Genomic DNA, 57,500 nt, shown 5'->3' on the forward strand with positions numbered 1-57,500 from the left:
GTAGGATAGCCGCTACATTTTGTCAACAAAGAACCTTCACTTCTTGGCGGACACATCGCAAAGATTGAACATCGCGTCACGGATGACAGGATTCTGCTCAATCGAGATGAAAGCGAAGCTAAAACGCCAAAGAGAAACGTCCAACAAAGCTCCGAAGAGAAGAACGCAAACAATTACCGCATAGGTAAGCCTGTTGGGCTTTTACTAATGTATTAACGGGCTGTGCTGTATTGGAGAGCGAGCTGTTAGTGTTCGGTACGTTGTTTATCCATTGGGGATGATCGCGCGGTTGTTTTGTTTGTTGTTTGGCTTTAGTTGGTTATGTCCAGAGCTCTGGTGTTTGAAATAGGTTGTTTTCAATGCGTTTGTTGTGGAAAATAACGTCGCGATGTTTTTTGGAAGTTGGTGTATGTCTACGTTTCGTTGTGATGCTTTGAGAAGTTTGAAGTAAATTGTGATTGTTGTTGATGCGTTGGAAAGCACACAAACATGAGTGAAGCGAGTGCTGATGACGTCATGGAGGGTGAAAAAAGAGTACCCAAACCCACTGTAAAAGTCTTGGCAAACCATATTGAAAGTTTGCAAAAGCAACGAAAAACAAAGGTGAACAAAATTAAAGGGTTGATTCCAAAGATAAAGAATTTGATGACCAGAAAGGAAAATGCCTCTCAGGTGCAAATGCTGTTTGAAACTCTTGTTGAAATGTGTGAAAATGTCAATAAGCTGCATGATATGGTGATGCCCTTACTTCCTGAAGATGAGCAGGAAAAGCAAAATGAATGGTTTTTGAGCATTATGAAATATACTGATACATTTAAAGATGCAGTTCAAAAGTGGTTGAAGATGCCAGAGGAGAATGTTATTCCTGTTCAGTCTGAAACTGGTGCAACACAGGAAGAGTTTACTATTCCTCAAGCTACAGTCCAAGCTTCATCTATTGTTACATCAGATAAATTACAAGATGACATTAAACCTAACGACAGTGTCTCGAATGTGGGGAGCAGATCATCTAAAAATCAGAGCTCAATTAGTGGAAGAAGAACTGGTGTATCATCTACTTCTTCTGTACGTCTCAAAGCAGAAGCGGAGTTGGCTGCATTAAAGGCACGACAAAAATTGTTGAAGGATAAACATGAACTGGAGGATCAAGAGGACCAGCTAAGAAAAAGAAAGGAACAACTTAATCTGCAAGAAGAAATTGAAGTTCAAATGGCCAAACTGAATGTTTTAAAATCTCAGAGTGTGTCAAGCGATAAATCTGGACATTCGGGAGGAAAACGTTCCAATTTGGAGTCAGATCGAAGGAAAACACAGAGTCTTAATGCCAGTGCTAAATCATTTGTTCCTCCAATGTCAGTAAATGTGAATGGATTAGTGCATGACCAAGTAGGATCCGGAGTAAGGTCTAATGGAGGAGTTGTACAACCCAGAGTACCCTTACAGCCTCCAATAGGGATGCATCATCCTTCTGGACACCAAACAGTGGGGCCAGGGACACAAGGAAATGCATTGCGTCCGCATGTTGAAGACGAAGTGCAGAGCAACATTTGTGGTGTAATGAGAAAGCAAAACGAAATAACAACGCTTTTGTTAAAACAGCAATGTTTGTCATCCTTGCCCAAAAGAGATCTGAAAGTGTTTGATGGTGACCCTTTTCAGTATCATGCATTCATGAGAGCTTTCGTGAACAGTGTTGAGAGTAAGACTGATAATTACAGTGATCGCATGTATTACCTTGAACAATATACTGTTGGTCCACCAAGGGATTTAGTACAAAGTTGTCAGCATATTGACCCACAAAGGGGATATATAAGAGCCAAAGATCTGTTGCATGAACATTTTGGAAATGAACAGAAAATTGCATCTGCTTATATGAATAAAGCTTTGTCATGGCCTCAGATTAAAGCTGAAGATGTTAATGCTTTACAGGAATACAGTCTTTTCCTTAGAGGCTGTGGTAATGTCATGGAGGAGGTACAATATATGCGTGAGTTGGATATGCCAGCCAATATGATGAGTATTATAAAGAAACTCCCTTACAGACTTCGGGATAAATGGAGAACAATGGCTTGTGAAATACAAGAAAGACGCAACCGACGAGTTTCCTTCATTGATATTGTTAACTTTATAGAGCATCAAGTCAAAGTGGTAATGGACCCAGTGTTTGGAAATATACAGGATGATCCTGTAGGGGTGAATAAAGATGTGAAGAGAAGTAAATTTCTTTCTCGTCCTGGAATAAAACGAACCAGCTTTGCTACCACTGTGATTACTGCAAGCAAAGGAAATGAATCTGAAAAGACGGGAAAGGTAGAGGTTGGTCCTGATAAGAAAGAATGTCTCTTCTGTGAAGGTGCACACACATTGGGTATGTGTCCTCAGTTGAAAAAAAGATCCCACAATGAGAAGTTTAGCTTCTTAAAGTCAAATAGAGTTTGTTTTGGCTGTTTGAGCATTGGGCACATAAGCAAAGAATGCAGAAAACGTTTTTGTTGTGATGTTTGTGGTCTTAAACATCCCACTTTGCTACATATCTTTCCAAAGGAAAAGACTCTTGATACAACTGAGAAGAAACCGAAGATGGCAGTGAATGATGTTTTGATTTCCAGTGGTCTTACTGGGGCTGGTGACTATGATTGTAAACTCCCAATTGTGCCTGTACAGATCAAAGCCAAGAAAGGCAGTACAATTGTTACTACCTACGCCTTCTTAGATCAAGGGAGCACAGCTGTGTTTTGTACTGAGAGTTTAATGAGAAAACTTAACCTCACAGGAACCAAAGTGCGGATACTTTTAAGAACTATGGGACAAGAAAAAGTGACTAGTAGCTATGCTCTGTCTGAAATGGAGGTAGCAGGATTGGAGGAGAATGACTTTTGTGAATTGCCTCGAGTTTTCACCCAAGAAAGTATGCCTGTTCACAAGAGGAATATACCTAAAGAAAGTGACCTGCAAAGATGGCCCCATTTAAACCGTGTTCATTTACCTGAGATTGAGGCAGGGATTGAGCTGCTGATTGGAACCAATGTTCCTAAAGCTTTGGAACCATTGGAAGTCATCCGCAGTGTGAATGATGGACCCTATGCAATCAAAACAATGTTAGGATGGACTGTTAATGGACCACTATCTGGATATACTAATAATGTAAAGGATTGTGCTGAAACAGAGGTCATGGTCAATAGAATTTCAGTTCTGAATCTAGAAGACATGTGGCAACAGCAGTTTAAAATGGACTTCCCTGAATGTAGCCAAGATGAACAAACTAGCTATTCAAGAGAAGATCAGAAATTTATGGAAATGGTGACAAACTCTGCTAAGCTGGTTGATGGGCATTATGAGATCGGCTTACCTTTGAGGAAGAGAATTCATATGCCAAACAATCGGAGAATTGTGGAACAACGTGCTTTACATCTAAAGAAGAGACTTCAAAAGGATTCAGTCTTTCTAACTGACTATAAAGATTTTTTGCAGGATATGGTTTCCAAAGGTTATGCAGAGCAAGTACCTGCAAAGGATTTGATGCGTAGTGATGAACAAATTTGGTATATCCCGCATCATGGTGTGTACCATCCCACAAAGAAGAAAATCCGTGTGGTGTTTGATTGTGGAGCGAGTTTTCAGGGAACATCACTTAATGCTCAACTCTTGCAAGGACCAGATCTCACCAGCTCACTCATTGGAGTGGTGACGAGATTTAGAAAAGAACCTGTGGTGATTATGGCAGATATCGAGTCAATGTTCCATCAAGTAAGGATACCACCTGAGGATGCTGACTTATTAAGGTTTCTTTGGTGGCCTGATGGGGATTTAAGTCAAGACCCTACTGATTTTAGGATGTTAGTGCATCTATTTGGAGCAACATCATCTCCTAGCTGTGCTAATTTCGCTCTAAGGAAATGTGCAGAAGATCATAAGGAAGAGTTTAACAAGGAAACAGTGGATACAATTCTACATTCTTTTTATGTTGATGATTGCCTTGTTTCAGTTGCTACTGTTGAACAAGCAAAGACATTGTGCCAGGAACTTGTATCCATATGTGCCAAAGGTGGATTCAGGCTAACAAAATGGATGAGCAACAGATGTGAAGTCATGGCAGTAATACCTGAGGATCAAAGAGCAAAGACAGCAAAAGACTTGAATATTGATCGGGAATCTCCATTAGTCGAGAGAGTGTTGGGGATGCAGTGGTGCGTTCAGTCTGACACATTTAAGTTCAAGATTGTAATCAAAGACAGACCTATGACTCGAAGAGGAATACTGTCCATGATTAGCTCTGTGTATGATCCTTTGGGAATTGTGAGCCCTGTACTATTGTCTGCTAAGAAAATATTGCAGGACCTCTGCAAAGGAAACTTAGGATGGGATGATGTTTTGCCAGAAATAGTTGTTCAAAAATGGAAAGACTGGCTTCAAGAACTTCATCTTCTGGAAAGCTTTGAGCTTATAAGAGGTTTAAAACCTCCAAATTTTGGTGACATCACCTCTGCACAGTTGCATCATTTTTCAGATGCGAGTAAGGATGGCTATGGAACTGTGACATACTTGCTAACACGCAATATGCATTCTCTAGTACATTGTGCTTTTATCATGGGAAAGTCAAGAGTAGCCCCAATGAAGTGTGTTACCATCCCACGTATGGAGCTCATTGCTGCTACAATGGCAAGTCGTATGGATGTTATATGGAAGAAGGAATTACATCTGCAGCTTCAGGATTCTGTTTTTTGGACAGACAGTGCTTCTGTCCTCAAATACATCAAAAACGAGACTTCACGATTCAAAATCTTTGTAGCCAATCGGGTGACAGAAATTCTCAAGGCTTCACAAGTTTCACAGTGGAGATACGTAGATACAGCAAGCAATCCAGCTGATGTTGCTTCTAGAGGATCGACTGCCAAAGTCTTTCTCAAAAACAGGACATGGACATCAGGTCCTGCCTTTCTTCTTCATCCTGAAAGTGAATGGCCTGCCAACCTGAAGGACCTTGAAAACCTTGAAGTGGATGACCTTAAGGTCAAGAAAAGTATTGAGATTAACTCTGTGCAGCTTCATGAAGAGGATGATAAGCTTGCACGTTTCTTTAATCACTTCTCTTCTTGGTTTCGTTTGAAAAGGGCAATGGCTTGGATTTTGAGATTTAGGAAACTGCTCTTATCTCTTAGTCAGAAGAGGAAACAACTGAGACTTGCTTCAGCTCATTCTGCTGGACAACAGGAACATTTGGAAAAGGAAATGGAGATTTTCAAAGGTCAACTCGAAAAATTTCATCTCTCACCAGAAGAACTAGAGACGGCTGAGTTGGAAATTATTAGACTTTCACAAGAAAAGATGTTTCCTGATGAACTTGCTTGTCTAAAAAGAGGGGAAAGTGTCAAGAAGGGTAGTCACATTTATGGACTTTGTCCTACGTTTAATGATGTTTTGAGGGTTGGTGGCAGATTAAGTAGGGCATCAATGCCTGAAGAATCCAAGCATCCAGTCATTCTAGCAAAGAATTCTCACATCTCTGATATTCTCCTGAGACACATACATGAAGAAGTAGGACATTGTGGTCGTAATCATATGTTGTCTAAATTACGACAAAAATATTGGATTACAGGTGCAAGTACAGCAATAAGAAGTGTACTATCCAAATGTGTTATATGTCGAAGACTGAATTCACTTCCAGGATGCCAACAGATGGCTGATTTACCATCCGACAGAGTCACTCCGAATGAGCCACCATTTACCCGTGTTGGGGTGGATTATTTTGGACCTTTCGAGGTAAGAAGCAGAAGAACTTTGGTGAAAAGATATGGAGTAATTTTTACCTGTTTAGCCATAAGGGCAATACATATTGAAGTGGCACCATCCTTGGACACAGATTCATTCATAAACGCACTTCGACGTTTCATTGCAAGACGTGGTCAAGTCAAAGAACTCAGATCGGATAATGGAAGGAACTTTGTTGGAGCAGAGCGGGAACTAAGAGTTGCTATACAGAAATGGAATCAGGGTCAAATTAATGATGTCCTCCTTCAGAAAGGTATTAAATGGTCATTTAATCCCCCGACTGCATCACATTATGGAGGGACCTGGGAAAGGTTAATTCGATCTGTACGGAAAGTTTTGAATTCCATTTTAAAGGTGCAAAATTTGGACGAAGAGAGTTTGCAAACGGTTTTTTGCGAAGTTGAATCTATTATCAATGGTCGTCCAATCACCAAAGCATCCACTGATCCAAATGATCTGGAAGCATTAACACCAAATCACCTGTTGATTTTGAGAACATTACCATCGTTACCACCGGGCGAATTCAAAAAGGAAGATGTTTATGCTCGTAAACGTTGGAGACAGGTCCAGTACATGTCAGACTTGTTCTGGAAGAGATGGGTTCTGGAGTACTTACCACAACTTCAAGAACGTCAGAAATGGTCAAGAGTCAAACGCAACTTTAAACCAGGAGACATAGTGCTTATAGTGGACAATACAGCACCTCGAAACTCATGGCTTATTGGACGCATAGTGCAAACATTTCCAGATAGAAGAGGATTTGTGCGTCATGTGCAAGTTAAAACTAAAACCAGCTGTCTGGAAAGGCCAATAACTAAGGTCTGTCTTTTACAAGAAGCAGAAGATGGATAATTTTGTTGCTTGACATTTTTTGGACTTTTGACAACACTTCAAAACATGAACAATTTTTCTGCCTGACTTTTTGCAGGATTTTTTCTCTTTTGAAAAAGAAATGGACATTATAAGATGTAAATGCATTATTGATTGTTTTCATGTCTAAATTATGGAGTTGTAATTATTACTTGATAATAATTAGGGGCTGGAATGAAAGGGACATGAAAGAGTTAAATGTCACGTGATCATGGTGGAGGGTCACGGGATCACCTGGGAATAGTAATATTAGTCACCTGTTCACCTAGTTTGGTAGCGAGAGGGGGTGAGTCAGGACGATGTATTCTTTGTTGACCATATTCACCTATTTACAACTGTCAAACTCGAAGAAATATCTGTCTGTGCAATAAATGGGACTATTAACAGCTGTTTGCCTCACGGATACTTTATTATATGCGTCGCAAATGCATGGAGTTCCTGCTTCAGCCTCTCAGCGGCCTTTTAACAACGTAGAATAGCCGCTACAACAAGGAACACACTACCATTCAAATATGCACACTGACTCATCACATGTGTAAACACCTGTCACAAACGCCTATACCCCTTCTCCAAGCTATAGAAGACACATGTGGAGATATAGCAGCTGATGCTTTTCATGGCTGGACTGAAAAACATTGCTTGTGATGTGGATGAGGTGCTGTGGTCAGACCCAAACCGAAGAGAAGATGCATCATAGTTTTTTTACTGTAACTGTATACAGTCAATTCTTCTGTTGTTTTGTATGTACACCATTGTATGTGCAACTTTGCGTTGGTTGGGATGTACACTGTACATTCTCTTTGTTGGAAAAATAAAATATATTTGTTATCGTGTATTTGTGTGTTCTGACTATAAAAACCTTTTTTTATATTTATAAATATAAACACATTTTCTGAAAGCATGCCTCATATTCTCAGAACTCTACACACAAATCAAAAAACACAAACACAATGGGCAAAACCCCTCAATTCTCCTTCAAAATGAAACTTCACATTCAAAACAATGTTCTTTCTTCTCAAAATGGTATTTTGTTTTCAAATGACACACACAAACCATCATATGAAAAGACATTTATAAGAACTCTCTCTCTCTCTAGAAGTTAGAAGCAACTCAACGTAACCTGAGGGCTCCGAGATCAGCAGCCCATCTCCTGTCAGTCACGAGATCTAAAAGCCCCTCCAGTGTTTCAATACAGATCCGTCTAACGTCAATTCACAAACACCTCCTGTTTATCTACTAATAAGACAGTGTTTTTAAGACAGTGCAAACTCGTGGACTTTTAAGGACTTACGCCTTCCCTAGAAGATATTTGTGACCCTGTCTGTGAAAACCAGGCTAAGGTCAAAGTTTAATTTCAGCCATTCATTAAAGCATGATTTAAATAGTAAGGCACTTACATACTCACCTGAAAGCACTTGCACAAAAAACAGAACACCAATCAGTCTGAGCCTTAGCACTACAAATAGGCCTCAGATAAGACATTTTGAGATCTTTATAATCATGGAGGCGATGAGAGTCCAAGTAAAAGGAGGACAAAGACAGAGGGTAGTCGGATGTGGACATGGAAGAGGACGAGGACAAAGAGGAGGACCAGTCCGGAGACGTTTATCAGATGACATCAGGGCTACTTTGATGGACCATGTGATAAATCATGGCTTGTCCATGAGGGATGCTGGGCAAAGAGTCCACCCTAACCTCAGTCGCTACACCGTAGCATCGGTAATACAGTTTTTCTCGATTGTTTACACACAAATATTGGTACTTGAGACACAATGACCTCAACATGTAACTCATTCACCAACCCCCTGAACCAATTCTGCTAAACTACAAAAACAATTCCTGCTTTACACTCACATTGCAGATCTAAAACACACTTTTTTCAAAACACTACACACAATTCTCTGCATTTGGCACAATTCTCAGGCAGAAAAATCTCTTGTTTTCACAAGGAACACACTACCATTCAAATATGCACACTGACTCATCACATGTGTAAACACCTGTCACAAACGCCTATACCCCTTCTCCAAGCTATAGAAGACACATGTGGAGATATAGCAGCTGATGCTTTTCATGGCTGGACTGAAAAACATTGCTTGTGATGTGGATGAGGTGCTGTGGTCAGACCCAAACCCAAGAGAAGATGCATCATAGTTTTTTTACTGTAACTGTATACAGTCAATTCTTCTGTTGTTTTGTATGTACACCATTGTATGTGCAACTTTGCGTTGGTTGGGATGTACACTGTACATTCTCTTTGTTGGAAAAATAAAATATATTTGTTATCGTTTATTTGTGTGTTCTGACTATAAAAACCTTTTTTTATATTTATAAATATAAACACATTTTCTGAAAGCATGCCTCATATTCTCAGAACTCTACACACAAATCAAAAAACACAAACACAATGGGCGAAACCCCTCAATTCTCCTGCAAAATGAAACTTCACATTCAAAACAATGTTCTTTCTTCTCAAAATGGTATTTTGTTTTCAAATGACACACACAAACCATCATATGAAAAGACATTTATAAGAACCAGTTGAACACTGATGTGCTCTTTATAAAACACTTCTCCATTCATCATAATGACTTTGCTCTTTATATGGTTCAGTGTTACACTTACTACAGACAGTACATATATAAGTGTGTTGTAAAATATTTTTTGTATGTATGTATATATATATATATATATATATATATATATATATAATAGTTTTTATAGTCAGAACACACAAAAACACAACAAAGAGAATGTACAGTGTACATCCCAACCAACGCAAAGTAGCACATACAGTGGTCTACATACAAAACAACAGAAAAATTTACTGAATACAGTTACAGTAAAAAAAACTATGATGCATCTTCTCTTCGGTTTGGGTCTGACCACATCACCTCATCCACATCACAAGCAATGTTTTTCAGTCCAGCCATGAAAAGCATCAGCTGCTATATCTCCACATGCATCTTCCATAGCTTGGAGAAGGGGTATAGGCGTTTGTGACAGGTGTTTACACATGTGATGAGTCAGTGTTCATATTTGAATGGCAGCGTGTTCCTTGTGAAAACAAGAGATTTTTCTGTCCGAAAATTGTGCCAAATGCAGAGAATTGTGGTTAGTGTTTTGAAAAAAGTGTGTTTTAGATCTGCAATGTGAGTATAAAGCAGGAATTGTGCTTGTAGTTTAGCAGAATTGGTTCAGGGGGTTGGTGCATGAGTTACATGTTGAGGTCATTGTGTCTCAAGTACCAATATTTGTGTGTAACAATCGAGAAAGACTGTAATTGACAATACGGTATTACATCGAGTCAGCTGGAAACACACATGCAAATTTTTACAAGTATTTTAATAAGTAAATTCTACAAATTATTTTCAGTGTGTATGGCAAGCTACATTCTACATATCTATATTAAATAAAAATACATGAACTTTATATATTATGTTATAATTTGTTTTGCACCACCCACAATCCCGGTGGTCCCTGATGATTTAAATACTGAATCGTTGATGACAAAATGTAATGTGTAATATATGGCTTGATGTATGGTAGTTCGTTGTGCCAGATGAGTCCCCTTTAGAAGACATTTGCACTTTTCGAGGAATCCCTTCATGGGACACACGTTACTCATCGTGGCGCACAAACCTCTTCCAATCGCTCTTCCATTTTAATGCAGTCATAATGTCCGGTGGGTTTTTTCTTGATCAGAACATTCTTCTCCGACGGCTTCATCTGACACACGAACCGGAGCAAAAGCAAAGCCGGCGCGCAAAGCACATTGACTAAACCCATACCGAGATTTAACTGAAGGAAGCCCATGCTGTGTACTATCTTTTCTGCAATAACAGGTCCAATAGCGTAAGCGACACAGTATGAGATGTCTGCGATCGCATAAACGCTTCCATACGCGGACACATGACGCACGTCCACCAAGAAGGCCAAAGTGGGCAGAAGCGCCGTGTCCACCAGGGCGATGCCGAAGCAGATGCCGCACAGCGGGAAGATTAACTGGACAAAGTTCTTGCAGGCCGAGACAGTGCAGGAACTCGCTCCTATGATGACCATACCGACAGCGCCATAGAACCACTGCATGTACGGATACTTTGCTGCCAGTCGGACAGTGAGATAAACTCCCAGCACGTGAGGGAGGAAAGCGGGCAACCAGACGAGCCCCATCTCCCACTTACTGGCGTTCATCGTGCTCTCCATCCAGTTCGAGATCGTGGGCTCGAGGAAAGCCAGAGGGATGTTACAGACGGTCAGGGCACCCGCGACCACCGCGATGTACGGGTCAATCATGAGCCGGTAAATGGGCGTCCCGACCGGCATGTTTTCGCGAGTCCTGTTAGAAAAAGGTTTGATCACAGTCAAGAGCAAAATCCCGTCTGCCAAGCAAACACAGGCGAGAACTATGAACGGGACCCGTTTACCTGCGAATTCGTACAGAACACCGCCGAACGGAGGTGCCACGAGACTGCCGAACGAGATGAAGGCGAGCGCGATGCCGAGCGCGCGAGTCCTCTCCGCGTCCTCGGTGTATTTGTCCGCTATCATCGCGATTCCCGCCGTGTCGGCAAACGCTGAGCCGAGACCCTGCAGACTGCGCGCTGCGAAGAGAGTCCAGTAGTGGTTAGCGAACGCAAAAATACACGTGGACACGAACATCACCAAAAGTCCGACCAACAGCGGCATATCGTATCCGACCCGGTCAATGAAAGTTCCAGATATGGGGTTCACAAGGAGTTGCACGATTGCTTTGGACGCGAATAAAACCCCTATTTCCATATCTAGTTTTTCACTGTTGATCGTCCCGTGCACTGTTGAAATGTTGCCGTGGATGTGCACCGCTTGCTTGCTTTCTAAATCTGCGAGATAATCGGGGATAATGGGAACGATCACCATGTAAAGCATTTTATCAAGAAAAAGTGCGACGCAGACAATTACCAGAATCACGCGTCTCTGCCGCTCGGGCTCGTGCATCGCGCTGCCAAGTTGTTTCGTTCTTTCTCCCATTTCAGAAACATTTAGGGCAGCTGTTTTAGCCAAACCAGTAGACGCGTCAGGCTCCATACCGCTGAAATGTACCTGTTTACCTCAAGACAATAGTTCTGTGCTGCCGTTCATTCCTCCAGGGCGCACCAACAACTTCTGTCAGATGATTCGGTGCCGCGAGCGCAGGAACGTTTCTGGCCATGAGATTTTATGGTCGCCCACCGCAGATCCTACAGCTGAACACCACTAACACATAAATAACATCACAACGTTGTTAAAAAATCACCTAAAATTATATTTACTACAAATAGCCTAATCTAAGGAACCTGATATATTGCCTATGTATAGATATATGGCATATTATTGCTTTAAATGTTTTCTCCAAAGCCATCTATTTTTGTGTCAATAAAAATGAATGCAAACTTTTTTTAAACTAAAATACACAATGAGAAAGAAAAAAACACGTCGATAATGAAAACAATAAACTCAAACGGATTTTCAAATAAACTTTTCTAAGTTTGTTTTCGCAAATTATAGTTTTTGAATTCGCTGCTAGATTTTTCATTTGCGCTTCTCAAATTTGCGTTCACCTTTCTGACACAAATCTCACATGTGGGCAGGATTTACGGCCACTTTACGTTAATTGGCTAGTGAGTTCGTGATTGACAGCTCTCTGGCAAATAAGTCGTTACTGAAGACAATGCAACGGATTTTAGAAGGTGATCTGCATGCTGTAATCTTGATTGTTTTGTATTGTTTTAATTCATATAATAGAGAAAATTGCTAAAAATTGTATTCTGTTGCAATTCTGTCTTTACTTAACTCGTTCGTTATGTGTTTTTTTTGTCAGATATTATTTGATGGACTATAAACATTATTTTCTTAAACAGAACAACATAGGCTACATTATAACATTTATTGGGTAGTGAAAAATGAACGGGATAAATTAAAACATTTCTGCAGCATAGCCATGTACACTTTCGTGTTCAGCTGCGGAAGAGGAGGATGAGGATGTCGCTCGCATACAGTCTCCTTAAGTGACCTTAAACATAAGCCTTTGTTTTCATTCACAGAAAGTGCACCTTATAAAATAGTATCAATACATTCAAAAGACATTTATGTTTTTAAAACGCTACAACAAAACATTTTGCAATTCATAAGTTGCCAAAAACTCTTTCATTATACACACACTTCTACATAAAACAGGTTAAAGAACAGCAGAAGAGAGACTTAAACTAAAACAAACAAACATTTAACGGTAGAAACAACACACAAAATGCCACCACGATTATAATCTTTAAACAATAAATATCAACTGAAGACCTAACACTTTATTGTAGGCTACTCTCTCCTCAAAGCTCCCTATAGGCATCTCGATTTACTCATATCATTGTAATTATAAATGATAAACTGCTATATTGACGGCCTCAAAACCCACGTAAAGTTGATATGGCCATCTAACCTTTATTTACTCGACTTTGGCTTGTTGTTACGGCGAGATAGAGCCTGGAAGCTTGAGTGTTGGCAACCGTGCTAATATAGGCTACTAACAACATAAGAAAGTGATTTAAGTACAAACACAACCTACGGAGCCCGTCTGGTCACCCGTCGAGAAAAAAAAACAAGACCCGCAAATCCGTGGCCACAGTTTTGTAATTCGTTCCCTCATTTTAAAAAGCCGTACGCACCGATTCTTAAACCGTACCCACGAGTTTCCAATCCGTGCTCTCGGTTTTGTAAACCGTCCCCTCAGTTTTGGAAGTCTGTACCCACAAATTCCTAATCTGTGCCCACGCTTTCGCAATCCGTTTGCCTACTCGCGGAATCGATGCCTCTGTCTGTCATTCGAACAAAACAAGCTTCAACAGGAACATTAACGAATGTTGTATACTGTCTTATTTTAGATTATATTATAAATTGTCTTAATGTGTTTACACACACACACACACGCATGGCGCATATAAAGCATGCGTTCATTGCCGCGTTTCACTGGCATGAAATTGGTTTGACATTAAACTTTCGATATTTGTGAATTTAGGGACCGTCTCCAAAGTTACATACACATTAAAATACCATTTTCAGATGAGGAAACATTGGAAGCAATTATAACAACATAGGCAACAAAATACATAAGTGCATCAAACTAGTCCATTAAAGCCTAGCACAGTATACAAAGCTAAGAATAGTGAGGTTAGTACGGTTTTTATTTTTATTTTATTTTTTTAAAGAAGGAAAGGGAAGATAATTAGGATAAATCAATCAGAGACGTGTTGACGGAAGAGATGCGTTTTTAGGCGTTTTCTAAAGATGGCAACCGAGTTTGCTGATCTTGTAGCAGCTGGTAGATCATTCCACCAATGTGGAACAGATCCAGTGAAGGTACGGAGAGTGACTTTTTTCCTTTTTGGGATGTTACCACTAGTCGTTGTTCCTTTGCAGACCGCAGTGATCTGGCAGGAACATAGATCTGCATTAGCGAGTGGAGATACGATGGTGCAGATCCGGTGGTGGTCTTGTAGGCGAGGAGCAAAGCTTTGAACTTTATGCGGGCGGCAACAGGGAGCCAGTGTAACCTGATGAAGAGCGGAGTTACATGCGCTCTCTTCGGTTCATTGAAGACCATAATACAGATCAATAATCTAAAATTTGCATTATAGCTGACACACAGAAGAAAATACTTTATTAATGTAACGAAAATAAGAAATCGCTTTGTAATGTATTTTTATATTTGTTATACTAAACAGAAATTTTATTTTTATTTTTGTCATTATTCTTTTTCATTTATCAAAAGGGTAAAGTGTAGACGGACCCTTACCTTATCTCAAAACTTGCGTACACGAGTTGAGACCTTTCGTGAGATTTGATCCTAGCAACCACTCACGTATATATTGATAAATGGCATGCGTGGAAGCAAGCGTACGCACAGACGATCGTTCGATAAATGAGGGCCATCGTGAGACATTTGCTGCTGTAGTTTTATGTAAATTATGTGTCATTGGTTATTCTTTGGTTAAGCACTTGTACAGTAATGTTTATTGTGTAAACGTACAGGAATGTGTATATGTTAAGTATTGTAATTCTATGTCACTTATCTGTCATGTTGGTCGGAACTGCACCCAAGTTTTTCACCTTGTACTTGTGTATATGCTTGAGTGACTAAAAAAGGATTTAATCCTTGATCTTAAATTGCGTTTCTTTCAGAAATCTTTTAATAACTGTTCTCCAGTAATTCTTTTGACACTCATTTCGTTTCGTTTCTCTAAGCTTGTCACTGTTTAGAGTATTTTCTTACTTATCAATAGTACATGTTTAACATTTTCCACTTCTCCACATTGTATCCAGTCTGGTGTTTTAATCCAAATCTCATTAGCCAATAAGAGTGAAGTGGCCATAAATCCCGCCCACACTTTAGATTTGAGCCAGAAAGGCGAACGTGAACTCTGAAAGCGCAAATGAAAACTCTAGCAGCGAATTCACAAACTATTATTTGCAAAACCGAAATTTAGAAAATTTAAATTGAATTGAAGAAAAATTAAGAACATTTTTAAGAAAAATTAAATTGAATTGAAAATCATGTCACATCACCTCTTTCAATTGAGTTTATTGTTTTCATTATCAAAGTGTTTCTCTTCTTTCTCATTTTATATTTTTGTTCGTTTTTTAAAGTTTGCGTTCATATTTATTGACACAAAAATAGTTCCATAGTAGGCTATGCAGGATTAATGTCCACAAACTCGTAGCAGTGTTCAGTCCGAATAAATCCACAGATGTTGAAATGAACTTGCTCAGCGCGTCATAACGTGTCTGGTCCATCAGCGACCGAGCTGCTCGCAGCCAGCCCTCCTGAGTTCACCTTTTTTATCAACCCATGATGACTTAATTTCTATGAAGACATTAATTTAAACATCAAAAAAGGCTTTGGATTTAATCAATGCCGGCCCGAGCATCAAAGGAGAATTTGATTTGGGAGCCCCCCTCCCACCACGCGGAGTCACCTGTGCTTGAAGATTATTGACACAATTGTCACGCTATAATGGTACATTATAAATTAATACAGTGAGGTTATGTATTAATGCAAAATAAATAATAAAAAAATCGATACTTAAATAAAATACTTTACTCTTAAACTTCTGAATACAAACTGTCACAAAACATGAAATAAATAATTTGCAAATGTGCAATGACCTCAAAATCGCATAACTGCAGCCTATAAATGAGGATAGCCCTGCTACATCACTCGCCACCATATTAATAAAATTGAGGTCTATTTTCATCACAAGTCTCCACACCCAACTCGGTATTGGTATATTTTCTAACGTTCACTTCAACACATACAGCAATGTTAGCTGGCATCCCTTTCACTTAGAAGGTTAAGTTCTCCTTCGGCTGTTTTCTCCAACTTAAACTGATATCTATAATCAAATACGTGAAATACACCTAGATAAATGTATACTAATAATGCGAGACATTTCACTGTTGATGGCGGGGACGTTTACGTTAGCTCTGGTGATGGGTTATCATGAGTCATGATGACTAGCTGCCACCTGAAGTGACGTGAGCAAAATTTGTGCTGCAGCTTATCTTGCTCTTTTTTCTCCTCCTCTGTACTTTTCTTTCTCTTTTCGGCACAGAGGATACATCCTTTTTATGACATGGCTTATCATTTATTACAGTGATGCGCACTTGCGCACCGGCGCTAATTGTCAATGCACGCGAGGTGTCTATGAGCAATTGCGCATGACTCAAACGCTAGCAGACACAGCAGCAGTTGTCGGCAAATCAGAATTTTCTTCTCTTGAATTATTCATTCATATTCATTCATTCATTCATTCAATTATTTAGATCACTTGTTTAAGTTATTTAATTGTACAATACATAAATTAATAAAATAAACGATTGGGGGCCCCCCTGGCAGCCGCTTAGTTCGCTTATGCCTCAGGCCGGCCCTGGATTTAATTCAAATTACTGTAGTAACAGAGAGCTGTGCATGCCTCATATTCACCGCTAGATGTCAGTGTCTGTCAGGAAATGAAGTGACGGGAGTGTTTAACACACAATGGCCCACATGAACGTCCAGAGGGTGCAGTGGTAGTTCACAGTATTTACAGTTTTTCTCAATTTTTTACACACATTTTCTGAAATCATACTCTCAGAACTCTACACACAAATAAAAAAACACAAACACAATGGGCAAAACCCATTGAATATGCTTTAACATTTTTTTCTGCGTTTTATTTTCAGTAAGTACAAGGCCTTAGTTAAATAGTTTTGTTAGGGATTGCCCCACTGATTGCTAGTTTGGATTTTATTGACCACCACAGCACTCCGGTAAGAGAGGGAAGGAGATATCATCAGGGTATTATTATTATTTATTGGCAGTTTCGACCACATACACTGTTGTGTATTGATGTAGTTTCTGTAAACAATAGAATATAAAGGAATAAGCATTACTCTTACAAATAAAGATGTACATTTCTAATAACAATATTAAACAATATCAGCACCCTCAGTATAACATAGTAACGTATAAATGCGGTGGCATAATACCGAGGCATCACACCAGGATACGGAGCTGTAGCAGCCACAAGCATAACTTGATAATGTGATTAAATATATAAATACACCAAATAACGTGCACACATTTGTCCGCTTAGCCACTATGCTAGCGGTTATAAACCCGAACATAAAACATGATCAAAGTGCTCATTTGGAGCGTCTAACATCACCAACTCTAACAAACAACCTTGATAAAATAACAAGTAACATTATATGGTCTTAGACACTGTAAGTAGTAACATAAATGGACGATATATAACTTACATCGTCTAATACTTTACTGCCTGGCGAACTGCTGCACATGAATGACAAGCGTATCCTCTGTTCACTTACCAGAGAATCGGGTTTTACGTAAAGTGCTCACATAAACTAAAGCTGCGTCTTATGTAAAGTATGGAAAAAATTACAATAAACATTAACATAAATAGAATTCGCAACAAGTTTATAAGTCTTTGGTGAACCGAAAGGTATTTCTGATGCCTGTCCATCTCATTTCAAGTTGAAATTTGACGTATGTGCTGTTTGTCATTTTTCTATATTACATAGAATACCATGTATTCTATATTTTCTATATTTTTACCTTTTCTTCTATTTAAAAATAAATTGAAAAACATATTCATATTTTTTATGTTACATACTTTATGTATCTGTACTAGAATGAAACATCATATGTATATAGGCCTACTTATCTTATTTGTACACGAGAATAATTTAAGAATAATAATAACTCTATTCCCTATGAACGTAGATTTGTATTCTGGCATTGGGAAACAGGGTTAGAATTAATGGAATATTATTGGCAAAAATTAAAAGCTCCTTAAGGCTATTTGTAAATAGCTTTGGATGAATGTAAATATAAATTTTGTTCTTTGCTGGATCTGTACACATGATCATGAACTGCTAGCAGATTATATTTTGCATAGGGAATGTTTTGTTCAACGCTTTGTTCAAGAGAATTGCGAACAAATCTAGAGCTGTAGCGTGGTGTGGAAGTTTCTTTAAGAAGAGTCTTTATGCTGCATGTTTATTTCAATTGCCCCTTCAGTGGTTAATCTTACTCACAAGGCAATGACACCTTAAAAACATAAATAGAAATCAGCTGTAACCATCAGTGATGCTTTTCTTGAGGCTAATGTTAAAAATGAAACTGATTTAAAAAACTAGATTTAAGATTTTATTCAATTCAAATTCAATTCAATTTTATTGACATAGCTCTTTTCACAATGTGCATTGTTCCGAAGCAGCTTTACAGGGCAAAATAAGAAAAACACAAAAAAGGTAAAACACAGTACATGAATAGTTTAATTTGTTATAAAAAAGACCTAATAAATAATATCTAATGTCAGCATCTCCTGGTGGTTTATTTAGCATATTTTGCATTAAGTGAATGCTTGGCTGTAAAGATGTGTCTTTAATCTAGATTTAAATTGGGCGAGTGTGTCTGATCCTGGAATAATATCAGGAAGGCTATTCCAGAGTTTAGGTGCTACGTATGAGAAAGCTCGACCCCCTTTGGTGGATTTAGTTATTCTAGGTGTTATCAAAAGAGTTTTGAGATCTTAGAGAGCGTGATGGGTTGTAGTGTGATAGAAGCTCTGTTATGTAGGTAGGGGCTAAACCCTTTAAGGCTTTATAAGTGATTAAAAGAACTTTAAAGTCAATACGATACTTAATGTTTGGCCAGTGAACTGTAGTTTGTTTATTGATGATGCAGGACAACCACTAAGTAGAGCATTACAGTAGTCAAGTCTTGAGGTCATAAATGCATGAATAAGCTTCTCCGCGTCAGCAACACACAGAATATTTCATCAATTGGCAACATTTCTAAGGTGGAAAAAGGCTGTTTTTGTGACATTAGAGATGTGATTTCGAAATGACAGGTTGCTGTCTAATATAACGCAACGCCTAAATCTTTTAAAGTATTTGTTGGAGTAACAGTACATCATTCAACTTGCAGTTTATAATCAGAAATATTCGGTTTGCGTGTCTTTGGTCCAATAAATAATATTTCTGTTTTATTAGAATTTAAAAGAAAGGAATTACTGGTCATCCAATGTTTTATATCTTTAATGCACTCTGCCAATTTGGATAGCTGGGAGGAATCATCTGGTCTTGATGAGATATATAGCTGAGTATCATCTGCATAGCAATGGAAGCTAATTCCATGTTTTCTAATAATGTTTCCGAGGGGCAGCATGTACATGGAGAACAACACGGGTCCCAGAACCGATCCCTGAGGTAATCCATAATTTACTTGCGTTAGATTTGAAATTGCGTTAGATTTTATTTAATGCATGTGACCCCTGAAACTAAAAGAAACACCAAAGCCAACCGTTTGTTTGTTCAGCTGTACAACAGGATCTTCTGTTTAAAAAAAGAAAAGGTTTCAGCTGAACAACTGAAGAAACTTCCAACAAGCACACGAAGAACATAGTGTCAGAGATTAGACTTTTGGACATTTACCAGAGACGGCAGGGTCACCGGGTCTGAGACTGGCAACTCTGATCCTATTAAACCTGAATCTGCTAATCTGAGAGCAGTTCCTGTTGCTTAGGAATTAGTGAAGATTACAAACCCACAAGAAAATAAATCACATAACAACAGGGCCTTTATTAAAAGAATTAGGAGACAATTAGCATTTTTCTCTTAGTAAAATATTTTCCATTTTCATAGTCAAGGGTTTAGGGTAGAGTCTGATTGTTCTTATGAAAGAAAAAGAGCCTCAAGCACTTCAGTGAACAGTCACCTTCCTCACGGGGGACTCGTAACATCTCCAACGGCTTTTCAAATTCTCATGAGCCAATAAACACTGCAGTGAGCTCACATTGAAAACATCTTATTGTATTTAAACATCACTGTACTATTGCATTCTATCAGCCCCAGCATGTATTCAGGGATTAACAGTCAAAGGGCCTTTTGTTCACCAGTGCCAAGATTTTATTCTAAAAATCTATCGGTAGATTAGATTAATACGCAATCCCCAAACGATTCATCAATTCAATTCAATTTTATTTATATAGCGCTTTTCACAATGTGCATTGTTCCAAAGCAGCTTTACAGGGGAAAATAGAAACTGAAAAACACAAAAAAGGTAAAACACAGTACATGGTTAAATTATTTTAGTAAATAATATCTAATAAATGCAGTCTCCCGGTGGTTTATTTAGCATATTTGCATTAAGTGAACTGAATTTATCAGTCAACAGATATAGGATAATAATAATACAACAGAAACATTGAGTGAATCGGAATGTCTTGTGTTAGGCAGAGGTTTATTTATACAATTTCTCACAACTGTCATATTACCCTTCACATGTAAACGTCACAGTCGTCAATAAGACGGCACATATGGAGTCACAAAAGGCAATGTAGTTACAGTAACAGTGTGTAAACGTTTGATCTGAATACATCATATGGATTAATGTGTCAAAACTGCGGAAACCTTTTTATTTCTTTTTGTCTGCAGATTTCTGCCCTGTGAGAAACTGCCAAATTCCTCCTCTGTAGAACTCATTACCGTACGCATACAGCACGGCGTGAAAGATCGGAGCTGTTTTTGCAAGGACCGGAAGGACCTAGAAAACGTACAGGAACATGAGTTGACAGTTACATGACCTGCTGATGGAAAAAACACGACGGAACTGCATTCATACAGTAAGGGGATTACAGATGGTGATGACTTTGACTGATTCAAAGCGACAGGTTTGGATTGATGATTGATTGTTGTCTTACCATTCTGAGTTTGGGCGAAACTAGAGTAACATTCTCAAAGCAGGCGTATGTGCACATCAGTACATATGGACCCCAGCACAACAGAAGCACCTTCAGAGGTACACCCGTATTAAACTAGACAACAGATGAAACACAACCATTGCATTACAACCAACAGCAGTCTGTAAAAGATTGCAAACAAAATGCGGTTGCATCAGAATGCAGCCCTGGCCAACAATAACAAACTTCTGAAACTTTGAATGCAGGATACATGGAGAGTGGGCCAGTACCTTAAAGTGGTGAATCTTTTTGAAATGGGCATAGATGGCACTGTAGGAAGATTGCAGAATGATAACAGGAAAAGCTAAATAGAGGACAGTGATGGTCAGCATGTAGGTGATGTAACTCCTGCAGATGAGGAAAGAAAAAAGTCCAGATTCATTTACAACTGAGGTTAGGTCATCTCGATTCCTTGACCTTAAGCCACAAGGAATGTTGGGCTATATGGTGAATATAACATGAATTTGGTCATGTTTTTAATAAAGTATTGGGCCAAGGTGTGATCTCCCAGATAAAATCATAGTAAAATATTTCAGCACTTTTGCTGTGACGTAAGTACCTGTCTCCTTTAGTGTAGTCCAGTGTACAGCATGTTCTCATTGGCTCAAAATCAAACACTCCCCAGCCAATCATAGGCAGCGGTAGAGCAGCCCAGAACACGGCCAGAATCCAGATGATGGTGCTGATGGTCACAGATGTGCTCCAGAACATCTTCTGCTCTGGAAAAACAACTCGAGCAACTCATGACACCAATAGTAAACAGCAAGCTGAGATGAGCAGGTCTCTAGAAAGCCGAGTTACACACCTGAATGTGACACTTGTGTAAATGGGTGTGATGTTATGGGACGTGTGTGTGTGTGTGTGTGTGTGCAATGTGCAGTCGTAATCGATTAAAGATGGAGTCGTTCGTTTATTGTGGACTCACTAGTACAGTACTGATGGTATCTGTCCCAGGCAACAGCACCGAGAAAACTGATAGCAGCTAGAATTGAGATCATCCCCTGAAAGCCGTGCAGCTGACATCCTTCAGATCCAAACGGCCAGTATCTTTCACAAAAGTTCAGATAAATTGAAAAAGATATATTGATATTTTAAAAATATATATTCAAAGTGACATTTACAGAAGAGCCAAAAATACCATAGTTTGAACTGACTTTCTGTATTGATTTGAATCTTTACACACATGGATGACAGCACACTTATTGAACAGTATTTAAACATTTGTTCAGAAGATAAATAAAACATATCACAGGCACCGAAGTTACATCCATTTTGAGTCATCTGCTTTCCACAGGCTTTTGTCCACAATACAGTTACACACCTGATTAGTCTTTTGGCTTCTAATAAATAACTCCAGATTGAGATTGAGATGAGGATTCATGTGTGTCGTTTTGGCAGTAGAAAGAACTCATCAAAGGCTTTCGTTTGATATCCCCCAAATATCACTTACGCCCCTCTGATTCTCAACCCATCGATATGATCTAGATATTTAACCACAACATGTGTAAAATGATGTTTTACCTCAGGTAACTGGCGTAAGCGGCCACCAGACCATTAATGTTAAGACTCAAATCAGCCAAAGCCAGATTGAAGATGAAGAAGTTACTGGGGGTTCTCATCTCTCGGACCCTCAGGAACGCCACGACTGAAATTAAGTTTAGGAAGAAGCCCAGAAGACCTAAAAGAGAAACTGTAAGAATCACTGTGCACCACATACACAACACTGTCACAAGAAAGCTAACCTTAACTTATATATATATATCACACTCTAATAAAGGATAAGTTTCACAAAATTAACTCAATGGTTCACTGACCTCCGACCAGCAGCGCAGAGCCGAAAGCGAACATATCTAACTCACTGAATCCCTCCGGTAACGAGTATGAAGCCATGTTAAACGATATATGTATCACTGTCGGTGCATGTGAAACTGCTTCACTGAAACTTCAATTTATATGATGATGTTGTTTAAGATTATAAACCTCTGAAATCCCCGCAGGAATGTTGTAATACCAAGAAGTTTCTCATTCGCATCAAGTATGCGTCCAAACTGCGCACATTATCCTGGAAATCAATGGAATCCGGGGAGTGAAATTCAAGAGGAACAGAGTTCAAGTTCAAACGATGGGTTACGCGTGTGCGCGCGCGTTCGCGTTGCAAGGAGAGTTAAACATTGTGAGTATCGGGCAGCGGTCTACAGAGAGAGAGAGAGAGAGAGAGACAGTGCATGTTGTGTGTTTGAGAGACCGACGGTCTCATACAGTAAAATGTTTGAAAAGTTGCTGTCATTCCCGAAAGTTACTAAATGTAAAAATATCTCAGCACTGTGACCTTATTCTTAGTATAACGGATGTTGGGGCATGGAAAGGAAAGATGTGATATAGATGGGAGCAAAGCAATAAAATGCACCAGTCCATATTATGCTGAATAAAATTTACCCATTTCATTACTTCAATGAAGTTTTACTCTTAACATAACAGCATTGTACTCATACACACTGTGCAATTGTTAAATTATTTAGTTTGAATTCACATTGCATGTTGTTGACCCGACACATTTGTAAAAAAGTAAAACGAGCCGGTTCAGCAATAAGATTCTATTCATTCTTACCCCGTTGCTCAATACCGGGTCTAATATTAACTCACCAATGAAAAAAGAAGGGTCTATTCTGTAAATATACAAAAGGAAAGCAGACAGCCTATGAGCTTCCAGGAAGGAATAATCGTGTAAATGAAAATACCACAAGTCCTCCCTCTAATCTGCTACTTTAATCCTTTTTATCTGGGGATTGAGAGCAGAGGGAGCAGAGAGTGTTTGTGAGAGATGTACTGCAGATAACAGTGTTAGTACAGTAAGTGCAGTACACTAAAGTAGAATAGAAGATGTCTGCTCGTCTGTATTTCATTCCTGGATTGCTGTTGTGTTGCCTGCCGTTCCTCTGTAGCACCTGTCCTCCTCAATGTAGCTGCTTCTACCACAAACTGAGCGATGGTTCCAAATCAAGGTAAGATTCACATCTGCCATTGTTTCACACAGACAATGACCGACTTTCACTCGTTTTAGTTTGTTGGGTTAACTAGCGTGAGCATTTGATTCTTCCGTGATGTTTATGCGCACGGAATCAGGCCTGACGCCTCCAGGACACACAATAAACCGTAATAATACAAGAAAATAAATAAAAGGAAAGATTTTCATAATATCATATAATAGAAAAATTATGTCATATAATAGAAAAAGAATGAAGGTAATGTTTGAATGTTGATTTTCCTTATACTCTTTCTTGATCTGATGTTTTGACATCATCAAACACCAAAGTGATCGAATGATCTGTTCTTATAGGAGCGTCTTGTGCAATGACCCAGAACTCACTGCCGTCCCAAAAAACTTTCCCTCGGACACTTCCAAACTGCGCATCGAGAAAACCAGCATCAACCAGGTCAGCGCTGACACCTTTCACTACCTCAACATCCTGGAATACCTCTGGATATCCTTCAACGCTCTCTCCTTCCTCAGCGTGGGCAGCTTTCGTGGACTTTATGCCTTGGATGAATTACGGATGGATGGCAATCTTCTCACTTCGTTTCCATGGGAATGTCTGATGGACACGCCCAACCTTCGGCTTCTGGATTTGCACAACAACAAGATAAACAGCATCCCAGTGGAGGCGATGTTTTACATAAAAAACCTAACGTATCTAGATCTGTCCAGCAACAATCTGGCCACTGTCCCGTCAGAAGTTCTTTCTTCGTGGTTCTCTGTAAAACCTCCACAAGATGGGGAGAATTCCAAAATGATTTTAGGTGAGAGTTTATTTAATTTTTAACAAGTCATGATGTAAAAACTAATTGTTGTTGCTTCCACTCAGTTACGTAATGTTCTGTTTTTGCTTAGGTCTCCATGACAACCCCTGGCTGTGTGACTGTCGTCTCTTTGACTTGCTTCAGTTCCAGAAGTTTCCCTCATCTTCGGTGGCATTCATCGATATGCGTTTGGGCTGCGCCGAGCCAGAGAGCCTGTCTGGAGTTCTCTTCTCTGACGTGGAGCTCCGCAAGTGTCAACCTCCTCGTGTCCACACGGCCGTCGCCAGGGTCCGGAGCTCTATTGGCAACAATGTCCTGTTGCGCTGTGGGACCATCGGGGTGCCTATCCCGGAGCTGTCCTGGTACCGAGCTGACGGCAAACCCATGAACGCCAGCGGTAAGTTTGGTAAGAAGTCCCTCTCAGATCATCTCTTGCTTGCCTATTAAGAGATCCTGTGGCTCAGTGGTAGACAATTGTGTTAGAACCTTATAAGGTTGGGGGTTATAATCCCAGAGAACACACATAATAATAAGACGTATAGCTTGAATGGAATGTGATTTGTAAATGTAAATGTAGAGCAACAAACTGTATTTATTTTGGCTAGATATCAGGTGTGTCATACGCTTGCTTCTTGTGTTGTTTTACAGTTCAACAGGAAATCTCCAAAGAGGGCATCTTCTGGTCCATTCTCAGTGTTCCTGCTGTTTCATACCGAGATTCTGGAAAATATGTCTGCAAAGCCACCAACTTTGTTGGGAGCACAGATGCCATCATCTCGCTCGTCATTTCGGACACGTGGCAGATTGATGAAGTTGCCAAGAAAGCCCACAGCAAGAAGAGCAGTGGCCGTGCGGCATATCAAGAGAAGCTCATTGCCAGATATGTACCACCAGCGTCGACGCCAGCGGCCGTGCCCGTCATCGAACCCTTGAATGGACCAAAGGCCACAGCTGCCATCCAGATCGAGAGCTACAGCATCTCTGATGAGGCTTCAGAAGCGGCTCCGGCGGCTGTCCCGGTGCCTGACGACAGCTCGGCCGAGCTGGAGAAAGATGTGCTGAGCAACTTTGAAGCTAACGCGTCATCTCTTCAGCAGATTCCCGAGCGTAGAGTGGTCCGCTCCGTGAAAGTTATTGGCGACACTGACCACGCCGTATCGCTGAACTGGCGAGCACCTGCCGCCACCAACACCACGTCATTTAGCGTCCTCTACGCCGTGTTTGGTGAGCGAGACATGCGGCGTATTAATGTCGGGCCAGGAAAGAATCGCGTCACCATCCAGGGACTGGTGCCTAAAACCAAGTACATAGCTTGTGTGTGCGTGAAAGGTCTCATTCCCAAGAAGGAGCAATGTGTGATTTTCTCGACGGATGAAGCCGCCAGTGCCAGCGGTACTCAGAAGCTCATTAATGTGGTGGTGATCACAGTGGCCTGCGTCATTGCGGTTCCCTTGACGCTCATCGTGTGCTGCGGGGCGCTGAAGAGGAGGCTACAGAAGCTGCTGGGCAGAAAGTCCAAAGACATTCAAGATTCATATGTGACGTTCGAAACTCTTTCTCCGGGCACCAAAGATAAAGGACTGGAGGGAGAGTATCTGACCAGACTCAACCCAGACGAATCCAACCGTTTGCTGTCTGCTCGGTCCAGCATGGATTCGGAGGCCACGGCCAGGACTGAGGGTCATCCAAACGAATACTTCTGCTGACAGATTTTTGTGCCTCAAGTACACTCTTGGCATGGGCTAAAGGAGACTTTCAGTTTGCGTTTGAAGGCATAAAAACACATCGCTGTCCTTTCTCTGCCCTGACAGGGTACCAACCATTTTAGTTAAGCTCAAGGACAAAATATCTTTCTGTCCTCTTGCACTTTTTATTCATGAATACTTTGAGAAATATTTTGTGGCGTCTATCTATTGTATGTGAAACCCATCTCTCTCTAAAGGCCCAATGGAAGCTGTGTCAACACGATGAGAATATGGACTTAAAGATCGTCTGCATTACTAGACAGATTTGTGCTGTTTGTGGTTTCTAATTCTTCCTTTCATTTGATGTACAGATGTTTCCCAGCATTAAAACTGAAATTATATTTATAATCGACTACTGTAAATGTGTCTGTAATATATTGGTGTTATGGCCAATAAAACTTAGATTTTGTCATATGCTCTATGGTTCCTGAACTTTTCATCTGCCTTTGTGGAGTGATGGATTTTGAAACCCATCTTGATGATTCCAGTCATAGTTTTTCTGAAAACTCAGTCGTTGGGTTTCTACCGCTCTCGCATCTGTTGTTGTCAACAAACAGTTTGTTTTAGATGTTGTTGATGGCTGTTTTGTCTAAACTTCAGAGGGGAGGATCTACATGAGCTCTTATTCTGTTCAAGTAAAGCAATGTTTCTTTGTGTTTCAAATTAATGCATTTTATTGTATTGCACTCTATGAACCGAGTGCTTTATTATTTTTTTACAGTTTGTTGTAAATGTTTTTAAATGACCGTTAAATATATTTCATATTTTCCAAAGGTGAATATGGCATTTATTATTAGACTAAGTTTGTCTTGTTTGTGTATTATGAAGCATCTATAAAACTAAAATCCAGTCTGGAACAGAATGTTAATTCCATTGCTGTTTTTTTATTTCACACCAACAGTTTGCAGGTGAGACACACTTCTACTAAAGACGGTACAGTTATGCTTTTCTCCAAACCTTAGTACCACATGACTGCTAATATCATCATCGATCTTGTCAAATACGTTTCTTGTGTTTTACTCTGTCTGTTTTGCAAACATGCATCTAAAATATAAAAGTAAACACTATTAAAAATGTTTTCTTACGTTTAATTTAGTGCATACGCTTTACATGACAAAAACTGGTCAAAAAAATTGAGCAGGTGGATGATCCAAATAAAATTTAAAGTGAAAAATAACCTTTACATAATCAAAGGTCGACAGTAATAAATACAAACATCAGGCAAAATACACTTTTATCAAAAGCAAGATTGTTCATTAAAGAAATATAAATATTCATATAAGCAAACAGTAACAGGATGCATTTACTATCTGAATCCGAAATGTTTGTTATTCGTTGTTACAAAACAACATTTGATGTTTTTATGTCAACAAATAAAAGTATAATGAATGAAGTTTAGATTGCTGAGACTGAATGGGAAAAAAAGCATTTTCTTTTGGCTGTTACACCTAAAGATGGCCGTACGCTGCTAAAAATAAGACTAAGACTAAGCAGCTTTAACATGTGAGTCAATGTAAGAGGTGATTTACAAAGGTCAATAAATAACAAACAGTATTTCATCAACCTTTGTTGCACATTTATAAGCACACAATCTGCTAGTTACTTTTTCAGAGGACTTCATTCCATTGTAAGATACAAGACAGAGATCTTAAAGGACTGTACAACATGTTGAAAAACAGCTGAAGCTTGAAACACAACTGTTTGTGACATAAAAAGTTCCATCCATCTGCACACACAGATCCCGTAAGGTGTTCTTAGCAGTAGTAACTTTGATTGGCCTCGATAATTTTCTGCTCAATTTTCTTTTTGAGCTCAGACACCAGAGACGAGCTCACATCTTCTGTAACAACGTCTGTGAGTTTATCTGTGCTCTGTCTACAGCTGCGACTGGACTTCCTGAATGACACGACACCAGACACTGTGGGCACGGCCCACTGCCGCTCGCTGGGGTTGGAGGGCGGTGGAGGTAAGACAGGAGCTCTGGGGGTGGGTGGCTTGGGCCTGGGAAGGTTGTTGTTCCCCTTACTGTCTGTGAGTCCAAGTGGTGGTCTGAAGGTCCACTGGCGATGCTCTCTGGCTCTTCTACGTATAATGCGATGTGCTGGCGTGATCCTGTTAGACTTTGTGTTGCGTAAATACATAACCGTAGAGATGATAATCGTCACCAATACCATAACACTTATGGCAGCAGCCGCTACACCAACAACTTTCATCGGATTGTCTCGACTCTGCATTAAAAAGGCAGCCACGGGTCCATTGAGCCCATTCTAAAACACATACACATATGCAGTTAGTTTTGTATAAATAATGAATAAACATTCCTTATACTTTATGTCATAAGTGCTGGTTGTTGTGTAAAACATTAACATTAATGAAATGTTAATATGATAGTGGATGATCATGCCACAACATGTCATATCCATTCATGTACACTATGGGCGATACACGGTACTTGAAGAAAATTCATCCATGTGTAATACGGTGGTATTTCATGAGAAATAAAATAAACGTGTAAATATATATTTATCTTGCAATGTACGGCAAGATTTGTCCTACCGACTCTGTGATGTCAATTTTCACTACAGCAGTGGTACTGAAGGACGGGGAGCCTTGATCTCGCGCCTGGACCACCACAGACCACCTGCAGTCTTTCTGCTTGGTGATGTTCTGCACAATCTCCATAGATTTGATAAATGGCTTCAGCTTGATCTCGCCGGTGGATGTGTTGATGTCGAAGATGTTGTCTGGATCGCCTTTCATAATGGAGTATTCAATGAGATTATTGGGTTCCTCTGCATCCTCATCTATGGCCTGAACATAAACCCAAAATCAGGACAAAATATTCTCCTTCATTCATGAGTTTCATGACACTGAATGCAGAGCAGACTGGTACATGTCCATAGAATACCAGTACAATTGAATGCACATAACAGAGTAAGTACGGTACATGTACTTGGTGTTACAGCTGTGGTCCAGTACCTCTATTTTCACTGGTGCTCCAATAATCATAGTCTTCTCCAGAAAGTTATCATTGAACTCTGGGGGATGGTCATTTAGGTCCAGCACGGTTACAAACACCTCAGCAAGGCTGTACTTGCCCTCAATATCTTCCGCTTTTACGTAGAAATTATATTTTGACTTGACCTCAGCATCTAAAGATGCCCAGGGCTGTGTGTAAATAACACCAGAGGTGTGATGAATGAGAAACCTGTAACACACAATCACAGCCATTCATTGAGAATGCATGTAAAATCACGATTATTCCATCATTTATTGCATTTCAATCAGGAGTTTTCCCCTGATCATTGTAACTGTATGTTTAGCAGCATCACAGACGATCATAAATTTCAGATCACATCGTCTACTGTAGTAACCCCGGTGAATTATCATCATAACCACAACATCACTGGTTTTGAAGATCAAAATAAATAAATGTGTGTGTTTGAAGCCTTTGTAATAACTCATAAACCAGTCTGGATTTTATTGGGTTGCTTTATTCTTGTCAACGTGACTTTCTGTAGGTGAAAATTAACAGTCAGTTAAAAAGCTGCGATCTTTCACAAGATTATAATTTGCCTCCTGCACTGGGGAAGAATCACGGCATAAATTTACAGGTTTTGCATTAACCGTATGTTTCCTACCTCCAGCTGTCGGATGGTGGGGATAATTGGGCCCTGACTCACTGACGGGGTGTGGATGAGCTATTTTTACCTCTCCAATGCAATTAAAAGATTAGCTAGCATCTTTACTGGAGTTTGTCTTGTAGTAGTGCTCACAGACCTCTTCATCTTCTCTGGCACTCATCCATGTGAATCGGATACCATCCAATTATACTTGGATAATAAATCTGTTTGAATTAAACCTGCCTATCTTTTTTTCATTGGGTTTGTCATTTATTTAGAGAGAATTTTGGCTACTAATCATTATATTATTGGACCAAAACGAATTAGCCCAAATCATAATCATCAATATTGGCTTTACTCACAGATCAGCACCAGAACCATAGATGGAATATTTCACTTCCCCCCAAAGTCCAGAGTCAGGGTCTGTGGCCTGAAAGAGATCAGATATTATTGTGAAGCTGAATAAAAACCCTGGAGCTGCTGTAAGACACAAACACAATCATTTGTCTGTGTTCATGTACTTAGGGTTCCTTACGGTCACTGCGACAACAATGGAACCTCCGTGAGAATTTTCAGGGATTCTGGCGATGTAAAATTCTGAGGAAAACTTTGGAATATTATCGTTTGTGTCCAAAAGATTGATGACAATATCTGCTGTGGCACTGAACCTCTCTGGAGTGTCGATCTCAACAGCTAAAAGCTGAGAAATATCACAAGAGACACATCTGGAAATGAATTGTTCAGCTTTGACACAAAGCATCATATGATGACCACCATTAAGAGTTATACCTTGAATGTGAGCAAGTGATATTTCTCGTAGTCAATGGCTGTGGACTTTTCCACTATGATGGTCACTTGAGCTTCATTTAGAACCGTCTGAGGAACCACACGAAAAACCCGTGCAGGTCCCACCAGCAGCAGTCGGAATCTAGCGTTTGCTCCCTGATGACGATAAACAAAGATGTTAACCATTTCTCAAAGGGTTTATTAAAACAACCTATCATTAACCTCAATTATTAACAAAAAGCTCTATTTCTGGATGTGAGATTTCTTTGACGTTGCCATTAACACTGTAGATCTAAAGTCTAGGGAAGAGCTTCTTCTATCTGCTCATGCGGAGAACAGTACAAGTCTCCTGCTATGATGAAGCTTACATGACATTACATGCATTTACTGACCTGATCCGAGTCGTTCACAGTGATCTTTAGACCTCGCAGGATTTCTCCTTCAGGTGGATGCTCATACATTGTCAAGTCAAACGTGCTCTGCGGACCGGACTCGCCGTAGAAGGTCGGTGGGTGGTTGTTGAGGTCCATCACACGAATAGTGACCGTGGTAACAGTGTAGTCCAGTAACTGGTTGTCAAGATCAACTTCAGAAGCCTTCACAAGTAACGTAACGTTAAGTATGCAGGTGTGGCAATACTTCTACAATTATATCTCTTTAGTGTTTAGGGATAAATCAGCCCACCTTGACTTTCAATTCATAAAGCTCATTCCTCAACTGTCCAGGTTCTGATGTCAAGCTGATACAGCCGCTGGTGCTGTTGATACTGAAGAGTCGATCATCGCCTTACGCAGACAGAAAGACCCAAACATCAGTTATTCATATCACAATTTAACCAGATAACATGATCCAGGAGTCTGGCTGTCAAAGCTCCTACCATTGAGGATTGTATACTGAATGGTATTGATGTTGTTCTGATCGCCGTCCTTCGCAAATACAGTGAATAGTTCTGATCCCTGTCGAGAAATAGTCAAAACAACAACATGCTCATTAAAGAATAAACTTGAACACTCAGATAATAGTGCACCTTTATAGCTTTTATTTGTAGGATATTTGTTGCAAGTTGTTTTTCAAGAATTCAAACATGTCAACATCCTGGAACTTACTGGAACAGAGACTTCATAGACAAATCCAAAATATGGTGTACCAACAAATACTGGAGGAGAATCTTGAGTGTCAAGAACATTGATGGTTATAATCGCCGATGATGTCATAACGTGGTATTTCCCAAGATATTTACCTCCACCATCCTGGAAAACAACGCACAGGTACTGTGTGCTGCAAATCATGGAACTTTTGAACTGAGATATCAGGGTTTGTGTCTGGAAAATTATCAGCCAGCAACATGACGTCTATAACTGAAACTCTTGTAAGGCTGATTTAAGATGTCATAATATACACACAAGTGAATATTCATCAAATGAGCTGCTTTTGTGTTTCACTGAAGAAAGGGAGTTCAGTGCTTAGTGAATTCGTTTTTTAACTATAACTGTTTATACAAACTATAACAAGAGTATATAAAGAGAGGTGTTTATTCTGTCGAGTCTGATTCTCACCTTTGCAACTACAGTAACAAAATGAGTTCTGGAGAGCTCATAGTCCAGGGATTCGCCGGCTTTAATGCGTAGAACTCCACTGTGAGCATCTATGGTGAATTTAGTGTTGAGTGCAGACTGCAGAGAAACAACAAAACAAGACTCATTACAATACAAACACAAAACTACAAACTAAAAACCCAAACACACTGCAATGGATAACAATGTTTAAGGCTCTTTCTTGTTGAAACTCTGCTGCCATTATAAACATCATCAGCTTGTGACAAATGTTATTATTCTGATTAAAGGTTTGTGAAAAGGGTCAATACATCCGCAATGTGCCTAAACTTTCCAGAAGATTCGAAATATTTCATTCATTCAATTCAGTCAATTAACTGCCTGATTAAAACGTGAATAATAATTAACAATGTTAATATAAGTGTACGTTCAGCATCTAACCTCAGATGACTGTGTCTGACAGGAAAATGTGACACGCAGCCAAACACAAAGACTAGCGAGGCTAAGCCCAAATGTCATTGAAATTTAATCCAGTAAAGTCACAGGATGCTGATGGAACATGAGTGAATTTGATCTTTGTGAACATGTGACTGTCCATCATAGACATCAACACACGTGGTGTTACACATAAGCAGGAGGGAGAATTTTACTCTTTTATTTTTTATTTTAGTTATTTTTTATTTGACCTGTAAATAGTAGGTGACACTTCCTCCGGACCCAAGGTCTCTGTCCACAGCTTGAACTCTGTAGATGCTCCTGCCCGCCTCTGTGTCCTTTAACACAAACACCTTCATCATAAGAGCTCCAGCTCCTGCTCATGATGACTCAGTGAATCATGCTTACCTCAGAGACGTCCACTATAAACGGTAGATTGAAAAACTCTGGCTTTTCATCATTAGCATCTGTGACAAACACACTCACTCTTTCCACAACCTGAAGAAATCAGACATAGAGAGTATTTGAAGATTGAAAATCTGTCAGGAGTGATTTTGTGCTCCTATAGAACGGTTAGATTAATTTAAGAGATTAATTGAAGTCTTGTTGTGTTGTGTAAAGTTTTTCACCTTGTTCCTGCCATCTGTGACACTCACAAATATTACAATCTCATCTTGGACCTAAACAATCAAAACAAGTTGAATGATTAACACAGATGAGCTGGAATCTTTCCTGACATGAGATGTTAAAACTGCAATCCATTACTATTCAATAGAGATGGTGATATACTGTAGATGAAAAAGATACGGATTGCAGCTTTAAGAAAATAAACACAAACCTCTCTGTCCAGACTTTCAACGAGAGTCACATGACCTGATTTGGGCTCGACACTGAAATACTCTTTGTAGCCCTTATCTAAGGTGATGCCATAGGTCACAGGTTCCCCTTCTGGATCCGAGCCATTAAGTGTGTACAGATACGTTCCTGTGAAAGAAACAGAATGACATCAACTGATCTTGTGTGTGTACAGTCGTCTCATTTGTTAAACGTAACACAAGTGTGATCACAATGGATCCCGGTTCTCATTCAGTTGATCCCCCAAATCAAAAGCATAATTAACACAAAACTGTGCTCATTAAATATAAAGTCACCGCACCGTTACGATAACACTGTATATATCAGAAGACATATGTGATCTTTGAAAATGTTGAAATGATCCATGGGGTTTTTAAAGACATTATTAAATGGTACAGGAAGACTGTGAAGAGTATTTTAATACTAACCAACAGATGTGTCTTCTGCGACGGTGAATGACGCCATGTTTCCACTGAAGCTGTTAGCACCATTATCATAAAAATATGGTGCAAAATCAGATTTCCCTGAAATGCAGAAATCTTAAGATCATCTTCAAACAACATCAACAATTTTCCAGTTGATCAGGATTTTTGTTGTTCATTATTACAGTTTAAAATGCCATTCAATAACATGGAAAATTTTGGAAGAATGCAACAACTATTCAGTACATTTAGGTGTGTCAAGTGTCAAAACAATAGCAGTCATAGATTTAATATTTAATATAGTAATAGATTTGATATTATAGCTCAAATTGTACTGAATGTGTGAAATGAAAATGAGCTGAATAACACAAAGAACAAACCGCTAACCCACAGAAAACACTTTACTGAAGATTACTGAGACAATGACAGATCTGATAAGACAAAAGACTAACCCTAACCAATTAAAAACTCAGTAACTCACCCATAGAAATGAAGAGAGAGACTAGAGAAAGTAAAATCCGCTCTTTTCTCATCCTGAAGGAAGGTTAAGTGTCAGACTGGACGAGCATGCAGCTGCTCTTCTTCTCAAGACGTCTTTGAACAAATCTAAGCTGAAGACAGAAGCAGCGTCAATAATCCTGTGACTCAGCCCACTGCGGCTGAAAAACAACAGAGATGAACCTCTGACCCACAAATACACAATCACCAAGAATGAGAACCCTAGGCAAATTTTTATGTATATTCAGACAAACACCAAACATACAAGATCAGAGAAAAATAACACAGGGTTGTGTAGTCATTTCAAAGATGTGTGGAATCTTCATTATTGCCACAATTGAACTCAAACTTCTATATCTGCTTCAGCGTCTGACAGTTTTCTATTTTAAGAGGTGAATTTGACGTGCATTGGGTGTCTGGGTTTGGGACATGCCATGTTTTCATTTGAAGGCAGAGGAGTCACGAGAATCAAATACTGCACATGACATGACAACACCATCTGTCCTGTAAAAAAGCTACTGAAATGTAGTTGAATGATCTACATGAGGCTTGATCTGCTCATCATCATATATCTGGATATTATCATTGATAATAAATTATGTTTTGGTTCACATATTAACTATCTGAGTAAAACATTAAAAAAGAAGTTAGGGTTTTATTTTAGGAATAAGTCATGTTTTCCATTTAAGGTGTGAAAAAAGCTATTGTAACCTACATTTCAACATATTCTCGGCTAAAGGGATGTGGTTTATCAGCATGCCCCCTCTTACCTACACTCCAGCAAAAGAAATTTAAATCTCAGCGAGTCTATTCCTCGTTAAATAAAGGTATCATTATAATTATTATCTGCTCAGTGTCATTGTCATAAATAATTATTACAAAACACTCTTAATCAGAGCATTGTTTTTACTAAAGTACACACTCAATACTTTTAGCGTTGCCCTTTTATGTGTAGAATGAATATGAATTCTGTAAATGTTTGTATGCATTTGGATAAAAAAGGCTTGACTTTGTTTATTATAAATGAATCAAATGAAAAGATGTCCCACACCAACATTCAATAACGTTTACATTCAACATTAAAATAAATTAAAAATAATTCTTTAGGTAATATAACTCAACAGTTTACAATTTCATGTTATCACAGTTAATAGTCTTTTGAAGGGGGTTCTTTATGTCTAATCCGATCCTGGAGGTCCTCTACTCCAACACAACTCTACAAATAACCATGAACATTTTGATCAGGTGTGTAAACTAAACTCTGCAGGACACTGGTCCTCTAGGTATCCAGTTGAGAAGCTGTGGTCTAGACCAGTGGTTCTCAAACTGGGGGCCCCAAGAAGTATCCAGGGGGGCAACATTTTATGAAATATTGCATATAGAAATGTAACACGTGTTAAACATCTGATAAATTAGACCACAAACCAAAATATGACACGATTGACCAATGGATAATTGAGTATGTTTTTGGTTTAATTAAAATTCAATTCAAGATTTTATTAAGGTCTTTATTGGGGAATTCTAAAGTGAAAATTGTTAGACATTCCACTTCTGATTCCTCACCAGTGATTCAAAGTCTATTCTTCATGACTTCTGTGAAAATCATGAGAGGGCTCAAGTGCTCTCACACCGAGCTTTATGGTGGCTGATGTTAACTACAGTAAATTATGTTTTTTATTAAGTAAGTCGCTCCTGAGCCAGAGCAAACGTGTTTTCAGGATTTAATCACAGATGGAGGACACGAGAATTATTCGCTAATCTCACTGTCATCAGCTGCTGGTCAGGTTACATAATACAGCATGAAACATCCATAACAGCACCAACACAACATCGTGACAGAAGCCTATATGTTCTCCATACATTTATGACTCATGAAATACTCATTAGTGAGGAGTCTACAGCAGTGTCTTGCAATCCTCCCTTATCATACACATCTGTTACATTACAGCAGTTCATTAGATGAGCATTCTATGAAATAAACTGTGCATTTGAACTATATGAATACAAGGAAAAAATGTATTAGATTGTTAAAAGTTTATTGAAGCATTTAAACAGAAATAGCACACACATGTAACACACAGATCCTCTAGCCAGACTTTAGTGGCTTCAGGTTTATGAAACTGTGAGCTAAATGTTTCTCAGGAAGAAATAAATAGCAATTATACTTTACAAAATAATATTAGGATGACCTGCATTTGTTCTCGATACATGTCACAAATGAACTCATTGTCATTAAACTTTGACTGTCTGATGTATTTAAGATGCATTTTAGCTAAAGTGATAAATCAGAAGTTTCTTCTGTGTATAAACAAAATCAACAGATTCACCCGGCATCTCGTCTCATGACGGCTACTTTCTCCTGTTTCCTCCACCATTGGCTAGAATCATCACCAGCCGCATGAAGATATTGACTGTGTCCATGTAAATGCCCATACACCTGTAAGATCAAAGTCAAAGCAAAACTACACATCACAGTCAGAAAGATATTTCTTTTATAGAAGACAGAATTTACATTTAAATCCCGGCACACGGCCCATTATTCCAAGTTCCTAAATTTCCAACATTTTCCTGTGCGTGCCCACACACGTCACTTACGCATTAATAGGGTCATACTTCTGAACGCCATAAAAGGGGTGCGTCTCTGCTCGCTTAATGACCTTCTGTGTATCATACAGCAGGAACATGCTGAAGAGCACCAGACCTCCATAAATAGCCACCGAGTACAGACCGGCCCCTAAAGCTGAGGTGGGCGGCAGAAACATGGAACCTTTGGAGAAAAAATTATGGTTGATCACATGAAATTCATCAAATGGTAAGAAAATCTCTGTGCTGAACTAAAAATGCATCTTACCCAGAGAAGAGGCAAACACCACTCCAAATCCCACAGCTAGCGGGCCGCCCATGCTGAGAAACTTCTCACTGGGCGCACACATGGCCACAGTTGACAAACCGCCCACAATGCCTGCTGTGTACCAGGCAGCTCGAATCATCAGCGGGCCACCAAACAGAGTTAACGGAGCAATTACGGCTCCCATCACACCTAGAAACAGAAGTAAATACGCAAATATGAGTCTGAAAACACATTGCAAGACAATCAGGCCTAATTCCCCCTCATGACAATCCTAGGTAACCTTTCGATTAATGGTACAGATTTTAATTATGAATCCTGTTGTGTGTGTGGGAAAACTGTCACAGATTCTGGCCCCCAGAAATATGAGTCAATGAAAGTTGACTACCTCTGGATTAGAACAGACCAAACTGCCCTCCAGTGGAGGCTTAAAGTACTACATCGCTTCTGACCTTGCAGCCTTAAGACTGTGAAAGGACTTTACCTGCATGCAGTGCCCAGGCCAGGTGTTTCGGTACCATACTGTGCTCATATGAGATGGACCTCACCAACATTCCCGCACCAATCATGGCTGCAAATGTTGCACCGATAGCCTGCAGACAATTATGAAGTAAAAAACACTTTGCATTTTTTCATATGAAGAATCCACTTCAAGAGAAATAAACACAGATCATATTTGTTCATATCTTACTTGAAAACCCCTACTTGTAAACATTATTTTGTAGACACCACGTATTGTTAGTTTAGTGATAAGAATCAAAATATCAAAATGTTTGAATATCAAAGTATCAACAGTTTGGATCAAACTGTCTTTTAAATATATAAATGTAAATGTAGTGTAAAGAGTTGCGTACCAGCCAGGAGCCTCTCATCATGAGCCCCATGAGAGCTGGAGATCTGCTGACGGCAACAGCAGACAGACCTGTCAGACCCACACTGCCCGCAAAGTACATGTATGTGGAGTGAATCCTGTCCTTCACGTACTGTGGCCAGATCCTGCGGATAAAAACATTTTCACAAGTTGTTGACACAAGACAGTCATATAGTCACGTTTAATTGTTTTGAGAAAGAGAAACGAGCTGCTGCAACATTAAACGTGCATTTACTTTAGAGATACAGCGAGATTTAAAAACTACCAGCTATAAATCAGGTTATATTCTAATCATCTATATTATAGGGTTGGGACTAAAAAGTAAATCAATCCAAAATTCCAATACTTATTTACAATACTTGTGCATCTTTATGCTTTACTTGCAGCTTAATAGGGTTTTGATTGAAGTGAGTAAATTAAACGCAGCCTTTTTCTCAAGATAAGCATGGAGAGTGTGTTTACAGAGAGTGGCACCAGTCAACACCTCAAACTAAACATAAACAGTCAAGGCCTCGAGTGTAATAAAAAGAGAAAAGAAACAGGACTGTGCTCTGATAAAGGAAATATGCTTTTGTTTCTACACAAATGTTTACTTATGAGAAGTAAGATCGCAAGACATTCCTGATTTCACACCCTAATGTGACAAGAGAATGTGATGTCATGAGAGGTTTGATCTATACACATGAATGTTGCTTTCTGACTAACTGAGCTTTAAGACATGATGATCGAGGGCAAGGCTTACACTGCTTTCTCTATTGCTCCCATTTCATTGGACATTCCGAGGCCGTAATAACACAAAGCTCCCAATCCGACCGCGGCGCCTCCTGCCAGGATGATTCTGCCCATGTGGTCAACTGCAAATGAAGGTTACACTTTAGATAGAAAGTATGTCATCTCTCAAAAACATGTTCTTCTTGTCACATCCGTAAAAATAAAAAATTCTAAAATAAAAAATGTATAAACACAAAACATGTATTTCTAGACTTATAAATTGCTCATTTCTGGACTCCTAAAGGGAATATGAAAATAGCTTAATAGCGCAATACAGAGCCGTAGAAAAACAGAGTTACGACACTCGCATAGACGTCTACTGAAAGAATGGAATGCGTATGGTAACTCGTGTCATGGAGGGACCAGTAGTTCCTAACACTGCAATGAAGCCCATTCATTTCAATGTCTCCCAAACACATCTGCTGTACAGTTGGGCGAAATAATGGCATGTTTATACATCTCCACCTAATATTTGGAGTAGTTTAGGGTTAGGGTTGCATGTCACTATGTCGCACGTATCCAAAGCTTTTTTTCTTACAGTGACATTTGAAGCTTGAATGAGGAATTTAAACAGACTCGTGCCATGTCGTGCTTTTACATCTGCGTCTCTGGCACGGTTGGCAATCAAACTGGATTCTATGCCTGAGCAACAAACAAGAAATATTCAAATTTTTCTAAACTAACGTAATAAAGGCAAATAAATATAACGAATTAACCATTGAAAAAAAAACTAAACTATTTGAATGGCGGCAACAGTTTAAAGAGTCTCCTTCATGTTATGCATGAATGGAAAAACCGAACTGAACTATTTTAATGTGAGCAAGGTACCCCGCTTCCGGCTCGCGCTCTTCTGTAGTATATTAAAAGTTGATTCATTCTGAACATGTCGCATGTCTATATTACACCAAAATGCGACACTGCACAACCTTGGGACTGCAGCATCACTTGTGAAGTCGATTGGATGAACGGTTCTCGACTTCATAAAAATGCAAACAGACAGACAAACACAGAGATCCCTGCCTTTATTAGAGAGAAGAATAAGTTCAGCCTCCTTCCTCCGAATATCCTGTGTTGATTCTGTGTCTGATTCAGACCAGAACTACAAATCGGTTGACAGCACGGATTTGTTTGGAACTATTGAGTGCTCAATGAACCACGTGATCACATAGCTGCGAGATCGAGTGTCATCACTCTGTATTTCAATGGCTCTTGCACAATATATTGGTAATGAGTTCTGAGGATTTATATTTCAAGTTTTTAATGTTTGAATTGGCAGTTAACATTTCTGTGCAGACACCAGTTCAGCTCCAAAAATACAGACGACTGGCAAATTAGACCCAATGTTTATGGAAGATAATGTTGACAGAACAAACATTTAATAGCAGTGTGTGTCGCAGGTTCAACCGCTGCATTGTGAATCTGTTCTTTCGTGGTCTTGCTGCGGCGGAAGCCCAGTCGAGCTTTGGTGGAATAACTCTGATCACAAACAACACAAAACACAGTAAGTCATTCAGCAGCTGCTCTCATTGAAAGGACTCAAGCAGGTCTTACGCAGCTCTTTCATCATCATCCACATCAGCAGAAGAAGAGTAACCTCGGTCAGTACATGTAAGATGAAGCACTCGTACCTGCTGCTGAGGTTTCATCAGACCACCAGGACCCTGACGCAGGAAAGATCTCAGTCCCACCAGAGGAACAGACCCCAGACATGACAGACGTGACACCAGCATCACTGTAACTTACTGATTCCTACCAGAGACTTTTATTAAAACACACAAAACCATTTACGCGAGATTTTCTTTAACTTCAAAAGCAAACCAAACACCCGAGTACATAAACGAATACACAGAAAAGTAAGCCTGGCCAGTGACGCGCACGTGCTTTAATATAAAGACAATGATGTAATAGTTTAACATTCATGTTTAGTTTTATAGTGTATCGCTAAACAATCAATTCAAATCACGTCAAACTCACCAGTCGGTTTGTTGCTTAGTTTCACTTCAGAGTTCGGCGTCCACTGATGACGTAACACAGAACGCCTTCCGGAACGTTAGGCTTGTTTGAGATGCGCCTGTAATGTAGGTGAGAGGAGGCGGCTGCAGTAAGGGGAGGAGTCAAAAAAGACCTTTGAAGTCGGACACTTCGTGAATCTCGCTGTTTACTGTTTTTGTTTCGTATATATATATCTTAATATAATCAATGCCTTGGTACATCATATTAAATGATGTTGTCGTTTGTTTTCTTTTTATTCCTTGACACTTTTTCGACTTTTACAATATGTGTTATTTGTTAACGTTTTGTGTGCAGATTGTCATTCCCTTACTCTATAAAATTGGGTTGTTTAATATAAATAATTTAGCAAAGGGGAATTCAATAACAAATGAAGAACGTAGACCTTTTTAAGATCTATAAAAATACGACAAGACCTCCAAAAACTCATTTTGAAATGGCGACTGGCGTCTAACGTGAACACACGGGTGGCGTTTGTTCTTTATTTTTCATAACCAGTCGCAGAGAGATGACGTCATCACGTTGTTTTTTTCTGTAGCTAAGGGGAGGGGAATCGGCGGGGATCAAGTGACGCGTTTTCTTTCACCTCTCTCTGGAAACAGACGCGCTCGCGCTGGATGTGAATCACATCACTTCTCAGATCTGCACGCGTTTTCTATTTTGTACTTTTCCGTTCAAATGCATTATTTTTCATTTGATATCAGTGGATTTCCGATACATTTTGTGCTTTTGTATCGATTTTTTGCTTTGATTTGAGTTTTTTATGTTTTAATGTGCAATGCCGGGGCTGCGTTGAATGGACGCGATGGTTATAATAATGAATATTTATTTTTATTCAATGTTTTGGGAATTTTCTCTGTGATGCTGCGATCGGACGAGCAAATATGGTACAGTATCACATGACGTTTATTATATTAGCGGTGCGATATTAGAAAGCACAAAGGACCTTCTAGAGGTTTATGTTCAATGTTGTCTCAAACTTAGGGTTTGGGTAATTAGTAGAGAATGACAATAAATAATATTATTTCATTTATTATCGGATCATGGGACTATCAATGATTAAAGACGGAACGAAAGTGAGTGGGGAAAATAGATGACATGTTTATAAAAGGATGTATCATTAATATTTAATTCTTAGTTTGTGTTCTTGTGCAGTGTGAATGTCTTGCGAGTGTGTGTGGAATGTAACACACGTGTGTCACCAGTGAGTTTTACACTCACATGATATTCATTGATTCATTGATCATTTACATTCATGCATTTCACAAAGACATCTGATACTCTTAAACGGAGCCATTCAAATTATTTTGTTACTATTTAGTCAACAAAGCTCTATTTATTTAATATATTATTTAATGTTATAAAATCAAATACTTTTTGTAATTTATAGTACTGATATATGTACTGATAAAGCCATTGATTATGACCCTATCGATAAATTAAAACTAAAACATAACAAAAATCCCTGATCCTGGGAAGCACACAGAAAGAATGGGATTTATTGTTTTGTATTTATTGTGCAGATTATCATCTATTCAGCTGACATGCACAAAATGGTGAATTTTGAAGAGATGAACTTTGATAGTTATAGACATGGTAAGAAAATGAAATCTCCGATGTTACACTGAGTCTAATTTACAGCTCTCACATCATAAAAACAAGACCAGACTTGCCTTCTAACCACCATATGCTGGAATTTACTGTATAATTATCTCTAACAAGACAAATACAGTATCTGTGGTTTTGATGGCAGATCTGGCTGTCTGGTTTAGCTTCTGAATAATTTGAAAACGTTTTTTCATTTTTAAGAGTGCATATCTAAAATGTTAGACTTTTTCTGTCCTTAATTTATTTTTCTTAAATAATAACTTTTGATTTCCAATGCACATTGATGACGGCCGGTGTTAACAGTGCTGGCCATATTACAGTAATTTCCCATCTTAAGTCCCAAGTTATGATCTAACCTGTTTAATATTCTAAATGTGTTTCTAATTCAAACCATCATGGCTACTAAACAGACAAGATTACAATAATTTGATATTTTCTTCACTATCCGTGTTGCCTTTGACATGTTTCACAAAGCTCTTATTTTAATTGCAATAATCACGTACATTTAAACAACATGACTGGTGAATTCTACAAATGTTTTACTGTCTTTGTTTGATGTGTGTGTGATGTGTCTTATATACAAGCCCCCGACTCCTGAGAAATTATTTATAAGACAGCTTTCAAATATTCATTCATGTTTTTTTACATAATAATACAATGAATTATGTTGCTGTCAGTTTCTATTATATTTTATTTATATAGCTAATACAAAAACATATATTTATATAGAAAACAAAACAATAACACAGAAGAAGGTTGAAATAAATGACAGTGCGTGGTATTATGGAAAGGGTTAGACCATTCTAATAAGACAATGTTAATCATGAATTGTTTCCAATGAACAATATTTGCTATGTATGCCATGATTCATGTGTCACATGTTTGTTTCGTTTCAGAGTCTGAGCAGAGAAAAAAGATGAAGAAGGGACTGATTTGAATGAGCGACTGAGAGAGAGACACTATCACTCACAAGAATGCGTGTTAAATATGCCGTCTCTGTCATCTTTATTGTGGCTCTGGTCATTATAGAAAAGGAAAACAACATAATTTCCAAGTAGGCACCATTCATCATCAAAGAGAAATGTCACTTATAGATAAAAGTTCTGTTATTTGCAAGTCAGGACATTATTTTAGCATTTCATTTTTTTTTTCTTTCAGGGTGTCTGATAAGCTGAGCCCAAAGCTAACCCCTTTGACGCCACTCCTGCTGCCCGCTGCGTCTGTCTCGTCCATTCAGGGACACAATGGATCTGTTTTATCTTTCATCAACCAGACTGAAATCTCGCCCTATCGGGTGAACAACTTTGCCCAGTCTGTCCAGGTGAGCCCGTCGCCTTCGTCTGCCGCGGGAGGAAGGAAACACATTCTTCTGTTGGCTACGACTCGTACGGGCTCCTCGTTCGTGGGTGAATTCTTTAACCAGCAGGGGTCAAATATGTTTTACCTGTTTGAGCCGCTGTGGCACGTGGAGCGCATGTTAACGTTGGAGAGCGGAGGGACGAATGCCACGGTTGCGGGCCCGGCATATCGTGACGTTCTGCGCCAGCTTTTCCTGTGTGACTTCTCTCTGCTGGAGAGCTTCATCGAGCCCCCGCCGCAAGAGCATATCACCTCCTCCCTTTTCCGTCGTGAATCGAGCCAATCGCTGTGCGAAGATCCCATCTGCACGCCCTTCATCAAAAAAGTTTTTGAGCGCTACCACTGTCGCACGCGCCGCTGCGGGCCGCTCAACCTGACCCTCGCCTCTCACTCCTGTATGCAGAAGCAGCATCTTGCCATTAAATCCGTCCGCGTGCGTCAGTTAGAAATTCTGAGGCCGTTGGCCGAGGACCAACGACTAGACATGAAATTCATCCAGCTTGTCCGAGACCCTCGCGCTGTGCTTGCTTCACGTATGGTAGCCTTTTCTAGCAAGTACAAAAACTGGAAGAGGTGGGCCACGGACAGAGACATTCCAGTAGACGACGACGAAGTGAGAAAGCTGAAAGGAAATTGCGATAACATTCGCATGTCTGCTGAGATGGGACTGAAACAGCCAGCATGGCTTCGTGGCCGCTACATGCTGGTACGCTACGAGGACATAGCTCGGTTCCCCATGAGCAAAGCAGCAGACATGTACAATTTCACAGGGCTTCCCTTTAGTTCAAAGTTAGAAGAGTGGATCTTAAAAAGTACCCAAGCGTCTAAGGAGGTGGGTGGAGTGTATTCCACTCAGAAAAACTCCTCTGTACAGGTGGAGAAATGGAGGTTTAGCATTCCCTTCAAACTGGTCCAGTTGGTGGAAAAAGTGTGCGGCCCCACAATGACTCTGTTTGGCTATAGGTTCGCAGAGAACAAAGAGATGTTGACTGATAAATCAGTAAGCTTGATTGAAGAAAAAACATTCTTATGATTGTAAACAGACGCTGAGGTATATGAAGTGGTATGTGACGTACTGTAAATTGTCATGACATCGTTTTTGAAGCGCTGTTGAGAAATAAAACATTTACTTTTGTAATAGAAGGCAAGTAAGTCAAAGGTAATGGAGTTATTAGATGAGGGTGTTCTTAAACAGAACGTGTGTTTATTTTAGGTGGAGTGGGGTGGTTCTCTAAATATTGTTTCTGCAGCTGGTTTGCAGAAATTCATCTTATATTATTGAAACCACACACTCTCACCTTAGGAAGGAGGGTGCTTTGAAATTTACAGATGCCATTTATAGACTTATATAAACAGGCTCTATTTAGGTGTGAACTGGAAATCCCACATCCGTACAGTTTGTTGAGAAGAGGCTGTAATATTTTTTGATACAGACGTCAAATCCTCCATGTGTTTTCTCTGTGGTTTTGGCCAAGCAAATAATAAACTCTGAGCTTTTTCATATAGAGGCCAGCACAGCACAAAAAAAAAAAACTTACAGTGTTTGAAAACAAGGAGATCCTGTTTATTTGTTCCTGTTCAAAATCTTTCTCTCCATCAGGAAATATCAGATTTTTGTTCGATATCCAATATCATTTCACTATGTCCACTGAATCTGAATGTTTGTGCCTTGTCTGTACTTTTTGATTTTTGAGGAATTAAATGTATTAAACAGTTAACAGTATTCTCCTTGGTAACGACAGGCTTCATTACATTCAATTTGATTGAACTATTTAATGAAATATATGATGGCAGTTCTGCCACAGAGTTGTTAAAGTACAGAATGTGAAGATCTTTATCTACAGCTCAGGATTCATGAATCTTTTCTCTCGAGTTTTCTGCACAGGCATCTAAATTTAAACAAAGATCTGCAAGCACTAATTAGGGTGGAGTCCAGGAATCCTCGTAAACCACCACGACGGCTCAAAAATACTAAGCAATATGGCTTTGAGCAAATGCAAACTCTGAAATCTTGAGTTGGGTCACATCCATGCCCATCCGTCCATCCACACACTTATAGCAATATTTTATTTTCAAGTATGAAGCTGTCGTGTTTACAACCCTATCTGCTATTTAAAGCACCAAAGAAAATCCAACATGATGATATACTCAGAACTCCTCCTGTGTTTGGTATAGAGCAGTTTAAACCTAACCTCAACTTCTGCCCCCCCCCCCCCACACACACACACACTTAAACTATAGCTTAAATTCAGTCTATATATAACAGACAAAATAATCAAGGAATGTTTCACAACAACATTTTAGGCTGCATTTAAAGCCCGAAGACTCTGCGTGGTTAATATGGACTGTGTGTACTGGGTGGAGCACCGGTGTATGGTCAAAGCAAATATAGAATTTACCAACCGCTTTCCACCGTCTCAGAGGCTGCTCTTTCCTTACAAGTGAAATGGAGCTATTACGCTCCACCCTGCTTCCCGACCACCCCACCACATCAGATAAGGAGAATATTTATCCTTTAGAGAGGACAGTATCGTGTTGTTCATTCAAAGTATTCGTTACTCACTGGTATCATCCAGTTCAATTGCTGATATTAGAGATTCAGAAAAAGATATACAGGCCATACAAATCTTACACACTTTAAACATTCATACTCCACTGTTTTCACTTTAAAGTAAGTAAACTAGCTACATGATGTTTTACAAATAAGAATCACATTTGTCGTCAGCTGTAAGATATAAAAAAGCTCAAGAGTGGTCAGTCTGAATATCAAATGAGCAGTCCATGTTTGATGGACAACATCACTGATTTGACTCTTTTTTTTTAAGCAGACCTTTAATGACAGACCTCCGACTGTCAAAAATGCCAGCTGTGTTCTCATCCTCATGCGCAGTTCAGAGTGTTTGCAAGCCACTTTTCCCAAATGAAATCACAGTGGCTTTCTGTCGGGGTGCTCAAAATAGATTTCAGGCTAAGCGCTTACATTCCTCCCTGTGTGTGTGTCAAACATTCTACCATTGGCTGGTGTGCGATCGACCAATGTAGCCTTAAATTTAGCAAACAGACATCAAATATTCATATTGTTTTACTATCTTCTGCAGGCTGGGGAACGTTCCAACATTCCTGTTCTAAATTGAACTAAAGCTTGCCTTGAACTGTTAGGCTCGTTAGTAAGGCCTCGTCTATACATTTCGAATGGAACGTAGCCCTACAGTTGTTTCCGACGCTTTTTGATTAAACATTGAGCAAATTTACAACTTTGAAAGGTTAATTTCAAAGGTTAATATTAGGGTTGGGTTATGGACTTGTGAGAACCAAAGCCAAACATCAAAGACGTAAAACTCTGTGTGCACTGAAGTGCAGGGTTGGGGCAAAAAAATCCAAGATCTAGGCCCTAAGGCCCCAGAAATGGCTGTGCACTGGCCCACTCTCTGCTGACCACCTAAGGTCAATTAAATTTTATATATATATATAGCGCTTTTCACAATTTGCATTGTTTCAAAGCAGCTTTACAGGGGGAAAAAAACGAAAAACACAAAAAAGGTAAAACACAGTACATGAATAGTTTGTGGCCTAATGGTTAGAGGTCAGCTGTGGCCTAATGGTTAGAGCGTTGGGCTTGTGATCAGAAGGTCGGCGGTTCTAATCTCAGTGCCAGCAGGTCATGACTGAAGGGCCCTTGAGCAAGGCACCTTACCCCTGATTGCTCTGCAGTAATGTGCCACTGTATAAAAATACTTGTAAGTCGCTTTGGATAAAAGCGTCTGCCAAATGAATAAATGTAAATGTAAATGTAGTTTAACTTAACCTAGTAAATAATACTAAGTAAATAATACTAATCACTGTGTGTGATCATATGGTTAGGGACTTGTGGGAGCCTAAGCCATTATCAGCATATATATGTGTATATATATATATATATATATATATATATGTGTCTACATATCAGGTGAGTTAGGGTTAGGTTAGGGTTAGGAATTTGTAAGAGCCAAAGCCAAATGTCAAAAGACAGAGCTCGGTGTGCACTGGCCACAAACCAGCTGACCACCCCACACGCCTCCGGCCCAGTCCCAGAGACAGTCCGAGTCCCCATCCCCTAGGGGAATTAATCCTAAAAGGCTCCCATGGCTGTCAAAATGTATTCACCATATCACAATGTCACCCCCTGTCATTTAAAACCATTACCTTCACCGAAAATCCCACGAGCACAGGTTGAATCAACAGTGAAAAACTAGATATGGAAATAGGGGTTTTATTCGCGTCCAAAGCAATCGTGCAACTCCTTGTGAACCCCATATCTGGAACTTTCATTGACCGGGTCGGATACGATATGCCGCTGTTGGTCGGACTCTTGGTGATGTTCGTGTCCACGTGTATTTTTGCGTTCGCTAACCACTACTGGACTCTCTTCGCAGCGCGCAGTCTGCAGGGTCTCGGCTCAGCGTTTGCCGACACGGCGGGAATCGCGATGATAGCGGACAAATACACCGAGGACGCGGAGAGGACTCGCGCGCTCGGCATCGCGCTCGCCTTCATCTCGTTCGGCAGTCTCGTGGCACCTCCGTTCGGCGGTGTTCTGTACGAATTCGCAGGTAAACGGGTCCCGTTCATAGTTCTCGCCTGTGTTTGCTTGGCAGACGGGATTTTGCTCTTGACTGTGATCAAACCTTTTTCTAACAGGACTCGCGAAAACATGCCGGTCGGGACGCCCATTTACCGGCTCATGATTGACCCGTACATCGCGGTGGTCGCGGGTGCCCTGACCGTCTGTAACATCCCTCTGGCTTTCCTCGAGCCCACGATCTCGAACTGGATGGAGAGCACGATGAACGCCAGTAAGTGGGAGATGGGGCTCGTCTGGTTGCCCGCTTTCCTCCCTCACGTGCTGGGAGTTTATCTCACTGTCCGACTGGCAGCAAAGTATCCGGACATGCAGTGGTTCTATGGCGCTGTCGGTATGGTCATCATAGGAGCGAGTTCCTGCACTGTCTCGGCCTGCAAGAACTTTGTCCAGTTAATCTTCCCGCTGTGCGGCATCTGCTTCGGCATCGCCCTGGTGGACACGGCGCTTCTGCCCACTTTGGCCTTCTTGGTGGACGTGCGTCATGTGTCCGCGTATGGAAGCGTTTATGCGATCGCAGACATCTCATACTGTGTCGCTTACGCTATTGGACCTGTTATTGCAGAAAAGATAGTACACAGCATGGGCTTCCTTCAGTTAAATCTCGGTATGGGTTTAGTCAATGTGCTTTGCGCGCCGGCTTTGCTTTTGCTCCGGTTCGTGTGTCAGATGAAGCCGTCGGAGAAGAATGTTCTGATCAAGAAAAAACCCACCGGACATTATGACTGCATTAAAATGGAAGAGCGATTGGAAGAGGTTTGTGCGCCACGATGAGTAACGTGTGTCCCATGAAGGGATTCCTCGAAAAGTGCAAATGTCTTCTAAAGGGGACTCATCTGGCACAACGAACTACCATACATCAAGCCATATATTACACATTACATTTTGTCATCAACGATTCAGTATTTAAATCATCAGGGACCACCGGGATTGTGGGTGGTGCAAAACAAATTATAACATAATATATAAAGTTCATGTATTTTTATTTAATATAGATATGTAGAATGTAGCTTGCCATACACACTGAAAATAATTTGTAGAATTTACTTATTAAAATACTTGTAAAAATTTGCATGTGTGTTTCCAGCTGACTCGATGTAATACCGTATTGTCAATTACAGTCTTTCTCGATTGTTACACACAAATATTGGTACTTGAGACACAATGACCTCAACATGTAACTCATTCACCAACCCCCTGAACCAATTCTGCTAAACTACAAGCACAATTCCTGCTTTATACTCACATTGCAGATCTAAAACACACTTTTTTCAAAACACTACACACAATTCTCTGCATTTGGCACAATTTTCGGACAGAAAAATCTCTTGTTTTCACAAGGAACACGCTGCCATTCAAATATGAACACTGACTCATCACATGTGTAAACACCTGTCACAAACGCCTATACCCCTTCTCCAAGCTATGGAAGATGCATGTGGAGATATAGCAGCTGATGCTTTTCATGGCTGGACTGAAAAACATTGCTTGTGATGTGGATGAGGTGATGTGGTCAGACCCAAACCGAAGAGAAGATGCATCATAGTTTTTTTTACTGTAACTGTATTCAGTAAATTTTTCTGTTGTTTTGTATGTAGACCACTGTATGTGCTACTTTGCGTTGGTTGGGATGTACACTGTACATTGTTTTTGTTGTGTTTTTGTGTGTTCTGACTATAAAAACTATTATATATATATATATATATATATATACATACATACAAAAAATATTTTACAACACACTTATATATGTACTGTCTGTAGTAAGTGTAACACTGAACCATATAAAGAGCAAAGTCATTATGATGAATGGAGAAGTGTTTTATAAAGAGCACATCAGTGTTCAACTGGTTCTTATAAATGTATTTTCATATGATGGTTTGTGTGTGTCATTTGAAAACAAAATACCATTTTGAGAAGAAAGAACATTGTTTTGAATGTGAAGTTTCATTTTGCAGGAGAATTAAGGGGTTTCGCCCATTGTGTTTGTGTTTTTGATTTGTGTGTAGAGTTCTGAGAATATGAGGCATGCTTTCAGAAAATGTGTTTATATTTATAAATATAAAAAAAGGTTTTTATAGTCAGAACACACAAATACACGATAACAAATATATTTAATTTTTCCAACAAAGAGAATGTACAGTGTACATCCCAACCAACGCAAAGTTGCACATACAATGGTGTACATACAATACAACAGAAGAATTGACTGTATACAGTTACAGTAAAAAAACTATGATGCATCTTCTCTTGGGTTTGGGTCTGACCACAGCACCTCATCCACATCACAAGCAATGTTTTTCAGTCCAGCCATGAAAAGCATCAGCTGCTATATCTCCACATGTGTCTTCTATAGCTTGGAGAAGGGGTATAGGCGTTTGTGACAGGTGTTTACACATGTGATGAGTCAGTGTGCATATTTGAATGGTAGTGTGTTCCTTGTGAAAACAAGAGATTTTTCTGCCTGAGAATTGTGCCAAATGCAGAGAATTGTGTGTAGTGTTTTGAAAAAAGTGTGTTTTAGATCTGCAATGTGAGTGTAAAGCAGGAATTGTTTTTGTAGTTTAGCAGAATTGGTTCAGGGGGTTGGTGAATGAGTTACATGTTGAGGTCATTGTGTCTCAAGTACCAATATTTGTGTGTAAACAATCGAGAAAAACTGTATTACCGATGCTACGGTGTAGCGACTGAGGTTAGGGTGGACTCTTTGCCCAGCATCCCTCATGGACAAGCCATGATTTATCACATGGTCCATCAAAGTAGCCCTGATGTCATCTGATAAACGTCTCCGGACTGGTCCTCCTCTTTGTCCTCGTCCTCTTCCATGTCCACATCCGACTACCCTCTGTCTTTGTCCTCCTTTTACTTGGACTCTCATCGCCTCCATGATTATAAAGATCTCAAAATGTCTTATCTGAGGCCTATTTGTAGTGCTAAGGCTCAGACTGATTGGTTTTCTGTTTTTTGTGCAAGTGCTTTCAGGTGAGTATGTCAGTGCCTTACTATTTAAATCATGCTTTAATGAATGGCTGAAATTAAACTTTGACCTTAGCCTGGTTTTCACAGACAGGGTCACAAATATCTTCTAGGGAAGGCGTAAGTCCTTAAAAGTCCACGAGTTTGCACTGTCTTAAAAACACTGTCTTATTTGTAGATAAACAGGAGGTGTTTGTGAAGTGACGTTAGACGGATCTGTATTGAAACACTGGAGGGGCTTTTAGATCTCGTGACAGACAGGAGATGGGCTGCTGATCTCGGAGCCCTCGGGTGACGTTGAGTTGCTTCTAACTTCTTCTAGAGAGAGAGAGAGAGTTCTTATAAATGTCTTTTCATATGATGGTTTGTGTGTGTCATTTGAAAACAAAATACCATTTTGAGAAGAAAGAACATTGTTTTGAATGTGAAGTTTCATTTTGAAGGAGAATTGAGGGGTTTTGCCCATTGTGTTTGTGTTTTTTGATTTGTGTGTAGAGTTCTGAGAATATGAGGCATGCTTTCAGAAAATGTGTTAGGGTTAGGGTTAGGGTTAGGGTTAGGGTTAGGGTTAGGTTGTAGGGCAAAAAACGAAGGTTGCACCCCTGGTGAAGTGCACCCCCCCACTTATCTTTCGAAGGGATGTAGGTAGAGACTTGAAATTGCGTATATATAGTAATTGGCGGACGCCCTTTCGAACGCGCTCACTTTTAGCTCGATAGCGCCCCCAGCGGCCGAGATAAGGAAGTGCACCCCCCTTAATGAAAGTGTAAAAGGAAAACGAGGCACGTCATTATATAGTTTCGAGGTCGCCGAGCACGATGGTGAAGGTTTGGAGTCGATCCGAGCTTCCGTTCGGAAGTGCACCCCAGGGTGAAGTTTTGTAAAAGTTTGTCAAATTTTCCTAAGTGGAAAAGTGCAAATTCGTTCACCCAGAAAGCCTTTTTCTACACGTTTCAGGCCATTTGGAGTCGATGTGTATAGTTTTCGAGAGACACTTTTTGTAAAAGGTGTTGTCAAGGGGTTGTACTTGGCTGAAAACACGCTCTAAACAGACGAATTTGGAGTCGACGTAACTCGGGCCGCGAAGATCGTAGAACCTAGAGCCAGGTGTCATTCGAAAGGGGAGGTCCAGGCCTTTCCAACGACACCGAGCACGCGTCGCTGCGACCTTCGTAAGCCGAGCTAGACCCCCGAACAGAAAGGCGTCTGAAAAGCGTATCTCTGGCCAGGAAGGTCGCAGCAGGACGAGGTCGGACGCGTCTTGAAGGACTCGCCGAGACCTTTCCAACGACACCAAGCACTCGTCGCTGCGACCTTCCTAGGCCGAGATATTTTTTCTAGAGCCGTTTCTGTTTGGCTCCCCCTATCCGTCACGGAAGGTCGTACCGCGTCGGTCGACGGCTCGTTGGAAAGGTGTCATCCAGACCTTTCCGACAACACCCGTCTCGCGTTTCTAGTCCATTCCTACACGGAGTTATAACGTTTGTCCGCCAGGCGGCGCTATTTTTTGAATAAGTGGGCATAACTCTGCGTAGGAAGGTCGTAGAGATACGAACGTAGGCTCGTCGGAAAGGTCTCGCCCACGCCTTTCGAACGGAACGCGGTCCGACAATTGTTTCCGAGCCTTTCGATGAGATGTGTTGCAATTCGTGTCCATTGCAGAGGGTTCCTGACCTTAGGTTTAGAGTTTGGTTGGGGTGGGGGTTAGATGAATTTTGCCTAATTGTCCAACGACCAGAAGGTGCCTGACCTTAGGGTAAGAGTTTGGTTCGGATGGGGGATAGATCAGATATCAGAATAGGGTTACCAGAGTAGGTTGTAGGGTTAGGGGAATGCACAGAGTAATATATTTTTAAAAAAATTGACGTGGTAGTCTTATTTAAAACACTGGCACATGCTCTATTCTTTATATATGTCTAGATGGGTCACAGAGAGAAAAAGGGGGGGAGGGGCGGCGCCAGAGGATTCTCCACACCCAAGGGCCCAGGAAGGCCTGCCCACCTCGCGTAACGCCCAGGGTAGCACTTCAGTCGGAACAGACTTTCGCTACTGGTGGTAAAGCCCCTCCTGGTATCCCGTAGCACCCTCCCCACTACCTCCGCCCTCAATCCCAACATATAGCACACCATGTGTTGATGTCCCCATCGGGGTTCGAACTCCGGTCTCCCGTTCCAGATAACAGGGGATCAACCATCCAGCCATAGTGGTTTTTGTGGTGGATTGTTAACATTAAGCGGATTACAGCTAAAAAGAATGCACATGTTTATTTAAAAGAGTAGTTAAAATATCCTAAAAGAAGTGTCTTTGTTTTAAAAAAAAGGGAGAGAAATTATTGAGAACTCACAAACTCGTACCTTTATTATTTTATGTATATACATATATGTATGTTTTGACCTTTTAAACCCTCTGCTCAGTCATGTCCTACTGGCTTAGCAAGTAAATGACCTCCTGTTTATACAACTTTAAAGGAACCATGCATAGTGCTTAGGGAAATCCCCAGACAAAAGTTAGTAAAACAGATAAATAAATAAAATTTAATTAATTAAATGAATAAACCCAACAAACAAACAAGTAAATGCATAAATAAATAAATAAATAAATACATAAGTGCATCAAGACATTAATCAAGTAAAAAGTGAACACCAAATCAAAACCAATCAAAGTATATAAGTGCTTTTATTTGTATAAGTGCATTTCACATCACTCATTGTGCCAAGAAACCAAAAAAACTTTTTGTAATGTCAAGAGGGATTCCCCCAGCACACGCAGGTAAAAGATCATGTCATAAAATCAAAGCAGTTAGGGTTAGGTGTAAGTTGGGCCGCAGGGACAGACCTCTGAGGGTACAGCCATACACTTGGATATCAAGTGCCAAATGTTTGAGACATGGAGCAAGAATTAATTAGAATTAGGTTTAGGTGTGAGTTAGGTCACAAAGGTGAGCATCTAGGAATACAAAAACACACTTGAATTCAGGCCCTAGGTGTGAGGCACAGGGAGCAAAAATCAGTTAGGGTTAGGGTTAGGTGTAGGTTAGGTCATCAAGATGAGCATCTGGGAGTACAGAAATGCAGTTGAATTCAGGCCCTAGGTGTGGGTTAGGGTTAGGGTTAGGGTTAGGGGTTAGGGTTAGGTTGTAGGGCAAAAAACGAAGGTTGCACCCCTGGTGAAGTGCACCCCCCCACTTATCTTTCGAAGGGATGTAGGTAGAGACTTGAAATTGCGTATATATAGTAATTGGCGGACGCCCTTTCGAACGCGCTCACTTTTAGCTCGATAGCGCCCCCAGCGGCCGAGATAAGGAAGTGCACCCCCCTTAATGAAAGTGTAAAAGGAAAACGAGGCACGTCATTATATAGTTTCGAGGTCGCCGAGCACGATGGTGAAGGTTTGGAGTCGATCCGAGCTTCCGTTCGGAAGTGCACCCCAGGGTGAAGTTTTGTAAAAGTTTGTCAAATTTTCCTAAGTGGAAAAGTGCAAATTCGTTCACCCAGAAAGCCTTTTTCTACACGTTTCAGGCCATTTGGAGTCGATGTGTATAGTTTTCGAGAGACACTTTTTGTAAAAGGTGTTGTCAAGGGGTTGTACTTGGCTGAAAACACGCTCTAAACAGACGAATTTGGAGTCGACGTAACTCGGGCCGCGAAGATCGTAGAACCTAGAGCCAGGTGTCATTCGAAAGGGGAGGTCCAGGCCTTTCCAACGACACCGAGCACGCGTCGCTGCGACCTTCGTAAGCCGAGCTAGACCCCCGAACAGAAAGGCGTCTGAAAAGCGTATCTCTGGCCAGGAAGGTCGCAGCAGGACGAGGTCGGACGCGTCTTGAAGGACTCGCCGAGACCTTTCCAACGACACCAAGCACTCGTCGCTGCGACCTTCCTAGGCCGAGATATTTTTTCTAGAGCCGTTTCTGTTTGGCTCCCCCTATCCGTCACGGAAGGTCGTACCGCGTCGGTCGACGGCTCGTTGGAAAGGTGTCATCCAGACCTTTCCGACAACACCCGTCTCGCGTTTCTAGTCCATTCCTACACGGAGTTATAACGTTTGTCCGCCAGGCGGCGCTATTTTTTGAATAAGTGGGCATAACTCTGCGTAGGAAGGTCGTAGAGATACGAACGTAGGCTCGTCGGAAAGGTCTCGCCCACGCCTTTCGAACGGAACGCGGTCCGACAATTGTTTCCGAGCCTTTCGATGAGATGTGTTGCAATTCGTGTCCATTGCAGAGGGTTCCTGACCTTAGGTTTAGAGTTTGGTTGGGGTGGGGGTTAGGGTTAGGGTTAGGGTTAGGGTTAGGTGAGGTAAGTATGAGGTAAGTATGAAGACGCAGCAATCATGCCAGAGCAACATGCAGGTCGTGCACGGGCCATACACCAACTGGCCGCCTCGCCCTCAAAGTGTTCCAAAAAATTAAAAAAACACAAAAGCACCACCCACTGGATGAGCAAGGGCAATTTCGGGCCTTAGGTTGAGGATTTAGGTGTGGTGAGCATTTTATAAAATTGGTGTGAGCTTCTTCGCGACGTTTCGGCACTCTATTGGGCCTTCCTCAGGCGAGCTTCCTAACACCAAGCTTCCAAGCGAGCTTTCTGACAATGTGCTTCCATGTGAGCTTCCCCCTACTGAGCTTCCACACGAGCTTCCCCATACTGAGCTTCCACCAACAGCCGTTGAGACGTAATGTGCGATTTTGCACTTGGCCATCATTCGGCATAGAGCATTTATTTATTTTCTAATTTCTTGTTACAGGTAGGACGAGGTCCAGAGGAGCAGGCACTGGCTAGGGTTAGGTGAGGTAAGTATGAAGACGCAGCAATCATGCCAGAGCAACATGCAGGTCGTGCACGGGCCATACACCAACTGGCCGCCTCGCCCTCAAAGTGTTCCAAAAAATTAAAAAAACACAAAAGCACCACCCACTGGATGAGCAAGGGCAATTAGGGTTAGGTTAGGGTTAGGGTTAGGGTAGGGTTAGGGTTAGGTTAGGGTTAGGGTTAGGGTTAGGGTTAGGGTTAGGGTTAGGGTTAGGTTAGGTTAGGGTTAGGTTAGGGTTAGGTAGGGTTAGGTTGTAGGGCAAAAAACGAAGGTTGCACCCCTGGTGAAGTGCACCCCCCCACTTATCTTTCGAAGGGATGTAGGTAGAGACTTGAAATTGCGTATATCTAGTAATTGGCGGACGCCCTTTCGAACGCGCTCGCTTTTAGCTCGATAGCGCCCCCAGCGGCCGAGATAAGGAAGTGCACCCCCCTTAATGAAAGTGTAAAAGGAAAACGAGGCACGTCATTATATAGTTTCGAGGTCGCCGAGCACGATGGTGAAGGTTTGGAGTCGATCCGAGCTTCCGTTCGGAAGTGCACCCCAGGGTGAAGTTTTGTAAAAGTTTGTAAAATTTTCCTAAGTCGAAAAGTGCAAATTCTTTCACCCAGAAAGCCTTTTTCTACACGTTTCAGGCCATTTGGAGTCGATCTGTATAGTTTTCGAGAGACACTTTTTGTAAAAGGTTCAAGGGGTTGTACTTGGCTGAAAACACGCTCTAAACAGACGAATTTGGAGTCGACGTAACTCGGGCCGCGAAGATCGTAGAACCTAGAGCCATGTGTCATTCGAAAGGGGAGGTCCAGGCCTTTCCAACGACACCGAGCACGCGTCGCTGCGACCTTCGTAAGCCGAGCTAGACCCCCGAACAGAAAGGCGTCTGAAAAGCGTATCTCTGGCCAGGAAGGTCGCAGCAGGACGAGGTCGGACGCGTCTTGAAGGACTCGCCGAGACCTTT

The 57,500-nt window shown here is 40.4% G+C and overlaps 7 protein-coding genes across 12 annotated transcripts; 3 read left to right on the plus strand and 4 right to left on the minus strand.

Moving 5' to 3' along the window:
- Positions 1–10,875: 10,875 nt before the first annotated feature.
- On the minus strand, positions 10,876–11,706 carry LOC306906132 (putative vesicular acetylcholine transporter-A; the record flags this gene model as incomplete). The annotated part of the gene is made up of 2 exons (XM_079477272.1): positions 10,876–10,978; positions 11,067–11,706. The coding sequence occupies 2 exons, from the start codon at positions 11,704–11,706 to the stop codon at positions 10,932–10,934; spliced, it is 687 nt and encodes a 228-aa protein (XP_079333398.1). The 3' UTR covers positions 10,876–10,931.
- An 8,069-nt stretch (positions 11,707–19,775) lies between these two features.
- On the minus strand, positions 19,776–23,035 carry LOC306905284 (RPE-retinal G protein-coupled receptor-like). 3 transcript variants are annotated; one of them, XM_079475782.1, is made up of 8 exons: positions 22,769–23,035; positions 22,476–22,632; positions 21,880–22,001; positions 21,514–21,673; positions 21,185–21,302; positions 20,916–21,029; positions 20,626–20,758; positions 19,776–20,257 (listed from the first exon to the last, which is right to left on the minus strand). In XM_079475782.1, exons 1-7 carry the CDS (start codon positions 22,842–22,844, stop codon positions 20,630–20,632), a joined length of 876 nt encoding a protein of 291 aa, XP_079331908.1. In that variant the 5' UTR covers positions 22,845–23,035; the 3' UTR covers positions 19,776–20,257; positions 20,626–20,629. The 3 variants fall into 3 exon arrangements, with proteins under 3 accessions (XP_079331908.1, XP_079331907.1, XP_079331906.1); XM_079475781.1 differs by having other exon boundaries at positions 22,476–22,644; positions 22,769–22,872; XM_079475780.1 differs by having other exon boundaries at positions 19,776–20,758; positions 22,476–22,644; positions 22,769–22,872.
- Positions 23,036–23,748: 713 nt separating this feature from the next.
- On the plus strand, positions 23,749–27,882 carry LOC306905664 (leucine-rich repeat, immunoglobulin-like domain and transmembrane domain-containing protein 1). 2 transcript variants are annotated; one of them, XM_079476476.1, is made up of 6 exons: positions 23,749–23,803; positions 23,897–23,956; positions 24,292–24,388; positions 24,466–24,752; positions 24,844–25,158; positions 25,401–27,882. In XM_079476476.1, the coding sequence occupies exons 2-6, from the start codon at positions 23,941–23,943 to the stop codon at positions 26,456–26,458; spliced, it is 1,773 nt and encodes a 590-aa protein (XP_079332602.1). In that variant the 5' UTR covers positions 23,749–23,803; positions 23,897–23,940; the 3' UTR covers positions 26,459–27,882. The 2 variants fall into 2 exon arrangements, with proteins under 2 accessions (XP_079332602.1, XP_079332601.1); XM_079476475.1 differs by having other exon boundaries at positions 23,798–23,956; positions 24,292–24,752; positions 24,844–25,149.
- LOC306905663 (cadherin-related family member 1a-like) lies at positions 27,364–34,773 on the minus strand. Its single transcript, XM_079476474.1, has 17 exons — positions 34,653–34,773; positions 34,178–34,273; positions 33,733–33,878; positions 33,524–33,574; positions 33,303–33,392; positions 33,146–33,232; positions 32,463–32,579; positions 32,013–32,156; positions 31,784–31,862; positions 31,591–31,691; positions 31,299–31,502; positions 30,910–31,062; positions 30,656–30,820; positions 30,483–30,550; positions 29,477–29,705; positions 29,054–29,308; positions 27,364–28,764 (listed from the first exon to the last, which is right to left on the minus strand). The coding sequence occupies exons 1-17, from the start codon at positions 34,702–34,704 to the stop codon at positions 28,252–28,254; spliced, it is 2,550 nt and encodes an 849-aa protein (XP_079332600.1). The 5' UTR covers positions 34,705–34,773; the 3' UTR covers positions 27,364–28,251.
- A 1,349-nt stretch (positions 34,774–36,122) lies between these two features.
- LOC306905667 (growth hormone-inducible transmembrane protein-like) lies at positions 36,123–41,210 on the minus strand. Of its 3 annotated transcripts, none has more exons than XM_079476479.1 (9): positions 41,134–41,208; positions 40,788–40,918; positions 40,533–40,635; positions 39,131–39,242; positions 38,372–38,513; positions 38,002–38,110; positions 37,521–37,709; positions 37,265–37,436; positions 36,123–37,106 (listed from the first exon to the last, which is right to left on the minus strand). In XM_079476479.1, the coding sequence occupies exons 2-9, from the start codon at positions 40,887–40,889 to the stop codon at positions 37,019–37,021; spliced, it is 1,017 nt and encodes a 338-aa protein (XP_079332605.1). In that variant the 5' UTR covers positions 40,890–40,918; positions 41,134–41,208; the 3' UTR covers positions 36,123–37,018. The 3 variants fall into 3 exon arrangements, with proteins under 3 accessions (XP_079332605.1, XP_079332606.1, XP_079332607.1); XM_079476480.1 differs by having other exon boundaries at positions 36,127–37,106; positions 40,788–40,908; positions 41,134–41,210; XM_079476481.1 differs by having other exon boundaries at positions 36,686–37,106; positions 40,788–40,901.
- A 528-nt stretch (positions 41,211–41,738) lies between these two features.
- LOC306905665 (carbohydrate sulfotransferase 3-like) lies at positions 41,739–45,852 on the plus strand. The gene is made up of 3 exons (XM_079476477.1): positions 41,739–42,056; positions 43,674–43,831; positions 43,936–45,852. Exons 2-3 carry the CDS (start codon positions 43,752–43,754, stop codon positions 45,167–45,169), a joined length of 1,314 nt encoding a protein of 437 aa, XP_079332603.1. The 5' UTR covers positions 41,739–42,056; positions 43,674–43,751; the 3' UTR covers positions 45,170–45,852.
- A 2,578-nt stretch (positions 45,853–48,430) lies between these two features.
- On the plus strand, positions 48,431–49,811 carry LOC306905666 (putative vesicular acetylcholine transporter-B). Its single transcript, XM_079476478.1, has one exon. It carries the CDS (start codon positions 48,464–48,466, stop codon positions 49,526–49,528), a length of 1,065 nt encoding a protein of 354 aa, XP_079332604.1. The 5' UTR covers positions 48,431–48,463; the 3' UTR covers positions 49,529–49,811.
- Positions 49,812–57,500: the final 7,689 nt, after the last annotated feature.

Source organism: Barbatula barbatula (assembly GCF_947034865.1).
Source record: "Barbatula barbatula genome assembly, chromosome: 16".
NCBI classification, from domain to species: Eukaryota; Metazoa; Chordata; class Actinopteri; order Cypriniformes; family Nemacheilidae; genus Barbatula; species Barbatula barbatula.

What these genes read in the sequence shown, in the direction of transcription:
- LOC306905284 (XM_079475781.1), bottom strand. Translation starts at nt 22,844, where the DNA reads ATGGCTTCATACTCGTTACCGGAGGGATTCAGTGAGTTAGATATGTTC. An exon ending in GCTTACGCCAGTTACCTGAG is followed by an intron (nt 22,002 to 22,475) that starts GTAAAACATCAT and finishes CTTTTGTGAAAG; the next exon opens with ATACTGGCCGTTTGGATCTG. An exon ending in GACTACACTAAAGGAGACAG is followed by an intron (nt 21,303 to 21,513) that starts GTACTTACGTCA and finishes CCTCATCTGCAG; the next exon opens with GAGTTACATCACCTACATGC.
- LOC306905663 (XM_079476474.1), bottom strand. Translation starts at nt 34,704, where the DNA reads ATGAGAAAAGAGCGGATTTTACTTTCTCTAGTCTCTCTCTTCATTTCT. An exon ending in CTCTCTCTTCATTTCTATGG is followed by an intron (nt 34,274 to 34,652) that starts GTGAGTTACTGA and finishes TCTGCATTTCAG; the next exon opens with GGAAATCTGATTTTGCACCA. An exon ending in TTTATGAATTGAAAGTCAAG is followed by an intron (nt 31,503 to 31,590) that starts GTGGGCTGATTT and finishes TTACTTGTGAAG; the next exon opens with GCTTCTGAAGTTGATCTTGA.
- LOC306905666 (XM_079476478.1), top strand. Translation starts at nt 48,464, where the DNA reads ATGCCGCTGTTGGTCGGACTCTTGGTGATGTTCGTGTCCACGTGTATT.
- LOC306905664 (XM_079476475.1), top strand. Translation starts at nt 23,835, where the DNA reads ATGTCTGCTCGTCTGTATTTCATTCCTGGATTGCTGTTGTGTTGCCTG. An exon ending in AGCGATGGTTCCAAATCAAG is followed by an intron (nt 23,957 to 24,291) that starts GTAAGATTCACA and finishes CTGTTCTTATAG; the next exon opens with GAGCGTCTTGTGCAATGACC. An exon ending in CAAACCCATGAACGCCAGCG is followed by an intron (nt 25,150 to 25,400) that starts GTAAGTTTGGTA and finishes GTTGTTTTACAG; the next exon opens with TTCAACAGGAAATCTCCAAA.
- LOC306905667 (XM_079476479.1), bottom strand. Translation starts at nt 40,889, where the DNA reads ATGCTGGTGTCACGTCTGTCATGTCTGGGGTCTGTTCCTCTGGTGGGA. An exon ending in GACACACACTGCTATTAAAT is followed by an intron (nt 39,243 to 40,532) that starts GTTTGTTCTGTC and finishes CTTCATTTGCAG; the next exon opens with TTGACCACATGGGCAGAATC. An exon ending in GGTGTTTGCCTCTTCTCTGG is followed by an intron (nt 37,437 to 37,520) that starts GTAAGATGCATT and finishes TTTTCTCCAAAG; the next exon opens with GTTCCATGTTTCTGCCGCCC.
- LOC306905665 (XM_079476477.1), top strand. Translation starts at nt 43,752, where the DNA reads ATGCGTGTTAAATATGCCGTCTCTGTCATCTTTATTGTGGCTCTGGTC. An exon ending in GAAAACAACATAATTTCCAA is followed by an intron (nt 43,832 to 43,935) that starts GTAGGCACCATT and finishes TTTTTCTTTCAG; the next exon opens with GGTGTCTGATAAGCTGAGCC.